Consider the following 70,761-nt stretch of genomic DNA (forward strand, 5'->3'; position numbering starts at 1 on the left):
ATTAGACTTACAATATGAAAAGAAACTCATAGAGAATGCAATTACGGATGCAAGATTTGTTTGAAAATGTGATAACAGATATTTTTTAAAATATTTTTTATTTTAAAATATATTTAAATAATATATTTTTTTATAAAATTATTTTTAACATCAGTATATCAAAATGATTTAAAAATATAAAAAATATTAATTTAAAGCAAAATTAATTTTAAATTATTTTAAAAGCTCTTTTGAAACACAAAAATAAATAAGCCCGTAGAGGATATTTGAGAATGTAGAAGGCTGATAGCAGTTGCTTTTTAAAATAATTTTTACTGGAAAATGTATTAATTTTTTTTTAATATTAGTACATCAAAATAATCTAAGATCATAAAATAAATAATTTAAAGTAATATTTTTTAAAATTAAAAATATCTTTTGAAAAAAAAAACAAATTTTTTTTTTTAAATTTTGGTACACATCGATATAATTTATAGATTTTTAAAATGAGTGAAAAGGTTTACTCATTGTTTTTGTTTCCGCCTAACTTGCGAGTTCAAAGTTTTGAACTCAGGAACAGAGTGGGAAAGAGGAGAGAGAAGAAATGGAGGCGAAAAGTCCATCTGAATGTCCAAACACAGTCACCGTCCGGCGAAACCCTCACAGAAGAGCGAGGCCTACACCTTCTGCTTCCATAAACCCTAATCCCAATGCTCAAAATCCAAATATGAAAAGAGAAATCTCTTCATTCCCAATTCAAGACATTCTTGCAATGGAAATCCCTCAAAAGAACCCACCAGAACCACCAGCACCTGCTACCTCAGAAGACCTTAAAGTTTATCTTAGAATTCGACCCATTGTTACGCTTAAGCCAAACACCAAAGATCAAAAAATTTTTAGGCAAAGACAGAAAAACGCTTGGCCTCAAAACCCTTCATCCAAAAACAATAGTGCGAACGTAAAGAAAAACAACACCACCACCACCACTAGTAGTAGTAATGAGGTTTGTATAGATGTCAATGATTCTCATTCGGTTACTCTATCACCACCTGCATCCTTACAAGACTCTAAAAGAATTAAATCCGAGGTTTATGAAGGATTTTCTCATGTTTTTGCCTCCGATTCCACTCAGGTAACCCTTCTCTACCCAGAATCTTCAGTATTCACGTAAAAATTGAATAATTTCATTTTGCGGGTTTGGGGTTAATTTTGAGTTGTGTGTGTAGAATGAGGTGTTTGAGAAGATGGTGAAGCCATTAGTGGATGATTTTCTTAATGGAAAAAGTGGACTGTTAGCTGCATTAGGTCCAAGTGGTTCAGGGAAGACTCATACAGTTTTTGGGACTCCTAGGGAGCCTGGGATGGTTCATCTAGCACTAAAACAGATTTTTAAGGAGGCTCAGCAATGTGGTTCTAAGTTGACAAGGTAATTGGTTGTGTTTCATTTTTGCCGATTCTTTCACTACTCAAGTTGGATATTATTTGAGGATTTCTCGATTTTGTTTAAGGTAATTGCATTGTTATGTATGATTGTTATTAATGAGAATGAATTTATTGTAAGAGATTAACATTTAGAGGGGTCTAAGAAATGTTGAGGTCCTTTTTTTTTTATTTACTCATTGTTACAAGGTGTAATTTCAGGGAATTCAAAGTATCTGTTTTTGAAATATATTCAGATCGAGGTAAGGGAGAGAAAATCTCTGACTTATCCCCAGATGGAGGTGATTTGTCTATGCAGCAGGCTACCATTAAAGGTCTCCAAGAGGTTGATGACTTTTCTTTTTTAATCTGTCATTAGTGTTTTATTTTTGTTGTCTATGTGCACAGTGCCTTCTAATGTTGACATCTGTGTAAATTGATTGGTGCAAACAGGTTGCCATTTCTAGTGCTGCACAGGCAGAATCCTTGATAGCTTGTGCAATGTTGAAACGCACAACAGCCATGACCAATACGAATAGCCAATCAAGGTGCATTGCAACCAAACTTTGCTTTTCTTCATGGAATTTTATAGATAGATAGAAAGAAATTCTGGATTGAGTTTTTGTGAGTGCTTTAGGGATAGGAGTGTCAAGAGTTTGGGTTAATGGATGAGCCTTGTCCATTCCTTGGTGTTTCACGCTAGAACAATGGAGTGGGAACTTCTTTGAAATTTGCAATTAATGTAGGATGTTAATAAACATGTTACTAATGTCAATTTGTAGAGTAAAAATAATTTAGTGCTGATCACATGTCCCATTGCTTTTACATCTACAATTTATTAGAGTTTAGTCCATCATGATAGATAATCTATTTATAGATTTCCATTTAATCATGCACCTGTCTATCTATGGAAGATAGGCATATTTTCTCCTATATTACAGATCTTTATACATATACATATACATACATACATACATACATATATATATATATATATGTATGTATGTATGTATATGTATATGTTATTTTCAGTGACATAGATTACTAGTTTAATGATCAGTAATTTTATTTTAATTTTCTTGCAATGTTGTTAATGAGCTTTGTTGGATTCAATTGTTACAATAAAATTGTACCAACCTTATGATTTTCCTCTTGTAACATACTTGCAGCCGGTCACAGTGTATCATTAACATCCACAGTTTTGTCAGAGATCCAGATGTTGAACCAAACAATGCTGTCCTTACCATTGTTGATCTCGCTGGAGCAGAGCGCGAAAAGAGAACTGGCAATCAGGTTTTGCAATTCTACAAATCTTCCTTTAGTATGATTGCACTATCAGTTGATAGTTTTATAATACATGCAGCTTTAGTTTTGAAACACACAATGGGTTATTATCAGATGACATATTGATTTTCTTTCTTTCTTTCCTTTATTTTATAAGGAATTTTGATTTTTTGGGCCGATGTTGAACTTCTTTAGGGGTTTCTAACTTGTCAAAGTATCACATCCCAGGAGTTTCTAACTTCTTTAATAATCCAACTGTTGAAATTTCAGGTGATGATTTATATTTACTGGAAGTTAGAAAACCGTTGCAATGTTACATTTTTTATGGAGATATAAGCATGATTGGAAAACATAAATTATGATTGTACCAGTTGTATTCAAATGAGTTCATTTGAGATTCCTGATCTCAGTGTGATGTGCAACATTGACAATCGCAGAGTGGTTCTGACATATATATTTGTAACACTTAAACTTTGCTTTATCATTTGCAGGGGTCAAGATTGATCGAAAGTAATTTCATCAATAATACATCAATGGTTTTTGGCCTATGTCTTAGAGTACGTGATTCAAGTCCTTTTTTGGATTTCCAAGGCATCTGTACAGTGCTCATTTTTTATGCAATGTCTTGACGCCTTAAGAGTTTTTAATTATGTCAACCTGCACAAACAATCCAAGAACATCTATTTCCTTTGTCAGTGTGCTCTTTCTCTCCATGCATGTTATCATGTGCTATTATTCTTTTTGTCTCAGTCACTATTGGAGCACCAGAGTAATCCCAAGAAACCATTAAAGATGCACTTCAAGAACTCCATGGTAAAGCCTCCTATCAATGAATATCTTGGTTATCCTCATTAATCCTGTTTCCCGTGATGGTTGAACTTATTTTTATTTGTATTTCCATTGCCTCTGAATTATTGGCAGCACTGTCTCTAAAGATATCTTAATCTGTTAACTTAGTTGCTTATGAATTTGCCTATTCTACGCAATTTGACTTCATCTCTCCACAGTTGACTCGGTATCTACGAGATTATCTAGAAGGAAAAAGAAGAATGACTTTGGTATGCAGTTTTCATTCTATCATTGGTTCCCTGAAGCTAAATTATTATATCCCAGATAAAACTCCTCTTTTTTATATGAATCATTTATATATATATATATATAGCATCAAATAAAGTTGCATCTCATATTCTCATTTCTTCAATTATCTTCTCCAAAAAAATAAAAATCTCATGCCTTTTCGTTCTTTGTTGTACTTTTGTAGATATTAACAGTAAAACCAGGAGAACATGACTATTCCGATACATCCTACTTATTAAGACAAGCTTCTCCTTTTATGAAAATCAAGTAATCTTTTTTTTTGCAGCTGTCTCATTCAAATTTAAGTTTCTGTTTAACTTATTTTTTTTCATATATCTCATTCAAGTTTCAAGTTTTTTTTATAATTAAATTACTTGGTTTTAACATTTGCAATTCATTAGGTTCACTAATGTTGAGGAACCATCTATGTTTCTTAACAAGAGGAACATTGAAATGTTGCCTAGAGTTGAACAGGCAAAAAAAATGAAATGCAGTGGACGGTATGCAAAGGTGGTACTATATTCGTTTTACTTTCATACTCTTTTATCAGTCTTTTCATAATGTTTCATCTTTAATTTAGGAAATGTACTTTAAGTTGTTTTGTATTTTTTGACACTGTAATTAATGATGTTTTCTTGAAAGCTTCATTCCAACAAGAAACATGTTCCCTTAGAAAAAGGATCTATCCTGTGTAGATCATTTCGAATTGTAGATAGAGAATGAGTCAATGATCTTTACAATATCCTTCTTAATATCGGACATTAATTAATTTATGAAGTGTACAACGCATTGGCTGATTGATACAAACTAAGGTTCAAGGTTGTACTTGTTTGTTTAAGAACATAGTTTTAACATCTGGTTGAGTGCTTTGTATTTATGTACATTTGTTGTCCATGGACACATTGCTTAAGCTTAATTCACATGGTCTAGCTTCCAAGTGTCATGAATGTAGTTTCTTAAATCAACAATCTGTTTCTGCATCACCAACTTTTATTCTTGCTAGAGACTCTGTTCTACTATGACTTTCTTTCTTATGTCTAATAAGTTCTAGTATCTAGAGTTGTCTAATGTTAGTAAAGGGAAAAAAACACTATGGGAGTCTATTGCCCATAAAAAATTGAACAACCTGCTCAAAATATGCTCGTATATAAGTCATTCATTATCTTTTCCATGACAGAGTTCCATTCCAAGAACAGAGATGAATTTGAAGTTTATCATATTTTTATGGATTATAATTTGAGACCTGTGGTTTGAGTGAACGTAATTTTCAGTTTTCATTGCAATTGTTGTGGTTTGCTTTCAGACCGAGGAAGGAAAAAGTGTTAGAGACGAACACCCACTCTTGCCAAAAGGTTGTACAAGTCTACCAATATACCTTTTTGAATCTTCATTTATTTGATTGATCTACTTCTTTAATTTTCTCTAGAATGACATGGTTGCTTGGCCACAGTTACCAAAAGAATCTACACATCGGACTCTGTTTGTGCTGCTCTAGTCAAGCCTGACTCTATTGATTTGCCAAGGGAGAGAAACCATCAAGTCATGCAAAATTTTGCGAAAGCTTTATGGAATGTCTTGAAGCAATATAAAGAAAAACTCATGGTAAAGTTATGTTTAGTATCCTGAGCTAAAGTTTCAAGTTTCATTATTTTGCCAAGTTCTTTCTCGAAGTTAACTAAAGATACTTGGCTTTGAATTGGCGATTAAATGTAATTTTAGGTAAACTAACTAGCAATCTGCTCGACGAATGGTTATAACTAGGTGGCAGAAAGGGAAATCCAAGGTCTCAATGAGATTATTGGAAATGAAAAGACAAGATATTTTAAGCTAGAAAAGGAGCTCAAGGATTTTAAATCATACTGTTCTTGCTCCATGGAAAACTCAACGGTGTCCACCTTGGTTAACATAGATACCAAGAGCAAAGCCCTTGTAAGCAAGATAATGCCATTATCTCTTCTTTTCCTTTTTTTTGTTGTTGATATTTAAAGTGCATTGTCTTTTCTTGCTTAGCTGGTGAAATTGCATCACTTTTAGTGAAACACCTGTACAGTCATGCATAATGAAAACGATCAATTTCTGAAACTTTTGCTTTGAATCCTGACACCAAATATTAAGGACCCCAGGTGTCACAATGACTTTGAACCTGGAAATGATCAAGATGTATTTGCTGAGGTTTGTAAACCACTGATTCTCTCCTTCCATGTCCCACTTTGATTTTTTTTACCGTATCTCTGGATTAAAATAATCATTTTCTCTCCACATTGTAGGCACCTGAATGCAATACAACTCAAAAATTTGATGGTACCCCTGGGCATGATCAAAATATAATTTTTGAGGTACATACCCCTATTCATTTTTTTTCCATTCTACTATCAACTATATCCCTACTTAAATTAGGGTATTTACACTGTTCATTGAGATGTTATGTGTGCATTTATGCTTCATGAAAGCAATTACTATGTGAGTCATTTGTATTCAGATAGAGGAGAGTGCTCATTTTCTGAACCTTAAGGCATCTGAATGCGATGGTTCTCCAAGAAAAGATCGAGAGGCAACTCCTAAAAAATGTGACTCCACCCCAATACAGGATCAAAATGTAATTTATGAGGTATATAGCTCTATATATTTTTTATCCTATGATCATCTATATCACTTTTATATTAGGAAATGTCAGACTGTTAACTGAGATATTAAATGTGCCTTTATGCTTAAATAAAAGAATTACTATTTGTTGGTTTTCTTAGATTGAAATAACTGAAAAAAGAAGAAAAGGGTGAAGAAAAGAAAAGATGAAAGAAGGGGAAAGAGATATGAAAGGAAGATAAATTTACTTTTGTAGTATTTTTAGAGATTGCCCTATAATTTACTTTTGTAGTATTTTTAGAGATTGGATTTCATTTGGAATTTAATTCCTAACACTCAAAAGGATTCCGAACATGAGATTTCATTAAAAACTCATAATTGAATTCATTTTAGAGAATTCCAAACATGTTGTTAGTGAAATAGGCCTCACTCATAAAATGTCACATTCATACTAACAAACATTTTTTAGCTAAGAGGATGATAACTTCTGTAACCTTTTTGAGTAGTAGAGTATCTAATAAATACATATTTTAGAGTTCTAGAATCTAATTTTTCCACTGTTTGTCGATGATGTCAAACAAACATACACAACCAAACACTTCAAAAGAAACTATGATAGAGCAAACTCCTTGTAGAAGTTCTACAAGAGATTTAAAATTCATAACTCTCAAGGGCATTCGATTGATAAGATATGTTGCTATAAGAACTACATCACCCCAATTAAATTTTGGAACATTCATTGTGAACATAAGAGATCTTGTAACTTTTAGAAGATGTTGATTCTTCCATTTAGCTATACCATTCTGATGTGGTGTATCTATACAACCTATTTGGTGAACAATATCATGATCATCAAGATAACTCTGAAAGGTTCCATCCATATATTCTATATCATTATCACTTCTTAAGACTTGTACTTTAGTATTAAATTGTGTGCACGCCATCTTATAAAGTTTCTAGAAATATGAGTACTTGTCACTTTTATTATGCATAAAGTAAGCTCAAGTGGTGCAACTGTAACAATTAATGAAGGTGACAAACCATCGAAAACCAAACAAGAAAACAATTTTATTAGGACCTCAAACATCATAATAAATAGTCGCAAAAGTTGTAATGCTTCTTTTATTAATAAGTGAATAAGCAGCACATATGTGTTTTGCAAATTCACTACATCACATAATAAGTTCTTCACATTACACTGTTTGGACAGAGTTGGAAGGATTCTATTTAAGGCTACAAAAGAAGGATGCCCTAAACGATTATGCCACTGATATAATTGTTGTTAAGCGGTCATCGAAGAATCAAGTTTCAGAGTATGTTCAACTATGCTTGTCTCAACCAGATTAATAAAATCCATATTCGGTAGATACATGCCATCTTCCACTTTAACATGGTCAATCTCCTTCCTCATCTTTAAGTCCTTAAACACACAATAATTTGAAAAGAATGAGACTTCATAATTTAATTATTTTGTTATTTTACTAATAGATAACAAATTATTAGAAAAATAGGAAACATGAAGAACTGAAGACAAGGATAAGATAGGAGTGCATTGAACTAATCCTTTCCTAGAAACAGAACATAGAGAACCATTATGAACTTTATCTTTACTTGAAGAAGGAAAGTAAGATAAAAAAATGTTTGGAAGATCCAGTCATTTGATCATTTGCTCCTGAATCTATAACCTATGGATCAAAATCAACTATGGTGGAAGTATTCCTAGCTATGACATTTATACTTGTATGAGCAAATTTGGATGAAGAAATGGAGGGTGGTTCAAGCTTGGCCATTAAATGTCTAAGGGTTCGCAACTCCTCATAAAAAGTGGAAGAACTTGAGTATCCACTTGAAGCTGGAATTTCAGTCACCTATGACATGTGAGTTTATGATTAGGTAGGTCCAACCTTTTTTCCTCTACGTCCCTGGTAGGATGTCCATGAAGCTTCCAACAGGTTTCTCTAGTGTGTTTAGCATGCCCACAACAATCACATTTTAATTGCTCTTTGTTCGATACTCATTGATCACTAAATTGAGTTTGTCCTTTGCTATCCCATTGAGAAGAGTCGACAACTATGGTTAATCTTTATGGAATTTCAAGCTGTAACATAACATTCCTTCTACCCTTTTTAATTTGAACATGTGAGAATGTTTACCTTAATGAAAAAATAGGATCCTTACCAAGAACATGAACCCTAATTTGATCATACTTCATATTGAGTCCAACAAGGAAGTCATAAACTCATTATTTATCGACTAACTTCTGAAATTTAGTTGCATCATTTGGACAATCAACAAGAGACCGCCTAACTTTTGCTAATCCTTAAAATCCAAGGCAAACAAGCTGAGAATATCCTAAAAAATCCCCAAATATCTTGATCAAACGGTCCCTAAAAATTGAAGTACTCAAAAAATCAATTTTGACCTTTTTATCAAACTATCTCTCTACAAATTAGCAAAGCAAATGACATCAATTTTTGTTGAAACCATGGTGCTTTTGTTGGTGGATAAAAGAACTTTTAAATTAGTGTTCTTAGTGCTCTGATACCATTTGGTTTTCTTAGATTGAAAGAATTGAAAATAGAGAAAGAAGAAGAAAGGACGAAGAGAGGAAAAGAAAAAAGAAGAGGAAATAGATAGGAAAAGAAGAGAAATAGAAAATGATAGAAGTTTTGTGCCTTACACTTTTAGACACATACACACTTATTTAGAGTATGTAGGCAATTACATAAATACCCTGACAATATTATATGAGGCTTTTATATTTAGATAAAGGAGAAAGATCATTTTCTAAACCTCAAGGCATTTGAATGTGATGGTTCTCCAAGAAAGGATCAGGGTGCAACTAAAAAATACGATTACACCCTAGGACATGATCAACATGTATTTTCTCAGGTAAATAGACATGTTGCTTTTTTATCTAATGTTTCTATTCCATTTTAGATTGAGAATTGCAATTTTGTGTACTGAGATATTATATATGCATTATGCTTCAAGAAATCAATTAATCAATTAATCTTTCACTTCTATATTCAGATAAAGGAGAAAGATCATTTTCTAAACCTCAAGGCATCTGAATGCAATGGTTCTCCAAGAAAGGATCAATGTGCAACTAAAAAATGCGATTACACCTTAGGACATGATCAAAATGTATTTTTTCAGGTAAATAGACCTGTTGATTTTTTATCTAATGTTGTTTGTATTTCCATTTTAGATTGAGAATTGCAATTTTGTTTACTGAGATATTAAATATACATTATGCTTCAAGAAAACAATTAATCTTTCCCTTCTATATTCAGATAGAGGAGAAAGATCATTTTCTAAATCTCAAGGCACCTGAATGCAATGGTTCTCCAAAAAAGGATCGAGGTGCAACTAAAAATTGCGATTACACCACAGGAAATGATCAATATGTATTTTCTCAGGTAAATAGACATGTTGATTTTTGATCTAACGTTGTCTCTATTTCTATTTTAGATTAAGAATTGCAATTTTATTTATTGAGATATTATATATGCATTATGCTTCAAGAAAGCAATTAATCTCTAAGGCTTCTGTAATATTATACAGAGGAGAATGTTCATACTTCGAACCTTAAGGCACGTTCTCCAAAACAAGATCATGATGCAACTTCTAGAAAATGTGACTCGATTCTTGGACATGATCAAGATCTATCTTTTCAGCTAAATTGACCTACTGGCTGTTATCCTAATATCATCTCTCTTCCCATTTTAAATTGAGAAACATCATGAAGTTCAATGAAATATTACATATGCATTTATGTTCCAAAAAAAAGCAGTTAGTATACGATGCTTCTGTATTCAGACAGAGAATGTTCATTCTCTATACTTTGCATCTAATTGTGAAGGTTCTCCAAGAAAAGATCAAGATGCAATTCTAAAATGTGACTCCACCCCAGGATAGTACCAAGATGTATTTTCTCAGGCATATAGACCTGCTTATTTTTATCCTAATATCATCTCTATAACTTTTTTAAATTGGGAAATCTCTTTGTTCATTGAGTTATTATTTATGCATTTATGCTCCAAGAAATCAATTAATATATGAGGATTCTGTTTTCAGACGGAGGAGCATGTTCATTCTCTAAATCGTAGGGCATCTGAATGCGATGGTTCTCCGAAAAAGTATCAGGATGTTGTTACTAAGGTACATAGACTGCTAATTGCTAACCTTCTCTCTCTATTTAGTCTTGACTAGATCTACCCGTGCTTCTCTTGGATAATGCAACTACGAATATGTGAGTAATTATTGGTAATTTTCAATTTATTTTTTCTTTCAGAAATCTTTGGATCCATCTGTATCACCCAAAGATGTCGCATCCATTCAAAAGTGCAACCTTGATGTGCCAGAAAGTGAATTACTGTCAGATAGTTCTTGCAAACCATTGAATGTTTTGAAACCAAAAAGGTCAGTTTTCTGTTTTTCCATAATTACACATTCGAAACACTATCCGAGTTTGTTTACGGTTTTCTTGAGGTAAATTAATTTCAGTTTTCACAAGCTCCTCATATATGATTGTAGGAGACTGTTGCCTGCCTCTTCTACATTACTGAGGGATATCCCTTTGGGCATTGAGGATGAATCTGAGAAGCCAAAAGTAAGTGAACTGTCCGTCTCCTCTTACTTTGCTCTTTCCAGAAAAATAGCATGTTCGGATAACCGAAATTCACTTGAAAAGGGTGTGAAATGCAGATGGGTTGACTTGCCTTTGTTGAGATGTACTTGCTTAGAATTCCTTTAAAGAACTAACAGAGCAAGGTTGGCATGCCAGTATTGGCATTGTTGAAAATTCTGAATGTGTGAATCTATGCAAATAATATGTAGTCATGGCCTGGTTCCAATACATACACTAAATGATAGAAGGAATGGATTGGTGAATGAGAATTGAAAGGAGAAAATATCACTTACCTTGACCATTGGTTTAGTGATTCAGATAGATTCCATATCTGTTTGCTATGCAGGGAAATAGAGGTGCGAAGAAATCGGCAGCAGATGAAACAAAAAGAACTCAGGGCAGCATCTCTCTCTTGCGTTTGCTTCAAAGCAATCTTCATGTCTAGCATTAGCTGCTGCATCTAGAAAGATTGCCTTTTGGTCATATTTTTTTTTTTGTTTTGGGTTCCAACAAAAATTAAAGTAAAATAGTTGATTATACAGCAATTTGTATAGAAAATGCAAGTAAATATAAGTTGCTGGAAGAAGGAATGTAAGCTTTTGTTGCGACGTTGAGGCTCTGAGTAACCTTTTGGGTTTGTCTAGTTTCTAATCAAAGAACGAGGGCTTTATAAACAGAATGCTGCATTGTACTAGGCTTGGATTCTTGTTTGTTCATTGCCTTGCGGAAATGTTGTTTGCCGCTGATCTTGAAGTTGTTCATATAGAATGAGTCTCGGATCGTTTGTAATGGAGATGTATGTTAGCTGATTTCTTTCTTGATGGCTGAACTTTGAATGGATGACTTTCGATTTTTATGACCTGATCAAAACAAATCATTACTCTCTCTCCGGTCTTGGTTTCCATTTTAATTTTACCTTAAGGTTTTTTTTTTTTTTTTAGAGTGAATAGAAAGTTGGGTGCCTTAAAACTATAGAGTTTTCTTTTTAAATTAGAAAGTTTACTTTAAAATTAATTGTTAGAATTGTCTATATAAAAATATAGTTTTGACATGGTAGCAATCATAAAAAACAGAAATGAATACTGCAGAAAACTTCTCATCATTCACTCTTATAAACTCATGTCAAAATTCTGCTGTCCTTATTTTAGAGAGAATAATGTGTAATTTTGTTTGTTTTTGTTTGTACTATAAAAATATAAGACAAGAAGTAAACCTGAAAAATAATATTTTAATTACATTATTCGTAGAGGATCGATTCTTGTTTTAATCTACATTATAAAAATCTTAAGTTGTGAGGCGTTTTTAAGTTGCACTTTGCACTTGCATTTTTTTTATAAATTATTATGGATTAAAATAATCAATTTTTTTATATTTTTAATTTGATCATTGAATTTTATTTTTACTTTTAAGTTTAAATTAGTATTTTTTTTTTTGAAAAAAAGATCGAATTGAAAGACAAAGACCCAAATGAAAGAGCAGATAAAATAGATGACGACTTTGAATTTCATTCAAAAAGTTTACTTTGGTCTTTATCCCTTTTAGTTAGATGTTATAGGTTAGAGTGTTGGATGACATATCTATTTTCTAAATTGTGATAGTTAAACTCTTTTTTTTTTCGATTGAAAAAATAAGGGATGGATCCGCCTCTTTAATAGAAAAATAAACAGGGCAGGTGAGCGGGCCTAGCCTGCTACATGTGCGTGGGCTAGGCACTTTGCTGGCCTTTTCTTTTTTCTTTTTTTTTTCTTTGGTTTTTTTTTTGCATCTCAAATTGTTTTTATTGAATTCACTTACTTTTTAATTTTGACATGGTTCTTAAATACTGTTATAAATTTTTATTTTTATTTAAAAAATTGCTCTCAATTATTATATATCTGATATGAAAATAATAATATTAATAATAAATTATTTATAAAAATTTGATTGAAATCGATTGTTTGTTATTAAAATGTTTAAATAGATTTGGAACATGATTTTATCACATTTATGGTTTTTTTTAGCTTTCAATTACACAAAATATGTACATCCTATTTTAATATTTTTTGTTATCTTACTTTAACAATTATATATATAAGAGAAATAATGCTTCTAGTTAAAAACATTGTGTTGACTAAAATAAACAAGATATATGTTGATAGAAAAATTTATCTTTATATAAAAATAGTCAAAATAATTTTATTTAATCATGAGATTTAATGACAATTCCTATGAATTTTCTAAGACCTGAATTTTTATTTTTATGTTTTAAAAAATTTGTGAGATTATATAAATGTAGTATATAACTGCAAAGTTAATCATGTTATGAAGATAATAGATGGCTAAAAATAGTGTTTTGTAACACTAATACACCGGTTATCCCAGTAGCCTCCGTTATCCTAATTATCCCATTGGCTAACCCTATTCCTAAACATGCTTCATATGAAAAAAAAAAATACCTAAAACTTTAAGTGTTATAAACTTAAATATGAAGTATAACATGACAAATTCTCTAAGAATCCTAATGATGATGGTGACAGTAAAATAAGGCTCACAAGAACTTGTTTTATTTACAACAAATTAGGATACCACATTAACTTGTTTTATTTACAACAAATTAGGATACCACATTGAGGACTGCCATCATTGTAAAGGAAAAAAAATGCTCAAATCAACATGATCGAGAATGTTGATGAGGAAATTATCGAGTTTACTAAATTTATATCAGAAGTTAACTTGATGGACAACCATATATAATGATGGGTTGATATTGGAACCACATGTCATATATGTTTTGACAAGAATAGTTTTTTTAGTATGTAGCAATTGCTGATAGAGAATAATTGTTCATGGAAACGTTTTTTGTATGAGAAAAATCCCAAACCTTGGAAAGACGGTGCTGAGGATGAAATCTAGGAAAGAGCTGACTCTAAACAATGTGATTCATGCTTCTAATATTCAAAATAATATGGTTTTTGGCTCATTGTTGAGTAAGAACAAGTTTATAATAGTTTTTAAGCCCGATAAATTTATCCTTACTAGGAATGAGATATTTGTGGATAAAGGGGTATTTAAGTGATGGATAATTTAAGCTCAATGTTATGACTCTTGTATATAAAAAAAAACAATGATCAATAAATCTTTTCCCTTTATTTAAATGGTTGAGTCTTTTGATCTATTCACATTAATATCTATGATTTAAAGTTTGTATAAACTAGAGGTGGTAACAAGTATTTTATTATTTTTATTGATGATTGCACAAGATTTTGTTATGTTTATCTGTTAATAAACAAATACAAAGCCCTAGAAATGTTCAAACATTTTAAAAACAAGGTTAAAAATAAACTTAGTAGTAATATCAATATGATAAGAAGGGATAAAGATGAGGGAGTATAATTCATCTTTTGATGAATTTTATTCTGACAATGGTATGATCTATGATCAAACCATGTCTCTTTATTCACCATGACAAAATAATATTACTGAATGTAAGAACCAAAAATTAAAAGAAATGATTATGTTATGTTGATAAGTTCAAAATTACCTTGGAACTTGTTGCAGAAGGCTATTTTATCAACAAATTATATTATACATAAAATATCTCACAAAAAATTAAACAAGACATTGTATGAGTTATATAATGGTCAAAGACCATCCTATAAATACATATAAGTGTAAGGTGTTTAGACAAAGTTACAATTCCTTTATCATAGCTTTAGACAAAGTGGGAAAAGAAGTAAAATGGCTTCTAAACTTTTTCTTAAAGGATATTCCAAGTTGGCCAAAATATATATTGGTAATTTGTATACATTACGTTATCCAATTTGCAATTGATGGGGCATACAATAATAAATAGCAATAAGTCTTGACATGTTCATTGAAGACACTATATTGTAAGATATTTACTCTTAATGAGATTATCTCTATTGACTATCTGATGTTAAAGGATAACATTACAAATTTTCTTATAAAAAGCTTAACAAGAGATCAAATTGATAAATAATCAAAGGGGATGGGATTAAAGTCTATTTTCAAAGAATTACCATGAAAGCAACCAAACCTAGTTGACAAGAGCTAAATCCATGTTCAAATGGATAACAAAATTGTATGTCAATTCAATAGTAATATTCTTACCCATTTCTATGATGAAAAGTGTTATCTGCAACAAAAAAACATAGATAACTAAGCTTTTAATGATTCTTATAGCTTGAAAAATTCAAGTGAGGGTATTGTATGATACATTTTATAAGAATCACCAATGTGAGTGTTAAATGAGGTTACTTCTATGAGAATTGAAAATGTTAAATTTTCTAAAATACTCTCCAAAACCAGGACATGTTCAAGGCTAAAATGAACACAATTGTGAGAACCAAAATTGTAAGAAAAGAAAATGTGTGATCTGTATAATCTGGGTTCGTACAAAAAACTGAATAGTTCAAGATATCATGTTCATTAGTTAGCTAAGTGAATCATATAGTTTTCATCAGGAAAGGTTCAGGGCCAAAAGCTATCTCACCCAATGCATTGATTTTTTGTTATTACTCTTTATATCCGTGTTGACTTTGTATTTTATTCTAATCAAATAATTTTCATTCATGTGGAGATTATTGGAGTGAATGGAAAGTTGTGTTTGTTAAAACTCTTAAACCAAGAGTTATGTCTGTTAAAAATCTATTTGAAATAGAGTCGTGTCTTTTTAAATTAAAAAATTGTGTCTTCTTGTTTTAAAAGTTTTTTTTTTAAAATTAACTATCAGAATTGTCTATATAAAAAGATAGTCTTGATAAGGTTTTGAATAATCAACAAAAACAAAATGAATAATGCCATAAACTTTTGCTCTTTCAAAAACTTTTTTCTTTTACAAACTCTCTTGTCAATGTTCTTATACCTCTTTTTTAAAGAGAGTAATGTATAAATTTTGGTCCGCTATTTGTTTTTATTTATGCTACCAAGAATAAGAGATTGAGTAAGTTTAAAATATGATTTGAAATTACATTGCTAGCACTGGGACAAACAATTGATTATTGTCTTAATTTACATCAAATTTATATTTTATCAACAAATATTGTAAATTGATTTTATTTTATATTGATTTATATGCATATTTTATGTTTTATAGAAACCAAATAAAAAGGATAACTTTAGATATATCAAAAGTTTAACTTATATGTTGATTTTTCATGACATAAATGTACTTGGATAATATACTTCCTCACCCGACAACCTTACCATAAAAAAAAAACATCTATTAAAACTAAAAAAAAAATTGATCTTGCTTTCATTTGTAAGCTTTTATCAAAATTTCTTTTTAGACTAATGTTTTTTCATTTTTTTTATGAGATATAAAAAATCAAAAGAATTTTTCTAGTGATTGATATGATCATCTTACCTTTTAACTTCTCTAGGATAAGATATTGGTCAAGTTTATCAAGCTACTAGCTTTAATAGTTGAATTACTAGATAACTGGTTCATGTTATGCTGTGGGTTTGATTTATTATTTTTTTAATATAATTTTTTTTGGTATTACTCATGTTTTTTCTATATATAAAAATAAACTATGTGAGAATTGATTCGATGTGACTCGGTCGTCTTGATGGGTTTAAAGGCAACTTAAATAACCAATAAAAACATAATTTGACTCAAAATTAATATTTAAGATGAGATTTTTTTTAATAAATATTAAGATGATAACATATTAGATTGATTTAGATTAACTCTTCAGGGCCTCCACATATCAAGTCATCATCATGATAACTTCATATAAATAAATTAAAATAAATTAAAAATTTTATTTTTTAATAAACCTAATGTTAAATCAAGTTAATCCAAATAAATTTTCAAAACTATAAAACTATTATAATCTAATAAAAAACAAATTAAATTAAAATTTTTTTATAATAATTTTAATTAAATATATATTTTTCTGTCGACCTTACACAAATTTTTTTTTTTTTTCTGTCGACCTTACACATTATTCAAAGTAGTGGTTGCGGAAGCAGGCGTGGGGAGGTGCATTTTTCTAGCTGCAGATTCTAGACTTGCGGTACTTGATTGTGACTGCTGTATAACTGTTCGGGCACAAACAAAACTGGGCCACGGAAAGCGGATATACCTATTACCCTATTAGCATCCCATCACATGTCAGAAATGAAATTAAAAAAAGAAGGGCCGAAATCTCCTAAAAATCACCCTTCGTTATCCATTCACCGGGCAGGAGAACAGAATGAGGCAAGGAGCCAAATACTCATCATCAACAACCGGTCAATCGAATAAATCCGCTTCCAAAAACTACCTCAAAATGCCAGCTACCTGCCCTTCTTCCTGTTGTGTTTGGTCTCTCAACACTTCTTCTTCTTCTTCTTATAGGCATATCCTTTCTGTTTGTCCAAACCCACTTGCGAGTAACAACAATCTCGGATACTAAAAATCTATCATCCAACGTTGCACCACACAAGGTAACTGTATCTATCCATTTATCCTCTGAATTCAAAGGCTTTTTCCAACTGGGATTTCTTTTCTTTTTTGCCCTTCTAGTGGAAAATCATGTTTTTAATGGCAGAATATAAATGGGGTATATTCATTTGTACAGAAATGAGACTTTTTGTTGCACATAAATAGAAAGAAATGGGGCCATCTTGTTTAACAGCTAAAAGGTAACGAAATTCAAAACCCCAGTTTTTTCTCTTTTGTTTTTCTGTCTGTTTTGATTTGAATATCATATACAAAATTTAATCTTTTTAAAGGGATATTGCTTTTCTGGCTGTGGTGATGGATACGGGTGCTATAGGACTCATGCAAGAAATATCTAATACGATCTTATTAGTTCACCAGGGATTTTCAGAGATACTTATGATTGACTGGTTGATAGTTTTATGTGTCTCTTGTTCTTGATAAGCTTTTGTTTGTGTTAAAGCTAACCAAGAAAAAACAAAAAGAAAAAAAAAGAAAAAAGAAAAAAAAGGAAAGAGGGTATTCATGTTTATGCTATGGAAAGTTTTTTCATTATGCTCCTTACTTACTGATCGGAAACAGAATCAATGGATCGTTGATGGTAAGAAAGTGGACGGAACATTTCAAGACTACTTGGATTTTTTTTGTTGGCTAAGATTGAATCTCTGTCCTTTGTTATGCTTGTGATTTGTTTAACGATTTAGACTTTTGGGATTGAGTTTGAAATTATTGGTGAGTCTTCTTGTTCGAAGGACTTCCTTGCTATACTTGCTTGAAGAATCTGAAACCACAAGGAGGAGCAGAAGAGGTGAAACAAGAAACGATATTTAGAATATGGGAAATGGGGAATTGGTAGTGTTGATAGAGAGACCATTGACTTGAAAAGGGGAGGGAGTAATTGAATTTTGTAGTCCTGGCAGCTGCTATGCTTAGATCATTTCTTTGTCAGCTCTTGACATCTGAATTTATAAAATTAGTTTGTAGGTACCATGCTATCATCTTAAATTCATTATTGAGAATATTGATGGGCACGGAAGTGGATTTTCTAGCTGCATGGAAAATTTTTAGGAAGAAACACCCTTGTACAACATGTGGGGGATATTGAAGATGGGAATTTTGAGAATGGTATTTTGCACCGTTATTTTTGAGATATCATGGCTTGGAGAAGTGGAAGAAGTTCTCTTGATAGCCAGCGTTGTGCACTCATATTTCTTTGATACAGATTTCAACAAAGCAAAACAGTTTGTTTTTCTACCGAAGGATCTGAATTGGTAATGTCTTTAGGAGTCCAATGCCATAAGAATGGTCATTTCTCCATACAAAAGGGACCTTTCACACTCTCTGTTCATAAACACTAAGCATGGGAAAAAGTATTTTTCAGGTGTTCCAAAAGCTGTTCATACCATCCAGTCATTAGGAAGGAAGAAGCCTTATTTAAGCTGTTTAATAGTTGTAGGATCAATTTTCTAGCATTATAGTTTGGCTCAGAATGAAATGGAACAGAACCATCATAAATATGCACGTGCCTTCTTGTTGATCGTTGTGATGTAGTATGTCATTGAAATGTATTTTCCTTTTATGTGGCATATCTACTTTGAATAACTGTTTGATACTCGAATTAATTGATTACTAAATGTTGGTTTCAGCTTGCACAAGCGTCACTAAATTTTGCAAAGATGTCTATCAGAAAGTTGCAAGGAAGCAGTACAGAAAAATCTTTGTCGGAGCAAGAGCAGCTGGCTAAGGTATATATGTAATGCCTAACAGTAGCTTTAAGAACCATTGATATTTTTTACTTCGATAAAAATGAATTTTGAAATTCAGAGGAGAAAGTCTTGTTGCCTAAGGGTGATTTTAATTGGTTCCTATCAAGTGGAATGATGATTCAACAATGAATTTCATCAGATAAGCTATCAATTTTGTAATAGTTTATGCCTGAATTCTTTGCTAATTATACACTTGCTTAACACAAGGGCAGGGGGGTTTGCTTCTAGTTTTCCCTCTTCCATGGTCATTTCTTTTAATCTTTTCTGTATCATGAGAAACGAGTCTTATTATGCATGCTTAGCAGCTAGTAAAAACAAAAGCATGATCCTGCTTTCTCCTACAGTAACTTTTTTGCTTCTTCTCTATGGTTCAATTACCTTCTAACTGGGCCTGGAGCATAGTCTACCAATCATTTGGAGGGCTCTTCTTTTCATTAGATTAGGATTTGGATTTGTCTTCTTCTCAAATTGTCACCCTGGGTTGATCAATTTTAATGCTGGCTCTATTTTGTTTTGCATCCAGCATACTGGAAACTTTAACCAATTTGATTTTAATGATTTTCTTTTGATGCTAAGCTCATCATCAATCAAAATAATTCTTTCCATTCCTAGATTTTTCATGTTGGGTTTTAAATTCTATTTCTCTTTCAAAGCCCCTACTGAGTGATGTATAACTACAGTTGATCAAATCAAATATGTGGGAGGGAACTAACTTTCTTCCTTTTTTTTCAGATCAATGATGTTAGGAAGATTCTAGGTCCTGTAGCTGATAAGCTTCCAGTGCTTTGTTCTGATGCATCAATATCAAGGTATCTCAGAGCAAGGAACTGGAATACAAAGAAGGCAGCCAAGATGTTGAAAAACACATTGAAATGGAGGTTGGAATTCAAGCCTGAGAAGATCCGATGGGTATACGCTTCCAGTACTTTTTGGAATTGAATTTCTTTGACATAGACTGTATGGAAGTCTTTATAAACGAAGTAAAAGAAAAGAAAAGAAAAGAGCTTCCAGACCAATTATCGCTCAAACATATGGATGTCTGGCAATTCCTTACATGGGCATTGTTTGAAACTGGTATAAACTGTGCCCTGTTTCTGTGCAAATTAAGATGATGTTTTTTCCTTTTCATGTTTTAGGAAGATATTGCTAATGAAGCTGAGACTGGAAAAGTCTATAGAGCTAATTATCTTGACAAGAAGGGACGGACTGTTCTTATCTTTAGACCTGGTTTCCAGGTGGATGCCTTAATATGAAAAATTCAGCGTACTATTATTTTTGTTTTGGTTCATTATAGTATCATGCTTTCTGGGACTTAAGACAAATCCTTTTATATCAGAATACAAGCGGCATAAGAGGACAGATCAGACACCTTGTTTACTGTATGGAGAATGCTATAACAACTTTAAATCCAGATCAGGATCAGATGGTATGGCTAATTGATTTCCAAGGGTGGACAATGTCCTGCATATCAGTGAAGGCTGCTCGGGAAACAGCTCACATCCTGCAAAATCATTACCCTGAGAGACTAGGTGTTGGAATCCTCTACAACCCCCCCAAAGTATTTGAATCCTTTTGGACGGTATGCGATGATATACACAATGCTTTATCTTGAGATTTAATATTCCTTAAACCTAAAGTAAATGTGGCTCTTGCTTCATGGTTCCTAATGCTTTCTGCTGTAGGAAGAGATCCTAGCATCTATGCAAATTTCTCATCATCTATCTTCATATTTGCTCTATCATTTTCATTCTCATCATCCAGTCGAGTTGTGGCAATTTCTCTTAATTTAACTTCATATTTACTTTATCCTTTGTATTTGCAACCCATTAAATCTGATGTGTTTGTGGTGTTGCAATGCAAAAACTGAGAGATCTTGGAGCAGTTCAGACTCTTAATTTAACTTCATATTTACTTTATCCTTTGTATTTGCAACCCATTAAATCTGATGTGTTTGTGGTGTTGCAATGCAAAAACTGAGAGATCTTGGAGCAGTTCAGACTTGTAAGAACACATTCAATGTAGAATTTTGTTGGGGAAATTTGTCAAGTTTAGGTGATGAAGTTCTTTCAGACCCACCATCTTTTTTTCCCTTATGCAATAAAGATTTGGACTTCTACTCGAGGGATTAATTTATTTCTAGGGAAGGACATGCACAGAATTATATTTGACCGAATAGGTGAGAACCATAAGAGATGGTTTACTCTAAAAAAAGGGGGAAAAGGTAAGAAAGAATGCTGATTCCCTGCACTCTATTGTTAATATATTCTTTGATAATGGAACAAATGTATGGAACTATGAAACAAATCCTATTAATTTTGTATTTGTCCCTGTTGTTTCAAACCTTGTTCACTTGGTCATTCCCTGTGGCCTTTATAACGTTACTTCTCCCATGCTAAGTGTGATTCCGAAATTTACAAAACTTGCTTTTTTGCAGCTGGTGAAACCATTTATTGAACCCAAAACATACAAGAAAGTGAGTTTTGTCTATTCCAATGGACCACAGAGCCAAAAGCTGATGGAAGAACTCTTTGATATGGATAAGCTGGATTGTGCATTTGGTGGCAGAAACTCAGCTGGGTTTAACTATGAAGCTTATGCCCAATGGATGAGGGAGGATGACAAGAAAAAGTTTGATATGATGAACTGTGGCTCGTCATCACCGCTACCATCCATCATGTCTGAATCACAGAGCTCAGAGACATTGACTCCAAGTGGTATCTCCATGGCTTCTGACGAAGATGACAGTTCATCTGGCGATGAAAAAACCTTAAACTTGGAGAATATTGATGAGAAAACACAAGGTTTGCCACTTAGTGGCGAAGATGTTGCAGTTAGTGAAGCAGTTGACATAGTAAAAGAACTAAAGAAAGGAGAGCTGGCATGATTTTCAAACTTGGGAGAGTGTGGATGAGCACAAGGCTCAGCACTTGGCGTCGATCACACTGTGATGATGAAGCTGAAGTGGAGAAAAGAAGTGAAAATTAGGTGAGCTCGAAGTTGGCACGAGAACAAGGATAGGTTCTGGTTAACATTATTTTTCTTTCAAATTTTGAGCAAGTGGCTTGGCACGCTAACAGCTGCATGATGAAAACCTTGATTGGAAAATTCGTTTTCGTTCTTGTTGAATGTCAAAATAAATCTTTTACAGCCAACTAATTGCTTTGCTTACGTTAATCTTTCCTGCACAGGCTGAGACAGTAGGTATATCCCACTGAATTTACTTTCCGGGGAAATTACAAACTCTATTGCTCTTAAAACGTTCTTGTATATATCTTTTGTTTTACAGTTTCTTGTTCTCAAGATCTCTTTTTGATGAGTTCAGATATGTTGATTGCAACATTCAAATCTAGATAGATCAAGCTAGACAGGAAAATATTGGCTCAAACCTTTGTCCGCAACAACACATGCTTCTGTTACAATTTCAGGAATTTGTAAGAAAAACACAACATTTTGTTAAAGATATTGCGACTAGAGTGCCTTGGAATGACACTAAAACAGCTTGAATCCAATTGATAGCAAAGTCCTTTCATATCAGGCCATGAACCAAACATGAAGATTATCCCAGAGAGGGGGAAAATAACAGAACCACACCATGAAGGGTAGCCATTTTTTAAACCACCTTTTTTCCCTTCCAATTCTTAGCAGTGACCAACTTTTTTAGTGATTCAGACCCGTTGACACAATTGGTGGTTAAAAAATCAAGGCCCTGAATGATTTGTGCAGTCCACACTTGGTCATCTCCACCATTTGAAATTTCCATTGCTTCTGGCTCGATAGCTTTGACAGTTTCAGTCCATTTAATCTCCTCTCAAAATCTGATAGCAGCTGGGATCATAAAATAGAAAAAAATAATCATTTTGTGTCTAAAATCTAAGATCAACTTGGTCGAAATACATTAAAATTATATACATGGAAGAGAGTGGACGGGTGATGGTTGGGCACACAGGTCCTAGCTGCCAACTTGGAAAGAATGAAAGAAAAGAGAATAAATCCCTTTATCTAATGGATGTAATGATCGATCCCACACTCTTTTCTTTTAAACCAAACCAATCAGCTGCAAATACTTAAAATATTAATTGGGTTATTTATATTGTGGAGTTCTAATCATATGCTATCATGTGCTGCCTAATCATGATTAGCCTTGCTAATGCTAATCCAACAGTCAGAATTGAGAGTGGTTATCTTAATCCAATGGCAGAAACTCAAGGAGCATCGGGTTGTCCTACTCCTTGACTGTAAATTGAAGTATCCTCAATAACAGAAAACAATATACTAATTCCATAAAAATAAATAAATAAAACTTAATTTTCATTTCCTTTCCCATTCAACCTTTTCTCTTTCTCTGCTTTTAGTACCATTATTATCATACCACCTCCCTCCCCATTTGATCATCTCTGTCTGATACAAAATTTAATCACACTCTACAAAAAGAAAGCTCCCTCTCCATGCCTATTGCTGACCCAAAAAGAAGAAATCTTGGTTAAAAGAGAGAGGTGCAGAGAGAAAGGAAAAGAAAGAGAAACAAAAGCAGAGGATTCCATTTCCTTTTTTCGGGTTTGAGTCCTCTGATCTGTATGTCAATCTGGTGAGTCATTCATTCATTTCACTCTGTTCCTTTAAAAAGTCTCAAACTTTAGCATCGATCTCTTGCCTTTCTATTGTGTTCTGCCCCTCAGGTATTGATATTGCAATGATCACTAAGTTGATCGTAATTTGAATGGTCCAGATTTCTATTTGGATTGAATTTTTCTTCTATCCTTTTGAACTCTACCCGGAACCCATCACTTAGATTTTCTGATTTTTTTTTTCGTTGGATTTCAGGAGTTGAATTTGATCATCGTTTGATTGCTCTGTATTTCATTTGATTGGGTTTTCTTAGGTCGGTTTTGCTCAAATTATCAATTATCAGCTCCTTTTATATGTTTTCTAATGTTATGTATAGCAATTGGGTTTCGTGGATCTAGTGCATTTTAGTTAGTTTCTAATTCCAAGCTCTTTTTTTGTTTGTTAAAAAACAGGTTGTGACAGGAGAAGGAGAGAGAGACGAAATGGGTATTGATGCAATGAGAATTAGAGTTCAAATCAGGAGATTTTTGGTGATTTCATTTCAATTATGTTATAGATCAGTTTGCAAACATCCATTTCTTGTGGGCATGGTTTGTTACTTGTTATTGTTGTATAGGTCATTTCCTTTTTTGTTTTCCCTTTTAGTCACTGCATCCCCTGTTTTGATTTGTACTGCCATTTTGCTTGGGACCCTTTTGAGTTTTGGGGAGCCAAATATACCTGAAGTTGAAGAAGAAGAAGAAGAAAAAGAAGAAGAAGAAGAAGAACAAGTTAGCCATGAGATTTCATATTTAAAGAAGGAAGGGGTTGCAGAGGATGCCACTTTTGTTGTTCAGAAAGATGAAAGCTTTAGTTTAGAGGGATTTGTAGGGAACAGAGATGTTGAAGAAGAGAGCTTGCTGGAGAACAAAAATAGGAAGATTGAGGTTCATGGCGATTCAGGAGATTATGTGCCGCTGATTGATGAAACTTCCCGAGAAGTTCAATTTGAGAAGCAAGTTGTTGAGGAAGTGGAGAGTGATTTTGATAATTTAGAGTTAGGAAAGAAGAGGGAGATTCAAGAGGAGAATCTTGGGATCAAAGAAGTGTTAAGTCATGCAGAGGGTGTCGAAGAACAATATTCTTTGCTTCAAAATTCAAGAGATGAGAATCTTGACGATGATAATTCTGTGGGAGAGTTTATTGAAACTCATAATGGTTACTTGGAATTTTCTCAGGAATCATCTTGGAAACGTGCATACCATGATGATGAAGAGGATGATGACGAGGCTTCTGATTCTGGATCTGATGGGGTGGAAAGCTCCTCTCCAGATGCTTCAATGGCAGACATTCTTCCAATGCTTGATGAGCTCCACCCACTTTTAGATGAGGAAGCTCCACAACCAGCTAACATTTCCAATGATGGATCTGATGCTGGTTCAGAGGGGTCTCATAAGAGCGATGAGAGCAGTATTGAGTCAGAGGAGGATGTGGGAAACCAGGCAGATGAAGACGAAGACGGTGATGATGATAATGATAATGAAGAAGAAGCACAAGGCAGTAAAGAGGATGAAAGTAAATCTGCAATCAAATGGACAGAGGACGACCAGAAAAACCTCATGGATTTAGGGACTTTAGAACTCGAAAGAAACCAGCGTTTGGAGAGTCTTATTGCAAGGAGAAGGGCTCGTAGAAACATGAGATTGATGGCTGAGAAGAATCTTATAGACTTGGATGCTGCTGATATTCCCATCAACATTCCATCTATTTCAACAGCTAGGCACAACCCGTTTGATTTTCCTTATGATGATGTTCCTGGGTCTGCTCCTTCTGTATTGTTGCCAAGACGAAATCCTTTTGACCTTCCCTATGACTCAAATGAAGAAAAGCCCGATCTTAAGGGAGATAGTTTTCAACAGGAATTCTCTGCAACTCAGCATAGGGAACCATTTTTCCGAAGGCATGAAAGTTTCAGCATTGGGCCATCAACTTTGGCGGGGACCAGGCATGATCTTCGATGGAAGCCATATTTTGTACCCGAACGATTTGCTACTGAAGGGACAAGCTATCACACTTTCCAGCGCCAATTAAGTGAAGCTAGCGAGTCAAAGGTGAGCTCAGTTCCAGATACCGAGTCAGTTAGTTCAGCTTTGGAGGAAGAGGACAAGAGGATCAATGAAGAAGATGTTTCTCAAGAAACAGAAATGATTTCCAATGTTGACCATGCTTCTCTCCTTGTCGAAAGGGGAAGTTTATCATCTGAAGAGGTAGATTCTGTGGAAGATGAACAGGTTGAGAAGAGTGATTTGCACCATGATGGGGCTGAATTTGCATTAGGGGACGTTGAAAACCACCACGAAATAGATTCTGGCTTGTCTGAATCAGGAGGGGTAACTCCTGAGGAGCTTAACACAAGTGAAATTCTTCTGCGTATGGGACATGGTGAAGAGGATTACAGCAGTAGATCAAGCCTATCCTCATTGTCAGAGATAGATGAAAAAATATGTGATGTGAATAGAGGATCAACAAGTCTGGAGCCAACAAATAGTCAGATTGAGGGCTCTCACATTTCCATCCAAACTTCACTTGATTCTGATTTTCATTTTGTGAATGGGTTGGCAGATGATAATGAACACAGGGAGCCTGTTTTGGAGTCAAGAAATGATCATATTGACGAATGTGACATCTCAACGCAATCTTCTCTTGATTCAGATTTTCATTTTACAAGTCAGATGATGGATGGAAGTCAATACAGGGAGCCTGGTTTGGAGTCAACAGGCAATCAAATTGGGGATGCTGGCATTTTGAAGGAAAGCTCAACAGAGTCTGATTCAAATGTTTTAAGTGGAATGGCAGATGACAATCAAGAACCTGTTTTGGAGCCAGGAGGCCATCATATTGAGGAACCTGGCATTTCATTACAAACTTCTCATAATTCAGATATCCATTTGACAAGTGCAGTGGTGGATGATGGTCAACATAGTGATCCTGTTTATGATTCAAGCCCCCCATCAATTGAGACTATTCTCTCCTTTTCCTCTCTTTCTTCCGACACACAAAGATCAGAAATGGGTTCACCTCTGGCAATGGCTGAATTTGCAGATAAAGATTCTGAAGCGCATGCTGAGAACTTGGAGAAGGATACGTCTAGTTACCAAGTGATGCTTGAAGGCTCTTCACAAGCACACTCACCAGATGAAACTGAATTCAGATCAACAGGAGTTGCAGAAAATACTGGGAATGAGATTACAGAGCTTGGGTTCTCAGGAGCAGAGTCAAATTTTGATGGTCAAAATGGGTTTACAAAGCCTGAATCAGCTGCTGAGAATTTCTCAGTTGATTCTTCTCCATCTCTATCAGACAATGGATCAGCAAAGGAGGTTGTAGCCGGTAAGGAAGAAAACTCTCATCACAAAGAGGATCGACTGCACTCATCAAGTCTTGATGCAGAAATCATTGTTGATGGATATAAGCAGTTGGATTCTGCCTCTTCTAGTTATAAGATGGCTTCTGAAGAGAGCAATTTGCCAGTACTGGAAAAAGATTATCCTCTACTGGTAGTTGAGCAGGTTTCAGTAGACACTAATTTATCTGCTTCAGAGGCTAAACCTGTCGAGGACCATGCAATTGGTATTGAAAAATCTTTTGGGCTTGAGCAGGATCAAGTCAGCTCAACAAGTTTTGATGTGGATATTCATGCTGATGGCTTCCAAGCTGTGGGTGAGAAATTAGATCCAGTGGATTCTAATTCTCAGCATGTTCCTTCGAATGATTTACATTTGTCTGTGCATGAAGAAAGAGAGCCATCAGTGGTGGCTGAGCAAGTTAAGGGGACTCATCTAAATGTATCTTCTTTGGAGATGAAGCTTGTGGAGGAGCATTCATCAGAGAAGGGAGAAACCATCCAATCTGAACAGGATCAAGTGCATTTATCAAGTTCTGATTCAGCCATTGGTGCTGGTTTTCACCAAGATGTGGATGTGACAGTTGTTTCTTCAGAATCTGGTCACCAAAATCCACTGTCTGAGGAAAAACCTCATCTTGAATTGGAGAAACAGCAGTCTTTGTCAGATAAATCCATGCTTGAACAATCTTTTAGCAATCACGATGAACCTCGGGTAAGGCATGCAACTCTTCTGCTTCTAGTTTTACTTTTTTCTTAATTCTAGTATGTATTGCTTCTTGTACATGTTTTGTTGAATGACTGATCTGAGATGAGGACCTCTTGTTGTACGCACAGCATATTTCATGGGTTGTGCATAAGATTACCTTCCATGAAGACCTCTTGTTGTATGAATGCCTTCCTTTGGGAATAATTGAAGAATTTATCAATATTATTTTCTCAAACCTATATGAATTTTTGCTCGTGTGTTGGATTTGTTTGCGATTAATTCTAGTACTTGAATGCTTCTCTCAACATTTAAATCAGTTCAATATTTGTGGTTTGGATTTTGTATTAGAACTCTACAGCAAATCAGTGATTTATTAGGTAGCTGAATTAGTTCATTAAACGTGATTTCTATGACACCAAACAGGGACTATCTGTTACCATTTCCAACAACGAAAACATTCCAGAAGTCCACAATCCTGAAGAGAGAATTTCAAGAAGTATCACCTCCTCGATGTCAAATTTCACCTCAGACTCTCCCAATAGTCTACCATACAAATCACCAGATGGTGGAATGGATTTGAAAGATGATGTCCTTGATAAAATTGTATATGAGGATTATCATCAGGTCTTAGAACACTCTAATTACCCAGGAGAAGCATATGGCCCCCCTGTTTCCGAGGAAAATATCAACGAAGATGAAGACGAGTTAAAGGAGATTGATGAGGGATTGTTGTCAGAATTGGATACAGTTGGGGACTTCAGTATAAAAGAAGTTGTTGGCGAGTCACTCCATGATGAACAAGTACCAGAAAATACTAGTGTTAGTCCTGAATTTGACTTCTTGCCAAAAAATTTAAGCCTGACAGAGGTCAAGCCAGAGCTCCCAGTCCTTGAAGTTAGATCAGTTGAAGATATAGACTTGGCTTTCAAGCAACTTCATGAAGGAGCAAATGTTGAGGAAGTCATCCTTCCAAGTATGGTTGAGGAGCAATTAGCTGAGGATGAATCTAAACATCAAACTGATTCAGACTTGCGAGTTGTTGAAGCAAGATCTTTAGAAGATATTCATTTTGCTATGAAGCAAATCTCAGAAGAGAATATTGAGGAACTGGTGGATTCGAGGGATGCAACAACAGAAGCAAATGAAATGGGATCTGCCAAGGAGATCCCAGTCCTTGAAGTTAAAACAATCAAAGATGTTGACTTGGCTTTCAGGCAGCTTCATGAAGGAGTAGAAGTTGAGGAGATCATTGTTCCCAGTGCAATTGAGCAGCAGCTAGTCGTGGATGATACCAAAGATCTCGGGCAAACCAGTTCAGCTTTGCCAGTTGTTGAAGCAAGATCTCTGGAGGATATTCATACCGCCATGAAGCAGGTTTCAGAAGGAAATATTGAGCAGCGGCCGAAGTTGCTGGATCCGAATGATAAACCAGGACATGAAGCAGCTTCTACCAAGGAGATGGATTCTAGGAATTCAGAAATAAATGAAGAGGATTCCACTGAGGATATTGAATCAAGTACTGTAGAAGTAAATGAAGTGAGTTCCATCAAGGCTGTGGAATCAAGCATTGTGCAAGTAATTGAAGTGACTTCCATCAAGGAGAGTGAACCGGATACTGCTGAGTTTGGTAGTGGAGAAACCAGCACAATTGCTCCTCGTGAATCAAAGCATGGATTCGATGAAACACCTGGAAATTCGAGTTCGAGCATATCAGATACCAAAGGCAAGAAGGCAAAATCTCATAGTTCGAGTTCTAATTCGAGCTCGAGCTCGAGCTCTAGTGATTCAGATTGAAGATAAGCATTGTAGCGAAGAAAAGAGAGGAAGTTTTGTGGTTTGAGTTTTCCTTCCTTTTGGTTTAGTTGTGTGAGATTGGGCTTTTTTGATTTTATAGTTTGGTCTACCACGATTTATTACTTGGCTGGGTTTTGATTACTTTCTAATTTATTGATCTGATCTCTTCAAGAATGAGTTTTGGTTTTGATTTCTTGAAGTGTGAATTTTTTAGGTTCTAAGAGTGAGCAGTTTGAGGTTTTCTGGGATAAAGATTGTTTGAAATCCCTGCATATTGTAAATTACAATTTGTAGAATGAATGTGATCAATTCCAGGCGTTTAATGCTTTGTTTCAAATTTTCTCCTCAGTTTTTCCTCTTCATCTTTGATATGCCCAGGCATTATCTTATAAGAGATTATTCGAGTAGACTCTGTGCGGGTGATATGCAGGGTTGTCATCTGTCCGTGGACCTGTGGCAGCATGATTGTTTCGGATCCGTTATAGGTCTTGTCTAGTGTAGCTGTTCAATTTGCCTGTTCCTTGAAATGCAGTATTTTGCTGTATATATAGCACTGCAAGTTCACAGGAGGACATATTGTTCCAGGTATTGATTGGACTGAGGATGTGAGTTATATATTGATCAAGTTTGACAACAGCAATGCTACCGCCTTTCTACAGCTTGGGTTTAAATGTGCTTGGTTGCCGGCCAGACGCCATTTTCTAACTGAAACACAATGCAGGGAATATATCTCAAGCTGATCATCTTCTCTGTTGCTTCCTTTCCAAGGTTCTTGAAAGTCAGACTGTTGGCTTTTCCTGGCAACTTCAAAGGGAGTTAGTTACTCTTTCAATGAAACTTTAAAGATGCACTTCGTTGCGTGTAGACAATCTGTCCTCTCCCAGTAAACCACCATGAAAGACCCATTTATGGCTCCTAGTATTCCGTCCAGCCCGACCAGGGACCATGGCGGAGATATTTTGTAAGGTTGCTCCCTTATCTATCAGAAAAAAGGATTCTTTCTTCTTCCTTTTTCAGTAAAGGGGTGCGCAAGTAGCTACATCTATAATCAAAGAGCGCTGCTGGCTAAGGTCAATATCTGCAAAGGGAACAAAAGAGAGAGTGGCAAGTGGGGCTGGTTAAGTAAAGGTGACTAGAACAGCCCACCTCTCTGCATTACTGAGATCATACGTTACGCGTCAATTCTTCTTTCTGTTGGCATAGATACGTTATCAGATTGACGCAAGACAACCGACCCTTGAATTGTTGTTGGATATGAATCCAATCTAGCCAGAAAACAACAACGCTTTTCGAACCGACAATTTGGTGTTGATCTTGTCCTGTCCCTCTCAACTTGAGGGGAACTAAGAGCAATGTCCCAGCAAAACATGATTTTGTCAAGTATATTACGCAAGGTGAAACATAAAGTTATGCCTTCAACTTTTCAGCCTTTCGGTTTCCATTTCTTTAAAGCCAAAAAACAATTGAATTTGGCTGCCTGCCAGACGCCAATGCCTCAGCAGTAAGTATTTATAATAAGTAAGCTGTTGAAAAGACTAGGAGTAAGCTATGAATGTGATATACATATATCAAAAAAGTGAATTTTAATGCGCAGACCCCACCCACCTTCTTTCCGACTTCTACATTCGAATATTCGATTCCTTTCCAGCCGGTAGCCTTGGACTTTCTTTTTATGAAAATTATATTTCCCTTTTCTAGTTTGATTTCCCATGCAAACTAAACACGTTTAATAAAATAAATAAAAAATTACATATCTTAATAAATAATAATAAATTTATTAATTCAATTAAAAAACTAAAATAAACATATATATATATATATATATATATATATATTACGAAAAACTTTTTAATTTTCACTTATAGAAATAAATAACTTAAACTTTATTGAAAAAATATTTTCTAGTATAATTCATACTTTTTTATTAATATTTTTTTAATAAAAAAACATATCTTTTTCTTTTTTATCATGTGCTTTTAATTTGATTAAAAATAAAAAAAATCAAAACAAATACAAATTTTTTTTCTCATTCAATATTAATGACAAATTATTATCAAAATGTCACATGTTAAGCTGATACATAATCATCCAAAAAAATATAGATGATGCGTCGCTTGCAAGTCTAGATTCCGATCATTTTGGGATGGTTGAAAAATCAACCGATGTGTTTTCGGGTTCAAAATTCCATTTTTAACATATTTTGACACAAAAACCTAACAAACACAATATAAGCATCAATAAATTAACTTCTCAACTCAAAACATCCAAAATTGTTCCAAAAACATAAAATCAAACTGAAAAAAATAATCTCTCTAACCCGATCTACTTTTTCATGCAAGATGAAGGCTGTGTTGGGTTCTCGAATATCATACATGTAGCGGAAATAATAAAACAAAATTATTCAGGAGTCATGTTTGACAGATCTACAGTTGTTTAATGATTTATTACCTGAAGATATGATCTTCTTCAGCTTTGAATAATTCTTTAAAGGCTAGGTTATCGCAAACCACAAGTCATCCAATTGTTTGGAGGGTAATCCACATGAACTACCAGTGAGAAGTTTTCTAAATTCCTATTTAGAAGAGAGAGATTGCTATGCCTAGAGTGCTAACTCTTTGTTCTGTGACTTACGTAATTTTTTTGTATATCAGACAATCATTCTAAAATAAAATGCATAACTTACTATTTATAGAGAAATCTAAAAACCCTATAAATTGACAAAATATCAATTTGTCCATTGAATAGTATCCATATATTAATTCAAGATAATTTTAGAAATTAATCCAATCAAGTCCTTACTTGATTCTTCCATGTCTAGAAATAATTATATTCTTGTCCTTAATTTCTAAAATAGATTTTAATTAAGTCATACTTAATTAAATCATCGTAGTTTAATTCCTGACTAATGGTGCTTCATGTATGTGACCCATTAGATTCCTAATATGTTGATCCAAATATAAATTATAATTATAATTAAATAAATTAAGCAATTTAATTTATTATCAATTCAACAATTAATTAATTTATATATGAAGATCAAATGCATCGTCTAGCAACGTGTCATGATTCTCTAAATATTAGAAAAGTCATTAGTGGTTCGACTTAACCTTTCAATGACTGGTTTCTCAATGTAATTAATATCCTTTTATCAATAATATTCTGATTTACATTAAAGCATGAAATATGTTTGCCATGTTAAATCATGTTTGTTCTCTACATAATAGTCATTGATCGTTTGAATAAGATTTAAAACTCTTTTCAAATCTTATTCCACCTTGATCAAGGATTTATCAGTCAATACTATTTAAGAACAGATGAAATATTTTTCCTAATTCATCAGGGTGATGAATATTTTTTTTATCATTCAAGTACCCTCATATAGTTCATGTTATACTTAATGTTTGCCTCTTTGTTACCTCGATTAAGATAACATGTAACATAATCAAAACATAACATTCTCTATATAAGATAATTTAGTGATTTCAAGTCTAAGGATTACTTACACAACCGTCACGTGTGTCTTTCCATAAATATAGATGATTTCTCCATATGAAATTCTTATGCAGGCCAGTTCAAGATACATGTTTTATGACAAACACCTACATGTTAGTTCTAGGTTATACCCCAACTTATGAGAACAGCTGCTTCCTTTCATAAGGAAAAGAACATTAAAAAAAAAACATAATATGTATCAGTTTCTACGGCTCTAATAAATGTCTAATATTTCAAAGAGTATCGATCAAGAACATTTTAGAAAGAATGTTTTGATGCAATAGGAATCTCATAATTACAACAACTTAAAAGAACATAATATATATCAGTCTCTACAGCTCTAATAAATATCTAGTATTTCAAAGAGTATCGACTAAGAACACTTTAGAAAAAATGTTTTGATGAAATAAGAATCCTATAATTACAACAACTTTATAATTTTATTTGCAAAACATTTTTGTCTTATGAACTTTATCTTTACTTTAAATTCAAAAATCAAATATTAGATTCATTAATCTAATATTATATAAATATTAAAGATAAATTAAACTTTTATAATAATAAATATGTATTTATACGAATATAATAATATCACATAATAATATCACGTATAACCAACTGATTAACTATAGAATATATTAAACTAACGAACTAAAATTCACAACTATCAAACTTCTTTCGTTGAATAAAACTTTTGACACAAATTTTAGTCATTTTAGTTGCCGTTATAACCAACAACTTTTTTATAAATTTCTCTCTCTTCTCTCTAACTCAAATTAAAAAATAAATCTAATTTTTTTTAAAACTAAAATGAAAATTGTTGAGAAGTAGGGATTAGCCAAATATTTTCTCCATGTTTTACAATTCAATCCTATTTCTTTTATTTTTTTAATTTTGCCATAATTCAACACTAATTTCATCTAGAAAAACTCAATTAAAAGGAGATAAAAGGCTTAATAATGGAAAAAAAAGAGAGTCAGGAGTGGAGCTCCGTCGCAAAACCTAGTTGTTTTAGATGTATTAGGTAATCGGATTAGATCACCTCAAAATATCATGACATGGCACTAAGGGTAGCACTATTATTCTTAGCATTTTCTTGTCCCACGATCATAGATCCTAAAATGGGGATTTTGGTTTACAGAGAAAATAGAATACACCCTCAAAAGAGCAGGCAGTCAAAGTTTTAGGAAACTAGGATACCTAAACTAGGTGCACAGATTTTGCAGAAATTATACCTATCCTGCTAAAAATACTCTAAACAATAGGGCATGGCTCGTATAATGCACTTTTGATTGGTCACCCCAATCGAAGAATTTTTGGCACAACAAGCAACTGAATGAATCCAGAAGAGCTCCCAACCTGGCCAAAAAAATAAATTGTTTTTGCTTCTTTTGAGCTGGTCCAGAAGAGCTCCCATGGATCTACTGCTTTTGCTTCTTCTGAGCTGGTCCAGAAGAGCTCCCAACCTGGCCAAAAAATAATTGTTTAACATAACAAGTTCAGCTTTTATCAACAACAGGAAAGAATCACACCCCTTGGAAAAATCTAAGCACCCAAGAGTAGCATTTTAAGCATCACCTCCTGTGCAACTACAACACGGATTTCCCTCAGCAATATCAAGCATGTGTGCAACCACAGAAATATAAATTCAAGAAAGCACAGAGAATACTTGTATAGCACCAGATCAGCTAAGCATCCAGGATTTTAAATTGACGACCTACTACACCAAATGATGAGGATCTTTGTTTATTTTGGAGCAGCTTGGACAGAAAAGTGAAATCTGACAATACTACCATCATTCGCCTCATTTGTTCTCTTCCAATTTATTTATTTAGTAACCTTAAGCTGCCCTTTGTTGTGAAATTTTTTATTGGTATTAAGATTAAAAAAATAAAATAGAGACCAGTGCAGTCAGTAGTGGAACTATACAACAAGCTTTTTTTCCCTGGAATTTCACTACTAAGAAAGTGCAGAGATATTAAATTAAGGATCCTACAGTTTCCAAATTCACCCTTTTTGCCCATAAAAAAAGAGAATGAAATGGTAGATATTTGAAGTAATATACCTCTTATATCTATTCATTTATATGAAATAATCCAACTAGCACCAATTTCTATCATCAACTACCACGCACCTAGTTTAGACTTTACACAATTCTGTGCAAATAATTTTGAGTTTCTTCATAAACAGTTAAATGATGAAAAGAGAAGAGAAACACCCATTGAAAATGCCCAGAGCGTGAAAAGCATTGGTCTTTTTTCTTCTTTTTTTTGACAAGGAAGATAGCAGGCATTCTTTTTCATAATTTTCTCTTCTTGTTTATTAAATGACCTGACATATTTCAAAATTTTGATAAATGAGTCCTATTTTAAAGAACCCTAGAAAGATCATCAATTTTTTTAAAATTTTACTCGCAAACATATCAAGATTGAGAATTGTGCATACCCTGCTAGAAAGCTGCTCATTGATGTAGGTCATTGATCTTAACATAGCTTCAAGCGTGTCTCTGCTAAGCTGAAATTTCACTTCCGTTTCTCCTGAAGAAGACTTGCTGTAATCTTGAAGCTATGAATCAAGACAGGAAAATATATATAAGATACACAAAAGAGCACCATAAGAAGTTCTAATAACTGAATAGAAAGAGAGTTAAACATTCTGAAAAAGGAAGCACTTCTTGTGAATTGTTCATTAAATATGAGGAATTCAAACTTGATAGATACTTGAGGAAAGGTCTAAACTCAAAGTATTATCAAATATGAGGAATTCACACTTGATAAGTACTCGGAGGAAGGTCTAAAATTGTAATTAGATATGTTTTCAAAGTAGATCTAAAACAGCAATGATTCTTGGCCTCTATACACCACTTTCCATCACTTAAGGAATTGTATCCTGAATAACTCACTATATGGAATGCTTTACAAATACACAACAGTACAGAGATCCTATTGCTCTGAATCAGCCAACGTCTATCAATAAGAATACCCATGAGCCGATACAGCTTGGAATCTATAGTACACTGCCACTCTGTTCAACCCTTGTTGTTTCCTGATGAAGCTACTTTTTAAATTTGAAACCACTATTGACCTCATACCCATACGGACTGCCATTATGAAAGTGTGAAACATATAGGACTGTGCTCATATCAACCCAGGGGGACAAATGACCCAATAAAACAGCTAATAAGTCCAGGCTGGTTAATCTCTCTTTTGGTGACATAATATGCCTAAGGTACCCAATAGCTGACACAATCAATCACAAAGAAAATGAGGCCTTTAATGGCAAAATAGTGTGGATCAAAAAGAGCAGGAGAACCAGTCAGAAATATAAAGCTAGCAATTCCAACAAGAATAATATCTCTGTGTAATTTCAAAGTCTACAATTCCAATAGTACATTAAATGACCATTCAAAAAGTCAGTACAAGTTCTCTTTACTTGTGGAGAAACATGTAGCTCTTTGGAAGTTTGCTCAGCTTACTGAGACAAGAAAACACAATACCAGCATTCACATACCTTGAGAGTTATGATGGCAACTCTATTAGCTGATGAAGGGTTGCGATTCTCTGCGGTCCATGTCATTGATTTGAGGCGAGGTACATTAGCCTATATAATAGTAAAATCCAGTCACATATATAAATTACCAAAGGATTCAAATTTCTGATGTGCATTATCATGAGCAATCTTGTTCACTTTATTGAAGGCCTGGAATTTGAATGTATACACGAAAGCAATTACACCTTAATAGATATTATTAGCAGAAAAAGATATGTAAGTACATAAATAAAATTTCTACATTAGTCTTTTGCTAATCAGAGATGCTCTTTCAAACCCAAATTGCTGTGTATGGTAATGGGAGAGAGATGTAAGGACATGGTGGTATAGTTGCCCCCAAAGAAAAAGAAGCTTGTTAGAGCTTCTCATGGAGGGTCAAACAACATATTTCAAGACTTCCTTTGAGTTGTAATTGAAAGTCAGGACTCCAACTAAAGTTGCTTTCTCAGGGGGCGATGGCAAAGCTCAATAGGAATAGGAACAGGATCATGTCAAAAGAGATTAAAAAAATAGGAACTGGACTAGCATGGTGTTGTAAGCATAAGTGCAGTCAATGGATAGCAGAGGATTGTTTCTCACTTCATTCCAAGGAAGCAAGAGAAAAGTGGGTCTTAGTTATTTTTGAATCAAGTAGGACATCGGCAATTTCAGGGATTCGCATGCTAAAAGGCTGGAAAGATAGAATTTTGGAATGGCTGAGATGGTGCAATCTGAAGGATGTTTCAGTATGAATGACGCACTTGTATTAAATGTGGCTTTTGTGGTCTGAGATGAACAGAAAGAGATTTGAAGTGAAGGAGATTGAGATGCATGGTCTTCAGAGCCAGTTTAAATCTCATGTGGATTAACTTCTTGACTGCTGTTCCCTCTATGACCTTGTTACAGGATCTTTCAGCTTCCTAGGAATCAACGATTAGGATTTAGGATTATACGTGCTGAATTTATAAAATCTCCTCCTCTTCTTTCTCTTTTAAGTTTCTCCCCATAGAAATCCAGTGCAAGTGGGTAGAGTCACTCTTTTCCCCTTCTACTTAATTGTTTCTCTAGAAAGAATTGCCAATGCGATTTTTGCTGGACATACAGCTTCTTTTACCGAGTTAGAGAACAATTCAGCATCACAAAAATAGTTTCACTAGAACAAGTAAACAGAAGTAGTCAACCTATTCTCTTTGTTAATTTGAGATATCCTCAAAGCAAATTTGAGCAACCGAGAATTAGTTCAAGGCTTCCTTTCTTTTCCATCTTTTTTTTTTCAAGTGGGGCACTGAGAGCCAGAAAGTAAAACATCACCAACTTGAGCAGATACCTCCTTAGTGACAAATGATATTAGAGGGTAAAACCAGAGTTCTCATTCAAGGACAACAAACAGTTTAAAATATCTAAAATAAATGTAGCAGCTAACTACTTGTTCATGGCATAGTACATTGAAGAAAAACACTGTAACTAACTACATGTTTACTTCCCTTACCATGTTGTCAAGAGCAGTAACATGATGTTGGGCAAAAACTGAGGCAGCAGTTTCAGCAATCATTGACGTAGGCTCCTCAAAACCATTATGATTAAAACGTCCATTAGTATCATCTTGACGAGGCCAAAGCTGCGTCGGAACCTCAGCCGTAAACGACGGCGGACCACTAATCCCAAAAACACTAGTCCTCGGCAACGAATGCTGGATAGGAAAAAACATATGTTAACCAAAATGACAAATACAAAAAAAATTAAGAGGTAAGATAAAACCTGTTCGGTTGTAGCTAAATCATCCTGCTTCCATTGAATTTGATACTTGAGGAGCAAAGTGATAAGAGTGGTTTGCAAATCAAGGGATAAATCAGGTGGAAACAGCTTCAGCAGCTCATCACTGCTCATATTCTCATGTACACATTTTCTGATAATCGAACGAAGGCATGCCAAAACCTACAACTACAACAACCTTTTCAGTTAACTAATTAACTAGGTATTATTAAAAAAAAAATTAAGAAAAAAAAGAGGAGGAGAAGGAAGAAGAAGAAGTGATTACGGGATCGAGTTGAGGAAGGGAAGGGATATCGAGGAGAGATTGAAAGCGGGATTTAAGGGGAGAAGGGAGACCGGTTCTTCTGGTTTTCCAGAGAGAAGTAAGGATGTGCTCAACATCTTCTTCCTTTGTTGCTACTGATGATAGCTTGTGAAGCTGCAGGTATAGGGAATCACCATCCTCCATTTTCTCCATTTTAATTTCCAATAAATGGCTTCAATTTCTGCCCCTGCAATTTGCCTACTGAAGTCTATATTGTTTTTTTAACATATTTTTATTTTAAAATATATTACAATTATATATATTTTTTATTTTTAAAATTTATTTTTAATATCACAGTAAAATAATTAAAAAAATATATAAGAAATAAAATTAAAAAAATAAATATTTTAAAAATTCTAAACCGATCTGTTGTTGTTGGTAAAATGATATTTACTATTCTCCTTTTCTTTTTCTACCATTTACATTTTATTTACAATCACTCACACAGAGTTATTTAAGAATCAGTAATTGTATTTTCAATTTCATTTTTTTTTTAATCTTATAACTTAACTACCCTCAATGTTAACAATCTTCAACCTAACTAATTAATTTTTAATTTTTGATACAATTAATTTTTAATTTTGAGAATTAAACAAATAAATTTTAAATGTAACATAAAAAATTTTGATTTTTTTTAAATAGCCTGCGTACCCTCTCTTCTTTGTGTTAAATGCACCAACAATCTTAAAATCTCTTCATTGTTAGATTAAAACCAGAATTTTCAAATGGAGAGGCTGGGTGTATTTGAGAATGTGGTATAAATAGCATTCTCTTTAATTTTAATTTTTTTTTGTTTAAAGTAATTTTTTTTTTATGTTTTCAGATTGTTTTGATGTACTGATATCAAAAATAATTTTTAAAAAATAAAAAAATTTATTTTGATATTTTTTTAAATAAAAAAGTACTTTAAACCACTACCGCTACCATAATCTCAAACACACCCTAAATTTTATCTTCAAAATTTAAAATTAAGTCCATAGAAAAAAATTAAAATTAATTAATTAGGTTAAAGGTTATTAAAATTGAGGTATTAAAATCATGTTATTAGTTATATATATAAAATATTAATGAAATCTTGAAAAAATAACAAAAAAAAAACTTGATTTTAAATATATTAAAGTATAGGGCAGTCATAACTAAAATTGAGATTAGTTATATATATAAAAATTAATTCTCAAATGAATTAAAGTTTGGAAAAAGGTTTAACTAATTTATCATATATTGTATATCATTTCAAATGTCATTCAGCATAGTTTTTTTTTCCAATATTTTTTTATTAATAAAAAATTAAGAATTTACTTTACATTAAGACTTAAAATACTATTAATTATAACAATATAATTATAAAATTACTCTTGAATAAAAAAAAAATCTTTAAATTAGACATTAAGAGCAAGATAATCTTTTTACCATGATACAATTGTCTTTAACATATTATATAAGGTTAGATTTGTTATTTTTTGGCACAATGAAATTACTACTTTAACCCTAGAATAAAAAAAAATATGGGCCAATTAGATGGGCCTCCACCAGAGAGTTGTTTGAGTACTGCTCAAGCATACTTGTGATGCGATTCATGTTAGCCTTCAAGGAGTCTAACTCCTATTGGAAGTGGGAATTTCAGTGAGCACATTCTTCATCATCCATAATTTTTTGTCACAATCGGGTGTAATAAACTTTGTGGATTGGGCTTTTCAGGGACCTATATTTCAACCTGCATATGCATGCATGACATTTAAATAGGAAAACATGAATGCATATATGCTTATGAACACAAGTTTATGTACACATAAATGGAAAATAGATTAACCTGTTCAAAGAGTTAATTCATGACTTCTTTGTTGAATACAAATAAAAATCCATAGTCTGATTAATTTGAAAAGATCTTTCTAAAATCCTCTTGGTTAAATCCCATACACATTAGAGAGTAATAAAACACAAAGGTGGGTATGAGCCTTTTTTATTCAAAAAAAGACAAAACAATTTATATGTGCTGTAATTTCCCAACCTTGGGTCTTGGGTAATTCCTCCAGCTAGTTACATCATTTCAGATTATTGCCTGTCTTCAGAAATAGTCATGGTTTTAGCTTAGAAAATCCTGCGGAGTTCAAGATTATTAATCATGTATGCTTTGATGTAAAATGAAGGTGACACATACAAACTAAGAACATGTTTTATTCATTAAGTAAGCATATGTAGGTTTTCTACCTAGTCTCAAAAGGATCTTATATCTGCTTAGTGACAATCTTTATAAAGACAGTATGAGAGCGTTACAAGAAATGGTTAAAGTACGTATACCCACAATTACTAAGAAAGCACTCAGATATGAGTTGAGTATTTCATGTATCTGAACCCTGCCCGATAGTCATAGGGCAAATCGCTAAACCACCACCTAACCTAAAAGTTTATGCGTGCTTGAAAAATTAAGACATGTGATGCGTGAACAATATGTACAAAAGTTAAAGTGTATAAGCAAATAATAAAAAGAAATGCATGTTAAAAATAAACACACAGACCAAACAATTAAAAATAAAACACAACAATTAGATAAAAACAAAGCTTAGTCAACAAGAAGTTCCTATTCTGTTGCACGTATGCGGCGTCGCGATGATCTTCCTTCCGGGTCGGGAATCTATCTGGTGACGAGGAAAAGAACAAGGAATTCTTGTTTCTTATTAGAAAAAAGAGATATAATCGCCGCCTAATATTTTGGTCATTAGCAACCCTAACTGGTCTCAGAGTCTGGATAAAAAGATTGGTTGTGTATAAAGAGGACGTATTACCCTTAGTACACTTTATCTAAGGTAAGTTGTTTTGTTTGTTGTTTGTTTGTATAAACTAAGGTATTGTTGTTTTTTCTAGCCGTTGGTCTGTCTAAGATTTAAGAAAAGTTCTCCTTGGTAATGAGGTTCTTATCTTATCAGGTTAAAACCTAGTCATTCTAGAGTCAAAACATATTTTTGTATTTTTTTCTCAAGAATATATCTTGTGTATAAGTTTATAATCCTTGATATTTAGACAAACAAGATAATTTTTTTGGTATTTTTAAAATGTCAGCCAAGTTTCATGGCTTTAATAAACTAATTACTAAATCCAAAAATGCATGTAAAAATAAGAAGACAATTTTTGTGATTTTTTTAATATGCTAAAATATGAAAATATAATTAACTTTTTTAGAGACTTGACCATACTAAAAAAATGATAATTTTTTTACTAACAACTCAATCAACCACAAATCATCATCAAACAGTCTAAAAAACATATGCACAATTAATATTCTGTCCCTAAAACTAATAATTTATCAAATAAATGGTTTGGGGTTAGGAATCGACCTTTCAAGGTTGTTGTGGTTGTCGAGGGACTGTAGGAAGTTGCTAGGTAATCCCGACAGCGTGTGGAACCAAATGGATTCCCCACTAGCAATGCCATAAATGGATCTATGTAGAGGGAGCTTTACTACGTTGAAGTTTGATGTTTACTCCTGTTTTTTTCCTTATAGTTGGTTGCTACTGCCACTATTTATAAGGGCTGTTTTGTGATGATTTGAGTGCTGTTTTGTGATGATTTGAGGGCTATCTTTGAAATAGACTTTTCTGGTATGGAAAATGGTTGTTTGGATGGTGTTTTAATGGTTAAAGCTTTGTATGGTTTGGGGTCTGTTTTAAGGTGTTTTGGTTGGAGTTTTCATGGATGGGAGGTTTGTTTATGACAGTGTTCATATTTGTCTAGTTTTTTTCATTTTTTTTAGGATTTATAGAAGAAATAAGAAGGTCTTAAAGCTTATGAATTAATGGGATCTCGACCCTTGATGTTGAAGAATAAATCCCAACCATTTATTAGAGTTAAATACAAAAGTTTGTCTTGTTTTGCAACTGACGAATAGGGGACTAAGGCTGTTTTTACAGGAAGAACAATGTTGGGTAGTATTTTTGATACTGTTAGAGATGTAATTTTAGCTTAGCGTTAAGTACAAATACCAGGGCATGAGTTGACATAATATTTGTGTGTTATTGACAAAAACTTGTCTTGCTTTGCATCTGATAAATAGGGGACCAAGGATGTTTTTGCAGGCAGAACAATGTTGGGTAGTATTTTTAGGAGAGGATCGACAGGTGTTTTTAGTGCCATTAAAGTTAGAATGTCATATTAAAGTAAAGTACAAATACTAGAGTATAAGTTGAAATAAGATTTGTGTGGTATGATGAAGAAGTAAGGGAGAAATTAAGGATGAAAAGTGAACACTTGAACATCCTTTTCTCTTGTTTAAATGGGAAGAAGATGATGAATAGTGAAATTATGGTATTTTTCAATCTGGTTCCTGAACCTTTGGAACTTTGTAATAGAGCCTCTTATTAGCCCTTATCTTTTGGATTCCTTACAATTTCACCCCATAATTTTTGTTCGATTGAACCTTTAAATTTTTGTTCTTTTTACAAAGTAGTGATTAATTTTGAAATTCTTCAATTTAACCTCCAAATGACCTCTAAACTTTGATTTTTCTGCAATTTTATCCGTAATTTCACTTGATTGAGCTTGAAAAAATTAAATATGTCCTTCAAAATTCCAATGTTCTCAATTAAACTAAAATTAGGCTTTCAAACTTAATTTTTCACCAATTAAGTTCCTAATAACATTAATTGGACCCATTAAAAGTTCAATTAAGTCTTCACACTTAATTAATTCTTTTAATTGGACCTAAATTAATTCTTAAAATTAATCAAACATTTAATTAGGCCCATAATTAAATTAAATTGACATATTAAAAGTCTAATTAAATCTTTAAACTTAATTTTTATGCAAATTCATTTGATAATCATTTAATTTGATCTTAAATATGTGTTGTCCTTCATTTTTTAGTATAATGGGGTACAATTAGTCTTCTAGTTTTGTCTAAACCTCCAACATGGTTTCTTTATACAATGGAAACCTTTCTCAACCTACTCTTGCCGGTCTTTTACATTTTCATTTTTTAAAATTTTTTGTTGCTTTTTATTTTTTTGTTCTTAATTAAAAAAAAAAATAATTTTAGGAGAAATCTAAAATTGAGTTATGACAGTAACCATGAAACAAAATCTTCATCTGTTGATTTAATTGTGAAAGTTTGTTACATAGTTTGGGGAGAGATTGGTGTAAACAATATCAATAGCTAAGTGAATTTTTTAGTTTTCTAATTTGATCCAATTTGTGTTTTTTATTTATTGTTATTGATTTTATGGCTTCACAGTAATTTTAAGATTAATAGTTTGAGGTTAGTATATTGTTACGTCCCTCGCCCCCCAAAATTTAGAGGATCATTATAGAGTTTGTTTCAATTCTCTAAAAGTTTTTTAATTCTGCCTTTGCTTGGTTCCTCCGAGTTCTCTTGCCTCTTTCTTTCTTAGTTACCGGGATATTATTGATTTACTTTACAATATGATGATATAAAATCTTAATAAAAACATACTTTTAAATACTTATTTCAAATCTATCTTTTAACCTTTTTGAATAATTAAATCTTATTATTCTAAACACACAAAATCCATTCGTTTCACTAAAACAATACTAATTAAATGACTAAAAACTAAGTTTTTTTATTTAAATTTTTTCATGTCATTTTTTTTATATCCATGAAAAATTACTTATATGTTTGTTAAATTTATAAAACCAATAAGTCCAAACAGAGCCTTAGTCAACGAGTTTTTCAATAAAAATTGTCATATATGTTTGTTAAATTACCATCATGAAATGTCATACCATCAATCTCACCATTTTGTTAATTATTATATTTAAGTCTAATATGTAATATATTTTTTAAAATTTCTTATCATTAATATTAAATAAAAATAAAATTTATATTTTATTATTCTTTATTATAATTTCTTAACAAGATTATCAAATTATTTATTTTTTCTTTTAATGGCATAACATGATTTTAAATATTTTATTTGTTAAAATCTATGTTTTAGATCATGATAATTTTTTCTTAACTTAAAATACTTATGATATTTTCTGATTATTTTAAATTATTCAAATTCTTGATTTTTTTAATTGCTTTTACTCTTAGTTAAAAAATATGTTACTAATAAAAAATATTATATATATATATATATAATATTTTTTATTAGTAACATATTTTTTTATTAGTAACATATTGAAGCAGAAATTTGAATAAAAAAAGAAAAAGGAAAAATCGTGACAGATCTGTAAGTGTATTGTCTCTCCCCGTGCTTCCAGGGAGGACACCGTGGAGAGGAGAGGAGAAATGGCGGTTGTAAGGGTCAAGTCATCGTGACAACAGGACAGGACAGGACAGGACACCTTCTTCTTCTTCTTCTTCTTCTTCTTCTTCTCTTTTAAAGAATATAATTTCGGCAGTTTGTTATTAATAGGATGATAATAATAATATAGAATATTGGTCATAAGCTTTCTTAACTGCGAGGTTTTCCTTCTTTTTATACCCTTTCCATTCCAAGCTTCCCTTCCTTCCTTATGCCAACACCTGCTGTGGTACGTTCTTTCTCTTCTCTTCCTTTTATTTTTATTTTGATTTCGCAGCAGTTACAGACTTAATTTTTTTTTTTTTTATAAAAATTGGGTTTAGGGTTTTAACATGTTTTATGTGATTTAATTTGATTTGATCAATTCTAGGCTTAATTAATTAAAATGACGACAAGAACAATGAGGAGGAGACTACATCATGGTGACGTTGATGGAAAAAGGAACGACGAACTTTTTGATTCTTCTGAGGTTGATGGTTTAAGCGAACCTTTACTCGGCAATCACATTGATGATTCTTCAGTTCCCGTCAGTAGCCACCTTTTATTTTCTTTTCTTTTATTTTAATTGTTATGCTATTTAAATAAAATTAAGAATTAAGCTAATGTTATAGGTACCCATACTTGAAGATCTATGGGACGATGAACGGAGGAAGCAGCACATTCACTGGACTTTTGTGTTTTCGCAATTGATTGCGCAGTGGGCGCAATGGTTAGGTGTGTGATATTTCTTTTTTCACTCTTTTTTCTGTCTTGCTTTTCTATGATTTATGGAGACTGTGTTGAGCAGCCTTGTTTTAGGAGAATGTATAGTATTGTTTCTTCTCAAATTGTGAATAGAACTGAAGTTGTTGCTCCTTTGTTTCATCTGTTCATACTTGGTTATGTATTTTTTGTTCCTTATAGAAACAATTTTTTGTATTACTAACCTAGCATTTATCATGAATTGTTTATTGAATTTTGTTGATGATCAGCTGTTAGGCATGGCCATGTCATGTTTAGGAGGAAGTTTATTTATTTAAATTTCAAAAGTGTCAGAATCTTGTAAACAAGAATAATTCGGATCTAAAGCGTGGCAGGGCTTGCAAGCTTGTTTTGGCTTATTGGGATTTCCTGTGATCATTGCATTGTGAAGTTTAAGCTGGATTTTTCTGCTTATTAGGCTCTCTCCATCTTTCTTCTGAAGGATAAATTCCTATTCATTGAAATTACTCTGCATGACCTTTGAGATTTAAAGTTCTTTGTGGTCTTTGATTACATTGCGGATTGTTAGACCTGTTTACTGTAGGTGACTGACAACTTTATGTGGGTTTCTGTAGCAAATATTGTGCTAGGTTCTGGATCACTTATTGCACGGCTTTTGCCTCTTTCTTCTCTCAGTCAAAATGGATCAAACAGGAAGCTTCTTCAACCTTCTCTTAGTCCTTTACAGGTATATTTAGTTATCCGGATAATATCCATATATTCTAAAGCTACTCATTTCACACGCTTGATAATTTTTTGAGCATAGTGGATTTTCTTTTATTCTGTCCTCAGTGTGCTGTTTTGTCTAGAAACATAACAGTCTACATTTTTATGTTGCTTCTCTTGTGTATGCTTTCTGTTAAATCAAGTTAAACACTCTGTACCACATAGTTATATATAGTTCTGTCCAGTCAGTTTTTTCCTCTAAACAACATTGTATGACATTCCTCCTAGATTGAAGTGCTGGATACGGTTGTGTGCATGTGGAGTATATCAGTGCAAACTGCTTAACTTGCTATCTTTCTTTTTAAAAAACATTTGTTGTCTTCTAATATGATCCTACAGGAAAACCATCAAATGTTGCACTTTCCTCTAATCTCATCATATTTTGCAAGGATTATCAATTTACTTCCTCGTTTAAGCTATACATGTGGAATCTTGTCTTTGTATTTTCAGATTTTGATATTTTACAATGACGTGGCCATTTTTCTTTGAATTCAATCAATTTTATGCATTGTTATAGAAGAGCTTGGATTTTGATTCTGTAAATTGGCTTCTTTGAAGGAAGCAAGACTTCGAGATCTGCAGCAAAGGTTGGGAGTTCCCTTTGATGGTTCTCAGGCAGAGCATCAAGTAAGTCTTCTTCTGTTTGTGATGTGCATCATGGGGATTATAATCTTTCGAATCATTCACGGCACATCAGTTTCCTTATTTTATTTACTTCTGGCCCCTCTTATTCTTAATTTATTTTCTGTTTAGTTGTTAACATTTAAGGGAATATATATGAAATCTGGATTTTAGTTTATTCAATAAAAATGGATTGGAAATCATGCAGTTGAATTGCATTTGAAGTGCTGGATCATTTTTCTTTTACTTTGCAGGATGCACTTAAACAATTATGGAGGCTTGCTTACCCCGATAGAGAGCTCCCGTCTTTAAAGTCTGAGCTTTGGAAAGATATGGGTTGGCAAGGCTCAGACCCATCAACTGATTTTCGGTATGTAGAAGATGTGTGGAAACTGGTTTTAGATGTAATATATGGTCGGATTTATTCCTTTAAAAGTATACTTATGCAACTCTTTTCCATGATATTTGAAGGGGTGGAGGGTTTATATCACTGGAGAATCTGATCTTTTTTGCCAAGAAATATCCGGTTTGTCCTTAACTTTGAATGACATAGGTTAGGTATTATTTTCTTTCATACAGTGTCTGATGCTATTTAAAGTGATTGATAAATGACCCATGCCGTGTATTGTATACGAGTATAACTCCATCAGCATGCACATGATATGATCATGTTTGTTGGGAATGCATTCTGGCACTGGTTTTTTGTTTGAAGTCTGAAACTCTGAAGTACATACCTCAAAAAGAGTGCTCATCATTTCCAGATTCCAAACTGGATGTTATTCTTTAATATTGAGAACGCTCATAGTCAATGGATTTGAGTTTCTACTGTAAACTATTCATATTTTGGGTAAAGGTTCTAGTGTCCATCAATGGATTTGAGTTTGTACTGTAAACTAGTAACAGCTATCTGGCATCTGCCACAATGTGCATCTCAACATTTAGTATTGGCTGTTGGATGGCGATCCTAACATTGTGATCTCTTGTTCTAAGGAAAAAAACTATGTTATTCAGTTTCATTGGTAGTTGATAAGTGTGATTTTGATTTTTTTCTTTCCTGACATATATGAGTTCTGCAAATGAGAGGCTGTGAAAAATGAAATTTAGCATGTATTGCCTCCCCATTCACTTTCTCTTATTTTTCTGTGTTGTTTCCTTTTCTGAGTGTTGCATTTTATCCTTTCTCACATTAAAAGAAATTTTGGCCTCCTTTTGTTCTAATTTGTTTTGCATACCTGCGTGGAGAAATAATATTTGGTGCATGGTGTGTCTTGTATGCCTCTTTGTACATGTTTGGATGCTTGGGAATTCTAGCCTGCTCCTTATGTTTTATGGCCTTGAAAGGCATAAAAAATTGTGTTGTGTGTGTACTCGTTAAGTGTTTGATTTTGGATGGTTCTTGAATGAAAAATATCCAAATTGCCATCATGCTTGATATGGGACTTCCTGGAAGTGCATACATTTTCTATAAAGGTTTTCTGGATTCTATGGGCTCTGAGGTGGCCATTACTTGTTGGTTCCATTTAACATGTTTGAGCTCCATAAGAAATTGTTGATTGAGCAAGCATGTTGCTTTTTCTTTGTGTGTGATGATTTGATGTTGTGAAAATGATTTTGGTTGCTAGTTCTAAAACTGGCATGCTTATTAATCTGCTCTTTGGTTGACAGGACTCATTCCAGAGATTGTTGAACAAAAGAGATGGAACTAGAGCTGAGTGGGAGTATCCCTTTGCTGTGGCTGGCGTTAACATTTCTTTTATGCTGGCACAAATGTTGGATCTTCAGACAGGTAATTGACATCTGAATTTAGGGGATATCTGATGTCTCTTTAATAGTTACACAGTTCTGGAAAGGTGATTTGATTAAATGCCAGTCAGCATTAGAGCAATGATATTCCCAACAATTTTGTGGGTTAATAATGAATTGCTAAGTTTTGTTATTTTCCTTGTACAGTTCTGATGCTCTCTATCTTCTTTCTTTCCTTTGCAAATTCAAATGCTCCAACCATGGATTGAAAACTTGATGTAAAATTTCATTTGCAGGGAAGCCATCCACTCTGGCAGGAGTTAGATTCTTAGAACTACTAGCAGACGATGAAATGGCATTTGACAACCTTTATTGCATAGCATTTCAAATGATGGATGCTCAGTGGCTTGCAAAGCGGGCTTCATATATGGAATTTAATGTAAATTTGTTTTCAAAATCTTTCTGCTGTCCAATCATTTCATAAATAATTTTCAATTCAACTGTGATTCTATCTATCTGCTCCATGCAATCTTGCACACATTGTCTTATATTATTACCTTTTTCCAGGATGTTTTGAAGTCTACAAGGACGCAGTACGACAATACAGTGTAAAAATAAATAAAAAGTTTCCCTGTCCATCTGTGGAATTGATACATGTAGCGTTCCAATCAAATCTGTAAGAAGAAACCCTTTTTATTCATAATCATGAAAACCAATTACAGTTTCCAATAGTAACACCTTCCCTTCCTAATGGTACAACTTTGAATTGGATTACGCCATTCCTTTCAAACTGATACATGCAATGCTTCGTCTTGATGTCTGCTGGTTTTTCGCAGTGGCCCTATTTTCTTATGTCTCCTCAGATGATGATCATGTGTTATAAACTTGTTTCCTGCTGGAACCTTTAGGAGTATACAGAGGGCATGAGTGGCCAGCATGGCGGGTTCGATGCTATTATGTTATGTTAATATATGACTGGGATAAAGAGAACATAGATTTCATTGTAGAGCATTGTTATGGAAAACGAATTTTGTCGCTTGAAAGCTAGCTTGTTTGGTGGTATGGTTGTGCGTTGTTTTTCAAATAACTTTTTATGCTGAAATGTATGCTAATGATGTTTTTTTATTTTTTAAAAATTATTTTTGATATCAACACATCAAAACGATCCAAAATATACAAAACATACTAAATTTTAGCAAATTTTTTTTTTTTGAATTTTGTGAGAACGTGGTGCGGTAATGATTGTGAGTGCTTTGTGTTGCTTTCAATTAGTGTTCTTATGCCTTAAATACAAGCAATAAGATGCTGGGTTTCAAAACAAGCTTGAGGGGCAGCCATTGCTAAGAAACAATGAAGAGAATTGCGATTAATTTGCTAAACTTGACTACATCATGGATGATCGAGGTCAAGGAAGTGTGGCTATGCTCAACTCTTCCAAAATCAACAATTAAAGCATGCATCCCATCACCATAATGGATGGTTGTTGCATGGAACAAAGAGATTAAAGATGGGAAATGATAGGCATCCATGCACTTTTTCTTGATTAGAACCTCCACTGCGTTCTTCCGATGGTCTCAGGAACCGATTTAGACGCGCCAATGACTTCTGGTATACCATGCATGTAGTTTTGCTCCTGGTCTCACATATTTAATAGAAAAAAGGCTTGGAAAAGGAGACGCATTTTCTCTCTCGCTCTCTCACTTACCTGGCCATCCCAATCAGTTCTTAATTATGGTCATGCAGCAAAGTGCAAGCAATTGCAGTACAACTCCCAGAATCATTCCAATCCAAATGCCCTAGCTATAAAATTGAATGAACTAAGTCAAATGATTATTAAATAAGTAATCTTTGCACACCATAATATCTCATTAACATTGAGTAATCTAAGTACTCATCCATTAAAGAGACATGAAAAAGAGAGAGATACTGCAGTTCTTACCTCTCACCTTCACTTGCAGCCTCACATTGAATACCAGCGCCCTGCGCAGTAATGGAATATGCAATTGTTAGGAAAAAAACATGCCCATGAAGTACAAGAAACTCTCTTAATTAAGCAAGCAAGTGAGTTTAATTCCCAAGTTAATACACTTTAGGGCATGAGTATTTTCAAGTGAAAAACATCCCTGAAAAGTGTGGAGTGAACACTGTTGAGTAAAACTGAGAAAGCTGGTAGAAGCCTGGCACCTCCTTATCACCACCAGACAAGGAAGCAGTTTTGTTGCCAAATGCTAAACACAGAATGCAAAAGAAAACTCCAGCTGAAACTCAATCAGTCAAGCTGCTAACTTTAATAGAGAGATTCTCAGCCTTTGTATCTCATCTCTCCAACTCATTTGCAACCGGCACACTACACAAACGAAACCATTTATTAAGCATAAATTTATTTTCCTTGCTATAGACCCTACATATTAATAGATATAGTAATTTAATCACAGGGCATTATAATTTGTCTTCGAGAGACTATAGTAGCTAGTGCACAGCATTGCATCCCAAGGTACGACATTGATGCTACAAAAAAATAATGAAAAAAGATTCATTTTCAGGTTTCTTTTCTACTAGATAATCGGAAATAAACACAAAAGAGAAGAAAGAAAATGGAAAAAATACAATCTTACCAAATGGAGCGGGCGGGCAGTTATTGCGGTTTTTGACATTTTTCATGTATCCAGTCAATAGGATTAGAACGGCATTGTACCATAACTCGAAGCTATTGATCCAATAATCCATAAAAAAAGGTTGTTGCTGTGAATTGTTCTGAATGAATCAATGTGGTAGAAAAAAATATCGAGAGTATTGAACTTCAATATCAACTAGAATTTAGAGTTTGTAAGAGTTTTAATATTAGCTAAAGTAAAAATCCTAGTTAATGTGAAAATCGTTGATGAATAAATATTTGTAATAAACTAGTTTATTAGAATTCTTATTTAATTAGAATGTTAGATTCCTTATTAGGTTAGGATTTAGTAGTTTAATTTCTTGATTATTTAGGACTTGAGGCCTATAAATAGGCTTGTAATTAGAAGCATAATACACAAAAATAGAGAGATATAAAGAAGAGATAAAAAGATGTATCTTTTGAGAAAAACTCTTACTAAAAAACATCAATCCTCTCATTATTCTTCTTGTTCCTTAGTTTTGTTCTTGTGTTTGTTCTTGTAAATTAGTTACCACACCCTATCTTCTTTTCCAACAAGTAGTATCAGAGCTTAGGTTTGATTATTTAACATGACCAATTTAAACTTTCCACTTTAATGTTCCAGGTTGACAAAAGACAACTATGAAACTTGGTGTATTCGAGTAAAAGCTTGGCTAAGTTCTCAAGATGTATAAGAGACGGTTGAAAAAGGCTTTGAGGAGCCTATAGATGGAGCAACGTTGACTTTAGCTCAAAAGAAGGCTGTGCAAAAGCCACGAAAAAAGGATCAACTAGCACTAATAATTATCCATCAATGTTTGAATGACATCACTTTTGAGATAGTGGCCAACACAACCACCGCCAAGCAAGCATGATAAATTTTGCAAGAATCAAATCAAGGAGCTGACAATGTGAGAAAGGTACGTCTATAAAAACTATATGGCGACTTTGAAAAGTTACATATGCTTGAATCAAATAATATTTTAGAATACTTTACAAGAGTTTAACTATATACAATCAAATAAAGAGATATAGGGAGAAGATATAAGAGACGTGTGGTAGAGCAGATCCTACGCTCACTGCAAAAAAAGTTCCATTTTGTGGTGGTTGTTATAAAGGAGTTGTAAAATATGATTTTTTTCCAATATAAGGTCTTATGGGAAAATTAGAAGCCCATGAGAAAAGAGTCAATGAGATTCAAGAGGATGTGAGTGCACAAACACTTTTTTCAAAGCAATATGATTTTGGATATTCCCAAGGAGGAAGATGAAGATTTGGAAGAGGAGGTCGAGACAACCTCAACAGATCAAACGGTCGATCAAATAAAGGAAATACAAATCTTGTGATAAACTGGTTCAACTGGCAGTAGCAACACAAGATCTAAATTTAACAGCAGGTTTGACAAATCAAAAGTTAAATGCTATAATTGTTAAAAGACAGGTCATTATGCTAGGGATTGTTAGAGTCCAACCAAGAGAGTTGAGGAGAATACAAATCTTGTGATATAAGAAGAGAAGGAAGCCACTTTACTAGCAGTGCATAATGAGAGAATGCAAGATAAAGAGAACATATGGTACCTAAATAATGGAGCTAATAACAACATATATGGAGACTAAGACAAGTTCATGAAGCTTGATGAAACAATTAGAGGTAATGTTATCTTTGCAGATCATTCAAAGGTTGCCATCAAAGAAAAATATACGATTTTAATTAAATTGAAAGATGGAAGTCATCAATTTATTGGTGATGTCTATTATATACCAACGATGAAAAAAAACATATTGAGCTTAGAACAATTGTTGTAGAAGGGGTATGAGATTAAGATGAAAGATCGTACTTTGACATTACTTGACACTAAAAGAGATATGATTTGAAAGGTAGCCATGGAAAAAAATATAATGTTCTTGCTAAACATAGAAATGGATGTGCCTAAATACCTAAATGCGTGTGTGAAAGATGAAACTTGGTTTTGGCATATGAGACTTGAGCATGTAAAATTTGATGGCATGTAAACTTTGATAGCTTGAAGATGATGGCACAAAAGAGATGTTGAAGGGTCTACCATCCATTATACATCCAAATCAATTATGTGAAGGATGTTTAATGGGCAAACAATTTCACAAGAGTTTTTCGAAGGAGTCTACATTAAGAGCAAATCAACCCCTATAAGAAATACACGCCGATGTTTGTGGTCCTATGAAACCATGTTTGTTTGGTTAAAAAAAATATATTTTCTACTTTTTATTGATGATTATAGTAGAAAGACTTGTGTATACTTTTTAAAAGAAAAGTCTAATATGTTTAGTTGCTTTAAGAAGTTTAAGACATTAGTTGAAAAAGAAAGTGATTATTCTATAAAATCACTTAGGACGAATAGTGAGGGTGAATTTTGTTCTAATGATTTTAATGAGTTTTGTAAAGATCATGGTATAAAGAGACTCCTAACGATGCCTAGATCCCCACAACAAAATGACGTGGTGGAGAGAAAGAATATAAGCATCCTCAATATGGCGAGAAACATGCTCAAAACCAAGAAGATACCTAAAGAGTTTTGGGCTAAAGTTGTAGATTGTGCTATTTACTTGTCAAATAGATGTCTTACTAAAAACATGAATGGCATGACTCATCTTCTTTTCCAACAAGGAGTTTGTTCTCAAGGAGAAAACTGAAAAAATTAGGATTTCCCAAAGCATGAAACCTGAGGCTACTGAGAGCTATAATAGAGGGGTATCAAATCAGAGAAAGCAAAAAAGGAGAAGCCATTCCATGTTTCAGAACACCAGCCATCAAAGATATAGACAAAGTCTCCAATGACTATAAACCAACTTGATATAGTCATGACACCAGCACCCCCCAGTTTAGTTTGCTCACAAAGATTCATGATAAGAGCACACATTTTTATGATTTAAGTTTGTAAGTACTTTTGAATGGTCAAGTTGAATACTATATTGTAGAGGAAAGGAATGAACCACAAGGGGACATATTGAGCTCTACTAGCTATTTCTTATTTTTTTACCGAGTAGTTTGAATATATTTAGGCTGGAAAGATGGAGACACGGAGGATTACTGTTGCAGTGAACCTCTAGGTTTGTGTAGAATTAAAATTTACAAAAACTTCTTTTCATTCAAATAAAAAAATAGTGAACCTCTAGATTTAATTCACTTATACATCGATGATTTAAAGTTTGTGCAAACTGGAGATGAGAAAAAATAATACATTACTTTCATAGATGATTGCATGAGATATTGTTATACTTATTTTTTTAGAAGCAAAGATGAGAGTCTTAAAATGTTGAAAAATTACAATAATGAAGTTGAAAATCAACTTGATAAGAAAATAAAGGTAATAAGAAATGATAGATGTGGAGAATACAAGGAACTATTTGGTGAATTCTGTTCCTAAAATGGTATTATCCATCAAATAACCGCTTCTTGTTCACCTTAATAAAATGACATTATGAAATGTAAGAACCGAACATTAAAAAATAATAATAAGGAATGCCATATTGATAAGTTCAGGAACCACTTATTTACTTATGGAGGGAAATTTTAACTACCAATTATATATTTAATAAAGTACATTATAAGAAGCTTGAGAGAACATCATATGAATTATAAAAAGATTAAAGATCTTCTTACAAATATCTCAAAGAGCAAGTGTGTTTAGCAAAGGTGACAATACCTAATTCCAAAAAGATTAAGATAAGATCTAGAACTATGGATTGTGTAGTATAAGTGAACTTTTTTTGAGAGATTTGTTTTTTAAAAAAACAAGATCGTGTACTCATATATATATTATGAATTTTTGTTTTAGATTTGATAACTTAGTATAATTTTTTTTAAAGTTTTTCCTTTTAAGATTTTTAATTAGTTTTAGGTTTTTAAATGTTTTATGGGTTTTCTAGGTTTTTTAATGTTTTTCAAAATATCTTAAAGTATTTTTTTTTAAATGTTTTTTAGGCTTTTCAAAATCTATTTTTCTTTTAAACGGTTGTAGGGCATTTTGATCTAAACATGACAAAAAAATACATATTGAAGAAAATAAGAATATATATATAAGAGCATGAAGATTTCTTAAGAAGGTACATGAGAGATTACATCCAATAAATACATCAATTAACCCGATGAGCAGAGTTATCTGGACCAAAAAACGTAGAAAGGAATTGCCATGGAAGCCAAGTAGAAGATGGACAAACTAGACAGAAGAAGAGAATTAGGAAAAACAAATCAAATTTTGATCACAAGCCTAAAGGTGACTGAATCCAAGCCACCATGAGACCAAGGAGATTACTGATCCATCTGCAACGTAATTAGCTTCACGGAGAGGAAAGAAAAACCACCTTGTTGAAGTGACCTCTTAATTACGAAATGGAAATTAGAATCGAAAGATTGTGTGTAGGAACCCAAGAGTAGTTCCTATCAGCAGATTTTAACCATTTAATCAGGTGTAAAGAATCGGATGCAACTTTTCATCTAAAAAAAACATGGTTTGAAAACGCAACAGCAAGCATTGTCCAGTACTTTCAAGCAAGATTGGAGTTTTCAACAGATTGCTTCGGTGGTTCCAAGAAAAATCGACCAAGACGTTCTTCTGCCTTGTGTACCTGGAAACAGAAGTTGTTTGCTTATAGTGAAAATAGCTTTATAACGTTATAATCTCATGCATTCTTTTCAAACCTGTTCATCCCAATCAATCCTCCATGTAAGGTAGGATAGCAAAAGTGTTAGAACTACAACTCCAGTCAACAATCCAATCCACAAACCATCAATTTGAATGGCTATGTTAAGCAGAAGATATTATAAATCTTGACAATATCCTTCTTACATACCTGGATCTGAAGATGAGCTACATATCCAAGCACAAGCCCTATAGGCACTCCAATCACATAATAGCTTCCCAAGTTGAGAAACGCAACAGTACTTTGCACACCAGCTCCTATGGCTACGCCTGGAGAAGAATTTTAACGGTTCAGTTTACATTACACAAATGCGTGCACTTAGACCCACAAAAAACAAACATCTATTCTGATATATAGTATTTGTCTATAGAATTTAGAATGAAATACTTGCCTGAAAGTACTGGATAAATACTATTTAACAACACTGAGAACGCAAGTAGAACATGAAGCCTTGACACAGATTCTGCAATTTCCTCATTACTTGTGAACAAGTATGCAATCTCATTACTGAAGACCAAGCACAAAATCCAGAGGATAATTCCTATAATTACTGAAGTAAGGAGGGCAACTTTGATAGAAAATCTTGCAGCTTTAGCATTGCCCTTTCCCAATTCATTTGATACACGCACGCTGTACAAAATGCAGCACACATGGAATTTGACTAAATATATCAGTTGCTCCGAAAATGGAGACAATAGAGAGAAAAAGAGAATGAGTGGTATTCTTAATGGTTAAAGCAATACCTTGAAGCACCTAAAAACCCAAGGCAAATCATGAAATCACATCCATAGATGTTGATGCTGAAACAAGAAATTAGCACTAGTCATCTTCTTTTTAATACTTAAAACTGATACAGGCCAAGCAACTGTATTGAGATTTGCACAATCAATTCTTACCAAATGGAGAAAGCAGATATAGCAACAGTTGCATTCTTCATATATCCAGCTAACAAGACAAGAATAGAGGTGTACCAAAACTCTAAGCTGTTAGGTTAAAGCATACACAATTAGGGTTCCATATGTTCTGTGCTTAACATCATTAAGGATTCAAGTATATATTTAACTATTTTTTTTCTTAAAAACAATCAGCCCTGTTAAATTCCCATATGTTAAATGGAACAAAAAGAATAAAATTGTTAGAGTTCAAACTTGTAAATTACCAAATCATAACTCCGGAGGATAATGAGAGCTTTACTAGAGGTAACATATCAGCAAAAGCAGCTTTAGTAAAGCCTTTCCATGTATGAGGACACCAACCTCCAAAGATATAGACAAACTCTCCAATAACCAGCAACCAAGCTGAAATGATGAATGCACTCATGGCACCAGCAACTCCTAAATCAAGTTTGATCACAAATAACCAGGACAAAAACACATGAACCAGAAAGGAGGAAGCGGTAAACAACCCGACAATCTTGTTTTTTTGTTGTGCTTGCAAGTACATTTGGATGGTCAAGCTCAAGACATAATAGTAGAGGATGGGAATGAACCATAGCGACATTTTCCCAGCTTCTATTGCTATATCCTCATCTTGTCCAAGTAGTTTTAATATGGGTGCTGTGAAAATGAAGAGGGGAAGCAAGATGGTTGCAGTTACACCATCAATGATCCATGATCGCTGCAAGTAAATACCCATCATGTGGTATTGTCCAGCTCCATACGCTTGGCCGCATAAGGTCTCAGTCGCACTTGACATGCCAATCTTCCGTGAGAGAAGATTTGGAATAATTGTAAGTCAATTATTGAAATAATTGTCTTCACCATATATAGATTTGGAACAACAGATAGGTGGCAAGACATGTAAAATAGGAAAGAGACATTGGTTCATTCCTAACTTCAATGCCTACAATGGACCAATAACTCTTTCTATGTGAGTTAAACCATTAAGTGAAAGTCAATACTAATCTTGGTGTAGTTCTAAATTTTTTATGCTAATCTCATTACTAGAAAATTGATAAATACAAATAGAAAACCAACAAAAATAATTTTATCAGTAAATTATTGTGAAATTTACTGATAAAATATTTTCTTGTTATGTCCTGCGGTATACATCGAAAAAATTATAGTGGGAAAAGAATAAATGAAAAAAAAAGATAAAAGAAAAATAACATGTCATTGTTACATACAATATTATAGACGAAATAAACCCATCGTTAACATCAATCGGTAATATTTAAATTATGACCTGACGAGTGACCACCATTCTCCCCCATTTCTTTTTCTTCCTATATTTTTCTCTATAAATAATAGCAGACCTCCCCTATTTTATCACAAATCAAACTCTCATCATCATAAAACTGGCCTCTCCAACACTCAGTCTGTCAGCATTTCTATTTTGGTTCAATTTTTCTTAAGGATTCCCCACATCAAGTAAGCAAAACTATCCATTTTTTTAACTCATTTTCAAAATGTTGATTTTTATGGCGTTTTGATGTGGTATATATAGTTTGCTTGTGTGTTTACTTGTTTTATAACTTTTTTCCATAGAAATTTGTTGCATGAATGTATTATTTGTACATGTTAGAGTTTGTTTGAAATTTTTTAAAATTATATTTGTTTTGTATTTGATGAAATTGATTTTGATTTTGTGACTTAGGTGTTTTGTAATGAAATAAACAATGGCTTATATATTGAGCACATTTCATATTTTGTCAATTTTATTGTTGAGTTAAAAATTTCAGTAAATGTGGAGGAATTTGAATTTTTATAGAAAATTAATAATAATTGAAGGGTATTATTAAAATAGATTGAATAAGTTTGAGTTAAACCAATGCTAGCTAATTTATTTAGTTCACATAATTAACTAATACATGTTGTCATCAATATTCTATATAGATTTGATATAAGTAATGGATGATCGTTCTTAGATGTATTATGTTTCACCTGAAGGGTTGCATAAGATGGAGTATTGTAATGGGGTTAAGGGTTTTATTAATTACACACTATCTAATCCGATAAATATTAGTGGAGGTGGTATTATATGTCCATATAAGAGATGCAAAAATAAAAAGTTTCTCGATCTAGATGTTGTTATGATGAATCTTCTACAAAAAAAAAGGTTGAAGAAGAAATACTTGTGTTGGCTTGCACACAGAGAACCATATATTCCTTACAAGACCATGATAGAAATGATGGTGAGGTCAACTTCTAGTTGTAGTAACGTGCATGGAATTGTAGATGATAATGATAATTCTTATAGGAGTATTGTTATAGATGCAATGATAATGAATTAGAGTTATACATGTGAATGTTCAATCATAGATGAAAAACCAAATATAGACGTGGCCATGTCTTTTGATCTTTTGAAAGACTCCGACAAACCATTATGGGATGGGGGCCCAAATCATAGTAAATTATTGTTCGTTGTACAAGTGTTCATCATTAAGTCAGATAATGGGCTGAGTAAGACCAGTAACAACATAATTGTCGAATGGACGGTAAACATTTTACCTGAAGGGAATAGGCTGAAAAAGAACTTTTATGTTGCTTAATTTATGATGAAACTCCTTGGCTTAAGATACCAGAAAATTAACATGTGTCCAAACTTCTGTATGTTGTACTATCTTGAAAATACATACTTGGTGTAAAACATATGGGTATGCTCGTTATAAACCCAGAACTGGCAAGGGAAGGACTCTAACGCACATAAAAAACTTAGATACTTCCCAATCACTCCTAGTTTGCAAAGGTTATTCATGTCTCCAAAAATTATTGAGCACATGATATGACATCATTGACATGATGCGGTGGATAGAGTCATGGTTCACTCTTTTGATGGTGAAGCCTAAAAACATTTTAATAGGGCATATCTTCAGTTCTTAATGGAATCATGGAATGTACATCTTGGGTTATGTACAGACGAATTCAATCCATTCAGGTCATTTGCTACTTCTTATTCTTGTTGGCCGGTGACACTCATAGTTTAAACTTGCCACTAGGAATGTGTATGAGGTCGAAGTTCATGTTTTTATCTACGGTCATACCCGATCCTAATATTCAAGGTTGGAATATAGATGTTTGTTTTTGATCATTGATTGATGAGATGAAATAGTTGTGGTTATCCAGAACTTTGACTTATGATGTCTCAAGGAAACATAATTTTTAGATGAAGGTTGTTTTGATATGGACTAGAAATGATTTTCCTGTGTATTAGATGGTTTCTAGTTAGAACACACATCGAAAATTAGCGTATCCATACTGTATGGAAAATTACAAGGCCTTTATCTTAACAAATGGTGGTAAAGTGCTTTTTTTTTTTATTGCCACCGGTGGTTTTTGCCAACTGATTATAAGTACAAAAAGAAAAAAAAAAGGACTTGTTTGTTGGTAGAGTTGAAAAAGTTATAGCATGCTGGTAGCGTCAAGTGAAGAATTGTATGACAATCGCAGTATAATGATAATGTGTTTGATTTTCAATCTGGCAAGCAGAAGTTTCCTGGTTTTGGTGTGACCCATAATTTGATAAAACAAAGTATTTTTTGAGAGCTTTCTTATTAGAAGACTAATCTCCTCCGCCATAATTTTAATATCATGCATATTAAAAAGAACATGTTTGAAAACATTTTTAATACGGTGATGGATGTAAAAGAGAAAATATAGGACAACATGAAAGCTATAATAAATATAACTTTGTTTTGTCACTGTAAGAATATAAAGTTTATTTATGATGGGTCACGAGTCATAAAACCCAAAGCTAACTTCATCTTAGATAAGAATGCACAAGTACTTATCTACCAAGAGCTTAAGAGTATGTATTTTCCTAATGGACATGCTTCAAACATATCTAGATTGGTGAATTAAGAGGATTGTAGATTGTATGGAATGAAGAATCATGATTGCCACATATTTATGCAAACACTCATTCCACTTGCTTATTTGGATTTATTGCTAAAAGTGATATGAAATGCATTTACAAAGATCAATAACTTTTTTTAGAGATATATTCTCTAACAAATTGCATAACCAACACATCTAGAGCCTTGAAATAAATATTGTCTAGAAAATATACAAACTTGAGATGATATTTCATCTATATTTCTTCGATGCAATAAAGAATCTACCGGTACATTTACCGTTTGAGGCAAACATTGGAGGCCTTGTCTAATAGATAGATGTATCCATTCGAGAGGTTAGAGATCACACATGCATCCTAATTAAATTTTTATTATCTTTTTAAAAATTTAAAACCTTCATTTAATTTCATGCAGATACTTGTGTGTATATTAAGATTTCGATATGCGAGACTTATATTATTGAAGAGATCTCAACATTTATCTTGTACTATTTTAAGCCTTACTTTAGAACAAAAATCAACCATGTTCCAAGACATGATGATAGGGGGAGTTCCTTGAATAAGAATTTGTTAATATTTTTCCATCCTGAATGACCTGTACTAAAAAATGCAGTAAAGGCCAGATACTTGACAAAAATTAAATTAAGATATACACATAATTATGTGCTATTTAACTGCGGTAAACTAAGACTTTTAATTTAGATCAACCCCTATTTAACATGTCTTTATTTTTTAACAATTTTTCTTGAATACTCTCATAAATTGATAGATTGAATAATTTCTAGTAGGCAATATCGTCAATGTTTATTGTCCTAAAATTCACATATGATTGAATCTCAAAATTGTCAATTACAAGATAAATAATTTGCCACGTGGTTCAGAAAACATGTAAGCAATACTTAATTATTCTTATATCTCGTAATACTTAATTTCATTACCCTTTTCTCTTTAACTGTTAATGGTTGTAATCATGTATCAAGTTTATCAATTAAGAGAAAATGCTAGTGTTACTTTGAATTTACTATATTCAAGTCTTGAAAGAAAGGTGAAGTGATATAACAATTTTTTTTTTTTATCAATGAACATGTTTTTCATACTGAAGAGTATGATCATTGTAGAAAGACATATAACAATAGAATTTGTGTTAATGAATCGACTTTTAATGAGTTTGAAATTGATTATTATGGGAAGTTAGAAGAGGTGATTGAATTGTAATATTATAACAAGTAGAATAAAGTCTTTTTATTTAAATGTTATTGGTATGCTTTGTAGAGGAATCTAGTGCATTAGGGTGAATTTGAAACCTCAAGTAGATTAAGGCAGACATCAATAAGTATTTCAAAGTAAAATACTATAATACCAAACTATGATATATATATCATAGTTTGGTATTATAGTATTTTACTTTGAATCCTTGGAGAAATTAGTAGATGATAATGTCAAGGAGGTAAATGAAGAAGATATTAGACAACAAATTATTTAAGTGATCACACAATATTATAGGGAAATTTTGATTCTTTTTTAAAATATTAAGAGATTTAATAAATTGTTATATAAGATTTAAACAAAAAAAAATCGAAGAAAAAAGCAAAATTCTTTAATTTTAATTACGAGGTTAACCCAGATTTAAGATACGACTTGGCAGGACTCTTGTATCACTTGTATCACTGTGTGGAGAACCAAAAACAAGAAGATTCACGGTTCCATTACCATGCATATCGGTGGATCTACTTCGTTCATTCCGTATGCGAAGCGAATGATGAGATTCTTTTTTATTACTTCTATTTTTTTTTTAAATTGTTGTTTTATATAAAAATATTTAACTAACAACAATTTTCTTTAGCAAACTACAATTCTTGGATGCGAAGTAAGATCGATGAAGCTTTTTATAGAAACTCACAAGTAAAATGATGACTGTCGGAAATAGGTGTAACAATTCATGGATAACCGAACTTAGAATTTTATGGTAAGTTGAATTTCAATAATTTTTTTTCTTAAGTTGTTATGTTTTTCGAATTAGCTGATTTTGTTTTAATATTATACAATATGAAAGATCATTAATTTTTAATATTAACAATATGGCAACTATATTTTAATATTTCGCCGTGTTATCACGTATCAATGGTGAAAGAATCTCAAAACAATTGGCCACCTTATCATCGCTCCTATGGCTATATCCGCATTAGCATGCGCGTAAGAATGTGCATCAGCAACATAAGACTATTTAATCTGAGATTTCTTTAATTTGTTGAATTATTGCTACTAGGGGTGTTTGAGAGTAAATTTTAATATGTTTTTTTATTAAAATTTAATTTTTTTGTTTCAAATTAATTTTTTTATTTTAAATTAAGTTTTTTGTTTCAAATAAATTTTTTAGTGTTTTTTTATCATTTTGATGTGCTGATGTGAAAAATAAATTTTAAAAAATAAAAAAAATATTATTTTAATACTTTTCCGAGCAAAAAAAACTTTAAAATACAATCATTACCATACTTTTAAATACCTTCTTAATTTTAGATAAAGCTATAAGGATGCTGAGAAGAGGACGTACCAATATGCCATTTACAAAGCGTATCAAAATGCTCTGTTGGAGGCCAAATGCTGCAAGATCCAATTCGCTAACGTGCCCCATGAACAATTGTGTAACAACTATCATTCCAAATGAAGTCAATCGTGCCACGGTTCCAGGAAAGGCAATCCCCCATAACTTCCCGAACTCCTTCCAAACCCTCTTCTTCAGGTCATCACTGTTAAGTTCTTCCGGCGAAACAAGCCTCTCTTCCATTGAATTATCCATGATTCTGTAAGGAAGAATGCTAAAATTAATGATTTTTCAAGCTTTTTGGTGAATATAAACTTCACACTGGACACATCTTCACGTGAATCTTCATATCAAGTCAGTTGCCCCAAAAATTGACGCCATACTGATGGCACGAACCAGTCTAGTCTGTCATAATAAAGTTGTAGGGTATTATTATTTTTGAAATAAAATTATAGGTCTAAAATGAAATCTAATTATTATTTAAGGGGGTTTCCATCATTTCATAATTTTAAATATTAAAAGATTTTAATGAAAATTTTTACTTATTAATGGATGGAGTAAACTATAAGAAAGAATTGGCTATTTTTATATATTATAATATACCTGAAAAAAATTATATAATTATTTATATAATACCGAGGATGTTTGAAATTTAAAGAAACAAATAAGCTAAAAATAATTAACATTGTTAAATCAATATTTAATATAATAGTATGGATGTATTTTAAACAAAGAGAAATTAAAATATATATAATTAATATTTAACTTATATAAAATTTTAATTGAAGGGGTAAAATATATAAACATGCATGATGAGGCAGGCCTAGACGATGCAATAGGCTTTCAGTCTCAATCCTAAGCACAAATATGTCTCGTGCACAAGGCCCTACTTCCACAAAAATAAAAACATAAACGACGAGTCATCCGACTTGATAAATGATACGGTATCCAGTGGCATTCCAATCATTAGAATTTCATGATTTGCCGATTTGTTTTTACCTCAAACACGCCCCAGGAAAAAAACTAAATACCTTGATAAACTCATTTCCAACATGAAAAATAATAATAAATATGCTAAAGAAAGAAGTCTTTCAAATTCAAATTAGAGAGACATAATAGTTTGAAGGGATTTCAGATCTTCACACATTTCAAGGCTATATGGACAAAATATATCCAGCATCTGACATCTAAGCCTTTCTTGCGACAGTTGCATTCCGATGCAAAAAACCTGAATAAGGAGATTCAAGGTTCCACTACCACGCATACCTGCGAATTCATTCTGTTCGTTTCATATGCGAAACAGATAGTAAAGATTCTTTTTTATTACATCTATTTTTTTTTTAAATTTGTTTTATATAAAAATGTTTGACTAACAATAGTTTTTTTTTTTTTTGCAGGCTACGGTTCTTGAACACGAACTAAGACCAATGAAGCTTTTGATAGAAACTCACATGTGAAATGATGACCACCGGAAAAAGGATGCAGCAACTCGTGGATAACCGAGCAAAGAAGTTTATGGTAATTTGGATTTTAACAATTTTTCTTTCTTTAGTTATTATTTTTTTTTGAATTAGATGACTGTTTGTTTTTTCTTTCAGGAAACATATACCACTCGATTGTAGGAGAGATATGAGGACGATCCTTCGACTCATCTGAAACTTGATTTGAATTTGTGATTAAATGTTGGATCGTTTGGTGGACCCGATAAAAATTAGGTTTATAGTATATCAAACACTACGGTCCAAGATTTGCGAAGGGCCCATAGTGTTTTGACCGTTGGATGCTCACAATCAGTTTCCAACACTCAATCTCTAGAGTTCCAGGCAATTGTATAACAACAAGTTGAAGCTTGAACGACTGTATGTGATGCTGAGACACAACGACTTAGTACTGAGATGGTAAAAACTTAGGTGATTGTACATAGAATTGAAATCAAACATGGATGGTACATGTGGTCCATTTTATAACCCCCAGTCTCAGCAAAGACCCGCCTCCTTCTCCTTCAACCCCTTTCTTCTAGATGAATTTGATTTAAAATGATGAATTTTTAAATCTATAATAAATATTTGGTTTTTTTTGTAATTTAATTTCTTTTAATATTTTTAAATGATAAATTTTTATTTTTTATTATCTTAACAAATAATTCATTTCTACTATATAGGTTGTGTGATTTTTGGTATAAGACACAAAAAAATATGCTGCAGAAAGAGCTCTTTCGGACTGGAAATATAATGATTTGAAAGGATTTCATACCTCCATATGTCTCAGAAATACCAACAATTCGGAGCTCTAATCTGTAAATTGGAGCTCTAATCTAACCTTTTGTCCATATATTAACTTTTAAATACCAACAATCGAACTTAGGATGTTTATATTTATGTTATGGAGATTGAAATGAGTCTATTCTCAACCAAAATCTGATGTTTCGTGATTTTCTTTCTTCTCCATTTCTCCAACCATCCTCTCTCCCTAAAAGCAAGAGGGCACGAACTGTTTTGAACATTTGGCATTTTACATAGGAGGACTCAAATTAACAATGTCAAATTAAAGGATTGAAATGAATATTGAACTAAATTGACATTGGTTTGCTCTAATCCTTGTAAAAAACGACATCAATTTTTTTTTATAGCAGGATTACGATTTATTTTAAATAGTAACATGAACCCATTCAATTTTAAATAGAAAAAAAAATTCTATTCAGTTTTACTATTTATAATATGTTATATTACTTTTTTTTTAAAATCTATTCCTTTGATTAATTTGTAATCTCTTATGAAAAATTTTCATTTAATTTTTTTTTTCCTTTGCCTTTGTTTGGACATTTTTAGTTTCTAAAACTTCATAAATTTTTTTAGGACATGATTAATTTTTCTTTTTTAAATATAAATCAATATAGTTTATAAAAAAATTCTTGGAATTTAAATGAAAGTAACATGATTTTAAATGTATATTTAATATAATAGTTAAAAAAATATTGCAAATAATCAATCTATCCTAAGTTTTTGAAGAAAAAAATCTAAAAATAATTTATTAATAATGACAAGTAAGAAGCAAAAACAAATAGTATGTGATCTATGTGTGATGCTCATGTAGTATGTAGGGCCTATAAACGAAAAAGAAATTAGAAAAAAATAATCAGAAAAAGCAGAGTCCACATATTTTATTTATGTTTTCTTTATATCAAAATTTCTTCAAAATTGACTTTGGCTCACTCGAATTTCTACTGTAATAGATTAAAAAATAACCTTTTGCGAAGTGTTTATCAATATCCTACAAGTCAGAAGTCCTTCATTTATAGACGTTGGGGCAATGCCTTTGTCCAAGGACGTAGGATTAAATCTCTCTCTCCCCCTCCATATATATATATATATATATGTATATATATATATATATATTGAAGATATAAATTAAGAAAGCTGATCCCCTCATATCTCCATGTCCAATAAAAGTACATGGGATCATAAACCAAAGTAATCCTACGTCCTTGGTTTGTTCTGTGAGAGAGAACAAAAGGAAAGCGTAGTAGAGACTGGCAGTTGCAAACTTAGGTTTCCTTTTCTTTTCAGGTTGGTAGTAGCAAACGATTAGCTGGGCACGTTTTAATGTATTCCCCACCACGTAAAAAGCTCAAAAACTACTACTGGAGCTAGCAGTCAGTCATTTGCTGGCTCTGATAATATCAGTCTTGTTCCAAAGGTTTGAATCTTATAATAATATCCTATTATGTGTCTTAAAATTCGGAGACCTTAATGATCTGAATGTCGCAGAATGAAGCAGAACAACATTGTCACTACTCGTTTATATATGTGCACTATAAAAGGACCACATTTGTATTAATGAGATGAACTATATAGTTAAGGAAAAGCTAGCAGAACAAGAATATGAAATGTTAAATAAATAAAAACAGGAAAGGGAGAGAATAATGGCAGCGTAGGAACAATGAAATTAAGCATTTACTCTTTGTAATTTGCATGCGTACCTTTTAAGTATTCTTTAAGGCTGAATTAACCGATTGAAGTTTGCTTCGAAGTTAGAGTAATGTCCACACAGAGAGAGAGATAGAGAGAGAGAGAGAGAGAGAGAGAGAGAGAGAGAGAGAAGAGACGTTGTGACGCTTGGGGAGGAGTGCAGTGTGTCAGTGTGTCTGTTTTCTCTCTGTTCTTTCTATGGGTATTCATTTATAAGAAAAACAAAATTGGTTAATAGAAAAACAAAAGGGACAAACGAAGAATGGTTGGTCGCTTGTTTATTGATGGAAGAATGTGTGCGAACCCCCCCATCTACAACTTGTATACGCACCATTTTGAGTATCTTACTGTTGTTAAAATATATTTTGTATATTGGATGGTTAAAGAAAATTTTATTCTAGAGTGAAAAAAAAAATAAGATTTTGTTATATTTTATAATATAGATTTGGATGTTGGAGGAAAGATTTGGAAGAAAAACTAAAATTAATAGATATGATGGTACTTTGCACTTGATACTTTTATGTAACATAAATTATTTTTATTATTATTTTTAGAATTAATTAATCTAGTAATTATACATGAGATCCTGCCAAATTATTGAAATAATTTGAATGAAGAGTTTCCTTTCAAACTCTATAAATATATTGGTATGAAGAGATGTGTTTCTGAACTCTACATACATATTGGTTTGAAGAGACGTGTCTCTAAACTTTACAGACATATTAGTCTGAAAGAATATTATTTTATTTATAAATACCAGTTTGATGTTGAAAGAAATTAATTTTTCTCTACAAACTCTCTGTTTACATTTATCAGAAACAAAACAGAACTTCTTAATAAACTTATAGAAGTTCTTGTCTATAAACTTAAAACTTTTTTATATCCTGAAGATATATCATTTTAACCCTACAACAAATATAATAAAAGTAATTAATACCTTAAAAATAACAAAAAAATGATTTGTTACGTGCCAAAATGTTCCTCTTGTCCTTATTAGTCTGGGTTTAAAGAAGAAGATTCTTTTTTATATATTTATATACACAAGATAGATGGTTCATGCTATATTATTGGCTAGGCTAAACTTTTTTTTATTGCTAAAAGAAGATATTCAAGCTACGAATTCAAGACGATCCAAGTTAAATTAACTAAAACTGGACATATTATATACTATTATAAACCTATGAATCTTCCTGACAATATTGACTGCTCTTCCAATTGTAACTTACACTTAAGTACACCTTAGATTTGCTCCGGGACAACAGAGGACAGTCACCTTATTACAAAGGTAGATCTGGTTCTCAAAATAAGAAAAAAGTCTCAATAATGTTCTGTTCTGCTGTCCTATTCTACATACCTGGTTCATCACTAACATTAGAATATATTAGCGAGCCTTTTTCTTCTTGTTTTGGCAGGAAACAGATGCGCTGCCATGTTAATTTGAATTGTCAGCTTGCTTGGATGAACTCTTGTTTTTTTTTGCTACTGATCTCTTCTGAGAAGATGTGATAGACACTTGTGTGGATGATAACTTGAGAGTCAAAAAATGAAAGATGAAAACCAATGGAAAGAATAGTAGTTGTAGCTGCCAACTGGTAGCTGCAAACAATTAATTGCAACCAATAAAACACACCACTTGGATCTCAAATTAATTCCAAATTTGTGGATGACATAAACCAGACTACTTTACATGGTAAAAACCTATCAATTAATCCTTGTACTACAAAATTTGACTTCAGAAGCACTATGGTTTTGATTCCTAGGTCAACCCAAATGGAGATGGAGATTAAATCTAACTAAGATAAAATAAAACGTTCTTGAAAAAGAAATTTGATAATAAAATAAAATAAAGAGTTTTGAAGGGAATTATTTTGTATAAAAAAATAAAAATATCTAAGAATATCCAGATTTGTCTAATGATATTTCCGTTATCAAGATGACATTGTCACGATACAAATATAAATAAAAACCCAACACACTTGTTGATAAGTGTCGATACACGACGTCGGGCGACGGCTCCTGCTTTTTTGTTTATTTGACAAAAAGGGTTTTTTTCTCGATTGGAGGAAACAAAGATTTTATTGGAGTCGCCATCTAGTAATTTGAGGGAAACTAGAAATCCCAAATTAGACACTGGTCCCAGAGATTCAGGTACGGGGTTAGTTATGATTAAGGGAAGATAGACACCACCCTTAAAACATCCTTTCAATAGAAAGGTTACCCTTACTTGTGTGTTTTTTTGTTTGATTCAAATGCGATTATATTTTGGGCTTATTTGTAATTGTTTTTTTAAATGATTAACGTCGGTCCCTAAAAATAGGAGACACGTTAAAAATGACATCAGTCCCTAAAAATTAGGAGACTCGTCTAAAATATTGACGTTTGTCCCTAAAAAGGAGAGTTACGTCTGGGTTACCAAAAGAAATAATGGATATAATCCATTATATTTTGGGTTTATTGGTAATTTGTTTTTTTTCAAATGGTTAACGTCGGTCCCTAAAAATAGGAGACGCGTTAAAAATATTATCAGTCCCTAAAAATTAGGAGACCCGTCTAAAATATGACGTTTTAACCCTAAAAGGAGAATTACGTCTGGGTTACCAAAAGAAATAATGGACATAATCCATATTTTGTATTTATATTTTTGACATCGGTCCTTTTAAAACAAAGAGACGTGTCGACTTTGATTTTTGTATTTTTTACAACATGCAAGAAAATTTACAAGCATTTATATATATAAAAAATATCAAAAATACCAGTAGAAACCCCAAAAAATTACCTGAGTGCCACTGTATAGGCAAAATAATGAAATACCCTTGAATTTCTCCGAAATTTGCGAAAATGCCACTGGCGGCGCGTGTGGCCCACGCGCGGTTACTGTTGGAGGGGGTGAAATTTTCTGGCGAGATTTCCGGCCAAAAAATGGTTGCTTATGGTAGATCTGAGGGCGAGGATTCTGATGGCGGTGGTATCGACGGCCGTTTATGCCTGAAGAGGGAGAATCGTCGGTTTGAAGCTTCGGTGGCCGACGAAAATCGTGGCCCTTTTCCGGCCTGATGGGGAGGAGAAAACGCTGAAAACGGCCGGAGTTTTGATTTATATGAGGATAGAAACCTTTCTGTGGTGGTTCGGAAGCTTCAAACGGCGGGAAATGGGAGATCGGAGGAGAGAAAGAGAATCGCCGGCGAGAGGAGAGAGAGACTCTGAGATGTGCTACGGTGTGAACGCGCGCATGGTGCACCGGTGCAGATGAAGGCTGTGAACCGTTGGATCTCAGTTGAACTGATCCTACGGCTGTGTTTGGCTGGATCTGCAAGTTGATCGGACGGTCCGGATGGGCAGATT

At 32.9% G+C, this 70,761-nt stretch overlaps 6 protein-coding genes across 16 annotated transcripts; 4 read left to right on the forward strand and 2 right to left on the reverse strand.

Moving 5' to 3' along the window:
- Positions 1–511: 511 nt before the first annotated feature.
- On the forward strand, positions 512–11,834 carry LOC7482396 (kinesin-like protein KIN-6). Of its 4 annotated transcripts, none has more exons than XM_024583302.2 (23): positions 512–1,111; positions 1,206–1,405; positions 1,621–1,744; positions 1,852–1,946; positions 2,568–2,691; positions 3,174–3,239; positions 3,433–3,495; positions 3,690–3,740; positions 3,944–4,026; positions 4,161–4,269; positions 5,063–5,111; positions 5,210–5,361; positions 5,521–5,688; positions 5,875–5,931; positions 6,027–6,095; positions 6,239–6,367; positions 9,109–9,234; positions 9,376–9,501; positions 9,639–9,764; positions 10,423–10,506; positions 10,640–10,767; positions 10,882–10,957; positions 11,298–11,834. In XM_024583302.2, exons 1-23 carry the CDS (start codon positions 584–586, stop codon positions 11,418–11,420), a joined length of 2,856 nt encoding a protein of 951 aa, XP_024439070.1. In that variant the 5' UTR covers positions 512–583; the 3' UTR covers positions 11,421–11,834. The 4 variants fall into 4 exon arrangements, with proteins under 4 accessions (XP_024439070.1, XP_024439071.1, XP_052302215.1 ...); XM_024583303.2 differs by having other exon boundaries at positions 11,322–11,834; XM_052446255.1 differs by lacking the exon at positions 9,376–9,501.
- A 5,254-nt stretch (positions 11,835–17,088) lies between these two features.
- LOC7493854 (uncharacterized) lies at positions 17,089–22,320 on the forward strand. 4 transcript variants are annotated; one of them, XM_006375868.3, is made up of 7 exons: positions 17,091–17,407; positions 17,542–17,605; positions 19,049–19,147; positions 19,901–20,077; positions 20,305–20,403; positions 20,505–20,747; positions 21,603–22,320. In XM_006375868.3, exons 3-7 carry the CDS (start codon positions 19,079–19,081, stop codon positions 22,050–22,052), a joined length of 1,038 nt encoding a protein of 345 aa, XP_006375930.1. In that variant the 5' UTR covers positions 17,091–17,407; positions 17,542–17,605; positions 19,049–19,078; the 3' UTR covers positions 22,053–22,320. The 4 variants fall into 4 exon arrangements, with proteins under 4 accessions (XP_006375929.1, XP_006375930.1, XP_002319206.1 ...); XM_002319170.4 differs by lacking the exon at positions 17,542–17,605; XM_052446518.1 differs by lacking the exon at positions 17,091–17,407 and having other exon boundaries at positions 17,512–17,605.
- Positions 22,321–23,467: 1,147 nt separating this feature from the next.
- On the forward strand, positions 23,468–29,956 carry LOC7493855 (uncharacterized). Of its 3 annotated transcripts, none has more exons than XM_024583063.2 (4): positions 23,468–23,753; positions 23,990–24,047; positions 24,187–27,831; positions 28,249–29,956. In XM_024583063.2, the coding sequence occupies exons 3-4, from the start codon at positions 24,217–24,219 to the stop codon at positions 29,617–29,619; spliced, it is 4,986 nt and encodes a 1,661-aa protein (XP_024438831.2). In that variant the 5' UTR covers positions 23,468–23,753; positions 23,990–24,047; positions 24,187–24,216; the 3' UTR covers positions 29,620–29,956. The 3 variants fall into 3 exon arrangements, with proteins under 3 accessions (XP_024438831.2, XP_002319207.4, XP_052302476.1); XM_052446516.1 differs by lacking the exon at positions 23,468–23,753 and adding an exon at positions 23,786–23,844; XM_002319171.4 differs by lacking the exon at positions 23,990–24,047.
- A 4,144-nt stretch (positions 29,957–34,100) lies between these two features.
- Positions 34,101–38,913, reverse strand: LOC18104143 (uncharacterized). Of its 2 annotated transcripts, none has more exons than XM_052446238.1 (6): positions 38,678–38,913; positions 38,398–38,574; positions 38,129–38,329; positions 36,622–36,711; positions 35,557–35,676; positions 34,101–34,470 (listed from the first exon to the last, which is right to left on the reverse strand). In XM_052446238.1, exons 1-6 carry the CDS (start codon positions 38,867–38,869, stop codon positions 34,408–34,410), a joined length of 843 nt encoding a protein of 280 aa, XP_052302198.1. In that variant the 5' UTR covers positions 38,870–38,913; the 3' UTR covers positions 34,101–34,407. The 2 variants fall into 2 exon arrangements, with proteins under 2 accessions (XP_052302198.1, XP_006375932.2); XM_006375870.3 differs by having other exon boundaries at positions 34,101–34,577.
- Positions 38,914–44,852: 5,939 nt separating this feature from the next.
- LOC7493856 (uncharacterized) lies at positions 44,853–49,539 on the forward strand. The gene is made up of 10 exons (XM_002319172.4): positions 44,853–45,202; positions 45,344–45,499; positions 45,585–45,687; positions 46,290–46,402; positions 46,999–47,067; positions 47,316–47,431; positions 47,533–47,587; positions 48,727–48,847; positions 49,101–49,243; positions 49,372–49,539. Exons 2-10 carry the CDS (start codon positions 45,359–45,361, stop codon positions 49,414–49,416), a joined length of 906 nt encoding a protein of 301 aa, XP_002319208.2. The 5' UTR covers positions 44,853–45,202; positions 45,344–45,358; the 3' UTR covers positions 49,417–49,539.
- Positions 49,540–55,471: 5,932 nt separating this feature from the next.
- Positions 55,472–67,609, reverse strand: LOC7493857 (protein DETOXIFICATION 24). Of its 2 annotated transcripts, XM_052446620.1 has the most exons (9): positions 67,431–67,609; positions 63,461–63,710; positions 57,278–57,819; positions 57,015–57,101; positions 56,862–56,918; positions 56,510–56,748; positions 56,268–56,387; positions 56,117–56,202; positions 55,472–56,043 (listed from the first exon to the last, which is right to left on the reverse strand). In XM_052446620.1, the coding sequence occupies exons 2-9, from the start codon at positions 63,704–63,706 to the stop codon at positions 55,963–55,965; spliced, it is 1,458 nt and encodes a 485-aa protein (XP_052302580.1). In that variant the 5' UTR covers positions 63,707–63,710; positions 67,431–67,609; the 3' UTR covers positions 55,472–55,962. The 2 variants fall into 2 exon arrangements, with proteins under 2 accessions (XP_052302580.1, XP_052302581.1); XM_052446621.1 differs by lacking the exon at positions 63,461–63,710.
- Positions 67,610–70,761: the final 3,152 nt, after the last annotated feature.

This window comes from Populus trichocarpa, chromosome 13 (assembly GCF_000002775.5).
Source record: "Populus trichocarpa isolate Nisqually-1 chromosome 13, P.trichocarpa_v4.1, whole genome shotgun sequence".
Lineage (NCBI taxonomy): Eukaryota > Viridiplantae > Streptophyta > Magnoliopsida > Malpighiales > Salicaceae > Populus > Populus trichocarpa.

Excerpts from the sequence above, each read along its gene's own strand:
- LOC7482396 (XM_024583302.2), top strand. The coding sequence starts at position 584 with ATGGAGGCGAAAAGTCCATCTGAATGTCCAAACACAGTCACCGTCCGG. Across the intron at positions 2,692-3,173 it reads AAAAGAGAACTGGCAATCAG|GGGTCAAGATTGATCGAAAG; the intron begins GTTTTGCAATTC and ends TATCATTTGCAG. Across the intron at positions 5,932-6,026 it reads ATCAAGATGTATTTGCTGAG|GCACCTGAATGCAATACAAC; the intron begins GTTTGTAAACCA and ends TCCACATTGTAG.
- LOC7493854 (XM_006375868.3), top strand. The coding sequence starts at position 19,079 with ATGTCTATCAGAAAGTTGCAAGGAAGCAGTACAGAAAAATCTTTGTCG. Across the intron at positions 20,404-20,504 it reads TCTTTAGACCTGGTTTCCAG|AATACAAGCGGCATAAGAGG; the intron begins GTGGATGCCTTA and ends CTTTTATATCAG. Across the intron at positions 20,748-21,602 it reads TATTTGAATCCTTTTGGACG|CTGGTGAAACCATTTATTGA; the intron begins GTATGCGATGAT and ends GCTTTTTTGCAG.
- LOC7493855 (XM_024583063.2), top strand. The coding sequence starts at position 24,217 with ATGGGTATTGATGCAATGAGAATTAGAGTTCAAATCAGGAGATTTTTG. Across the intron at positions 27,832-28,248 it reads GCAATCACGATGAACCTCGG|GGACTATCTGTTACCATTTC; the intron begins GTAAGGCATGCA and ends GACACCAAACAG.
- LOC18104143 (XM_052446238.1), bottom strand. The coding sequence starts at position 38,869 with ATGGAGAAAATGGAGGATGGTGATTCCCTATACCTGCAGCTTCACAAG. Across the intron at positions 36,712-38,128 it reads TTACTGCTCTTGACAACATG|GCTAATGTACCTCGCCTCAA; the intron begins GTAAGGGAAGTA and ends ACTATTATATAG. Across the intron at positions 35,677-36,621 it reads TTGCCATCATAACTCTCAAG|CTTCAAGATTACAGCAAGTC; the intron begins GTATGTGAATGC and ends CTTGATTCATAG.
- LOC7493856 (XM_002319172.4), top strand. The coding sequence starts at position 45,359 with ATGACGACAAGAACAATGAGGAGGAGACTACATCATGGTGACGTTGAT. Across the intron at positions 45,688-46,289 it reads GCAGTGGGCGCAATGGTTAG|CAAATATTGTGCTAGGTTCT; the intron begins GTGTGTGATATT and ends GGGTTTCTGTAG. Across the intron at positions 47,432-47,532 it reads GACCCATCAACTGATTTTCG|GGGTGGAGGGTTTATATCAC; the intron begins GTATGTAGAAGA and ends TGATATTTGAAG.
- LOC7493857 (XM_052446620.1), bottom strand. The coding sequence starts at position 63,706 with ATGGATAATTCAATGGAAGAGAGGCTTGTTTCGCCGGAAGAACTTAAC. Across the intron at positions 56,749-56,861 it reads GGGTTTTTAGGTGCTTCAAG|CGTGCGTGTATCAAATGAAT; the intron begins GTATTGCTTTAA and ends CATTTTGTACAG. Across the intron at positions 56,044-56,116 it reads GGATTGATTGGGATGAACAG|GTACACAAGGCAGAAGAACG; the intron begins GTTTGAAAAGAA and ends TTCTGTTTCCAG.